We start from the raw sequence: 72,089 nt of genomic DNA on the forward strand, positions 1-72,089 counted from the left end.
AGCAAAAGACAGAAAGGAGATGAGGAAAAGTGGAGGGCAGAGAAACCCAAGGCAAAGAACAAAAAGGGCCACTGTACAGCAAAATTCTAAAAGGACAAAGGGTGTTAATAAAACAAGCCTGAAGGCTTTGTGTCTTAATGCAAGGAGTATCCGCAATAAGGTGGATGAATTAATTGTGCAAATAGATGTTAACAAATATGATGTGATTGGGATTACGGAGACGTGGCTCCAGGATGATCAGGGCTGGGAACTCAACATTCAGGGGTATTCAACATTCAGGAAGGATAGAATAAAAGGAAAAGGAGGTGGGGTAGCATTGCTGGTTAAAGAGGAGATTAATGCAATAGTTAGGAAAGACATTAGCTTGGATGATGTGGAATCTATATGGGTAGAGCTGCAGAACACCAAAGGGCAAAAAACGTTAGTAGGAGTTGTGTACAGACCTCCAAACAGTAATAGGGATGTTGGGGAGGGCATCAAACAGGAAATTAGGGGTGCATGCAATAAAGGTGTAGCAGTTATAATGGGTGACTTTAATATGCACATAGATTGGGCTAGCCAAACTGGAAGCAATACGGTGGAGGAGGATTTCCTGGAGTGCATAAGGGATGGTTTTCTAGACCAATATGTTGAGGAACCAACTAGGGGGGAGGCCATCTTAGACTGGGTGTTGTGTAATGAGAGAGGATTAATTAGCAATCTCATTGTGCGAGGCCCCTTGGGGAAGAGTGACCATAATATGGTGGAATTCTGCATTAGGATGGAGAATGAAACAGTAATTTCAGAGACCATGGTCCAGAACTTAAAGAAGGGTAACTTTGAAGGTATGAGGCGTGAATTGGCTAGGATAGATTGGCGAATGATACTTAGGGGGTTGACTGTGGATGGGCAATGGCAGACATTTAGAGACCGCATGGATGAATTACAACAATTATACATTCCTGTCTGGCGTAAAAATAAAAAAGGGAAGGTGGCTCAACCGTGGCTATCTAGGGAAATCAGGGATAGTATTAAAGCCAAGGAAGTGGCATACAAATTGGCCAGAAATAGCAGCGAACCTGGGGACTGGGAGAAATTTAGAACTCAGCAGAGGAGGACAAAGGGTTTGATTAGGGCAGGGAAAATGGAGTACGAGAAGAAGCTTGCAGGGAACATTAAGGCGGATTGCAAAAGTTTCTATAGGTATGTAAAGAGAAAAAGGTTGGTGAAGACAAACGTAGGTCCCCTGCAGTCAGAATCAGGGGAAGTCATAACGGGGAACAAAGAAATGGCAGACCAATTGAACAAGTACTTTGGTTCGGTATTCACTAAGGAGGATACAAACAACCTTCCGGATATAAAAGGGGTCAGAGGGTCTAGTAAGGAGGGGGAACTGAGGGAAATCTTTATTAGTCGGGAAATTGTGATGGGGAAATTGATGGGATTGAAGGCCGATAAATCCCCAGGGCCTGATGGACTGCATCCTAGAGTACTTAAGGAGGTGGCCTTGGAAATAGCGGATGCATTGACAGTCATTTTCCAACATTCCATTGACTCTGGATCAGTTCCTATGGAGTGGAGGGTAGCCAATGTAACCCCACTTTTTAAAAAAGGAGGGAGAGAGAAAACAGGGAATTATAGACCGGTCAGCCTGACCTCAGTAGTGGGTAAAATGATGGAATCAATTATTAAGGATGTCATAGCAGTGCATCTGGAAAATGGTGACATGATAGGTCCAAGTCAGCATGGATTTGTGAAAGGGAAATCATGCTTGACAAATCTTCTGGAATTTTTTGAGGATGTTTCCAGTAAAGTGGACAAAGGAGAACCAGTTGATGTGGTATATTTGGACTTTCAGAAGGCTTTCGACAAGGTCCCACACAAGAGATTAATGTGCAAAGTTAAAGCACATGGGATTGGGGGTAGTGTGCTGACGTGGATTGAGAACTGGTTGTCAGACAGGAAGCAAAGAGTAGGAGTAAACGGGTACTTTTCAGAATGGCAGGCAGTGACTAGTGGAGTGCCGCAAGGTTCTGTGCTGGGGCCCCAGCTGTTTACATTGTACATTAATGATTTAGACGAGGGGATTAAATGCAGTATCTCCAAATTTGCGGATGATACTAAGTTGGGTGGCAGTGTGAGCTGCGAGGAGGATGCTATTAGGCTGCAGAGTGACTTGGATAGGTTTGGTGAGTGGGCAAATGCATGGCAGATGAAGTATAATGTGGATAAATGTGAGGTTATCCACTTTGGTGGTAAAAACAGAGAGACAGACTATTATCTGAATGGTGACAGATTAGGAAAAGGGAAGGTGCAACGAGACCTGGGTGTCATGGTACATCAGTCATTGAAGGTTAGCATGCAGGTGCAGCAGGCGGTTAAGAAAGCAAATGGCATGTTGGCCTTCATAGCGAGGGGATTTGAATACAGGGGCAGGGAGGTGTTGCTACAGTTGTACAGGGCCTTGGTGAGGCCACACCTGGAGTATTGTGTACAGTTTTGGTCTCCTAACTTGAGGAAGGACATTCTTGCTATTGAGGGAGTGCAGCGAAGGTTCACCAGACTGATTCCCGGGATGGCGGGACTGACCTATCAAGAAAGATTGGATCAACTGGGCTTGTATTCACTGGAGTTCAGAAGAATGAGAGGGGACCTCATAGAAACGTTTAAAATTCTGACGGGTTTAGACAGGTTAGATGCAGAAAGAATGTTCCCAATGTTGGGGAAGTCCAGAACCAGGGGTCACAGTCTGAGGATAAGGGGTAAGCCATTTAGGACCGAGATGAGGAGAAACTTCTTCACCCAGAGAGTGGTGAACCTGTGGAATTCTCTACCACAGAAAGTAGTTGAGGCCAATTCACTAAATATATTCAAAAGGGAGTTAGATGAAGTCCTTACTACTCGGGGGATCAAGGGTTATGGCGAGAAAGCAGGAAGGGGGTACTGAAGTTTCATGTTCAGCCATGAACTCATTGAATGGCGGTGCAGGCTAGAAGGGCTGAATGGCCTGCTCCTGCACCTATTTTCTATGTTTCTATGTTTCTATGTTAAGCGGTGGGGACTGTAACACTATCGAATACCTGCTGTGCGTCGCACTGTTAAATTTCTGCAATAACACAGCAAGTTTATCCAGTGTGGCCATAGAGACCAGCAGGATCCCAAGTGTGTTATTGGTCCATGCTGAGTTAACTGGTCACAGCCAGGTGGGGATACAACTGGCCTCACTGCCCCTGAGTTAAGGAGGAGGAAAAAATAGCCAGGCTTCCAAGACCTGATCACCATTCAATGTTAGAGGAGGATAACCAGCGCCAATGGAACAAAATTCCAGCAAGGAGTGTATTGTGTTCCGAACACAGATGAGGCTGCACACAGGGAGGTTAAAGTAACAGTGACCTCAGTCTTTAATAAGACACTCCAAGGTGAGGAACAGGCCTAAGGGGCCGACTTATATACAGTGCTCCCAAGGGATGCCGGGATCCCTTGGGACTTCAGGAGATGAGCTCCCTGGTGGCGGAACGTGGGAGTGCATGCTTTACAGATACACAACATCACTCCCCCCCCAAAGTCAAAGTGAAAACTATTTACAAGGTGAGGCGGTCGGGAGCCTTTCTTTCCCTGGTGGACCACCTCGGTACAAATGTCTGTTCTGGTGTGTTGGCTGTGCCCTCGCTGAGCTGGCGTGTTGTTGGCCCTGCAGGGCTGCTAGGTGAGCCTGACCTTGCTGGGCTGTTGGGCATCATGGGTTCGATTTCCTGGTCCGGCGTGGTGTCGTTGATCCTTTGGGTGTGTGTTGTGGGCTCGAAAAAGGTGGTGTCTGCTGTGGGTTGTTCAGGGCAGTCTGTGGAGCGCAGCCTCGTTTGGTCCAGGTGCTTTCTGCAAATTTGTCCATTGTCTAGTTTGACTACAAACACCCGATTCCCTTCTTTAGCTATCACCGTGCCAGCGATCCACTTGGGACCATGTCCATAGTTTAGCACATACACAGGGTCATTCAGATCAATTTCCCGTGACACAGTGGCGCGACCATCGTTTACATTTTGTTGCTGCCGCCTGCTCTCCACCTGATCATGCAGGTGAACCAGTGAGAGCCTGGTTTTATGTGTCCTTTTCATGAGTAGCTCAGCCGGGAGCACCCCTGTGAGCGAGTGGGGTCTCATGCGGTAGCTGAGCAGTACTCGGGACAGGCGGGTTTGGAGTGAGCCTTCTGTGACTCGTTTAAGGCTCTGTTTGATGGTTTATACTGCCTGCTCTGCCTGCCCATTAGAGTCTGGTTTAAACGGGACCGAGGTGACATGTTTGATCCCATTGCGGGTCATGAATTCTTTAAATTCGGCACTGGTGAAACATGGCCCATTGTTACTGACCAGTTTGTCAGGCAGGCCGTGGGTGGCAAACATGGCCCTCAGGCTTTCAATGGTGGCGGTGGCGATGCTTCACGATATTATTTCACATTCAATCCATTTTGAAAAAGCATCCACCACCACCAGGAACATTTTACCGAGAAACGGGCCAGCATAATCGACATGGATCCTCGACCATGGTCTGGAGGGCCAGAACCACAAACTTAGTGGTGCCTCTCTAGGCGCGTTGCTCAACTGAACACATACGCTGCATTGCCGTACACAGGACTCTAAGTCAGAGGCGATACCGGGCCACCACACGTGGGATCTGTCTATCGCTTTCATCATTACTACACCCGGGTGTGTGCTGTGGAGATCCGAGATGAACGTCTCCCTGCCCTTTTTTGGTAGCACTACGCGGTTACCCTACAACAGGCAGTCTGTCTGAATGGATAGCTCGTCCTTTCGCCGCTGGAACGGTTTGATTGGCTCTTGTATTTCAACGGGGATGCTGGCCCAACACCCATGCAGTACACAGTTTTTTACTAGGGACAGCAGAGGATCTTGGCTGGTCCAAGTCCTAATCTGGCGGGCCGTGACAGGTGATTTATCATTTTCAAACGCTTCCATGACCATCAACACGTCTGCGGGCTGCGCCACCATCAAAAAGTTTGCAGGCTGCGCCATTTCCACCCCCGTGGTGGGAAATGTTAGCTGACTGAGAGCATCCGCACAGTTCTCGGTGCCTGGTATGTGGCGGATGGTATAGTTATACGCTGATAGCGCGAGTGCCCACCTTTGTATGTGAGCTGAGGCATTAGTATTTATCCCCTTGTTTTCAGCGAACAGGGATGTGAGGGGCTTGTGATCGGTTTCCAGCTCAAATTTGAGGCCAAACAGGTACTGATGCATTTTCATTACCCCGAACACACACGCTTATGCCTCTTTCTCAATCATGCTGTAGGCCCTCTCGGTCTTAGATAAGCTCCTGGAAGCATAGGCAACAGGTTGCAACTTCCCTGCAACGTTAGCTTGTTGTAATATACACCCGACTCAGTACGACGAGGCGTCACATGCTAGCACAAGTCTTTTACACGGTTTATACAATGCAAGCAGCTTGTTGGAGCATAAAATGTTTCTGGCTTTCTCAAAAGCAATTACTTGTTTTTTTTCCCCATATCCAGTTCTCACCTTTGTGCAATCTCACATGTAGGGGCTCTAAAAGGGTGCTTAACCCCAGTAGGAAGTTACCAAAATAGTTGAGGAGTCCCAGGAACGACCGCAGCTCCGTGACATTCTGTGGCCTGGGCGCGTTCCTGATAGCCTCTGTCTTGGTGTCTGTGGGCCGAATGCCGTCCGTCGCGATCTTTCTCCCCAAAAACTCCACTTCTGTTGCCATGAAGTCGCATTTCGACCTCTTCAGCCACAGCCCTACGCGATCCAGTCGCTGGAGGACCTCCTCCAGGTTTTGTAGGTGCTCGGCGGTGTCCCGACTCATGACCAATATGTTGTCCTGAAAGACCATCATGTGTGGTACCGACTTGAGTAGACTCTCCATGTTTCTCTGGAAGATCGCTGCAGCCGACCGAATTCCAAACGGGCATCTGTTGTAGATGAACAGTCTCTTGTGCATGTTAATGCAGGTGAGACCCTTCGAAGACTCCTCCAGCTCCTGTGTCATGTCGGCCAAAGTCAGGTCGAGCTTGTTGAATGTCTTGCCTCCTGCCAGCGTCGCAAATAGGTCGCCTGCCTTAGGTAGTGGCTATTGGTCCTGTAGCGAGAAACGATTAATAGCTACTTTATAATCGCCACAAATCCTGACCGTGCCATCACTTTTGAGTACTGGAACAATCGGGCTGGCCCACTCGCTGAATTCCACTGGGGAGATGATGCCCTCGCATTGCAGCCTGTCCAGCTCGATTTCCACTCTCTCCCTCATCAGGTGAGGTACCGCTCGCGCCTTGTGGTGAATGGGTCATGCCTCTGGGACCAAACGGATCCGCACCTTTGCCCCGGAAAAGTTTCCAATGCCTGGCTCAAAAAGGGAAGGAAATTTGTTCAGAATCTGGGTACATGAGGCCTCATCGACATGTGATAGCGCTTGGATCACATCCCAGTTCTAGCGGATTTTGCCCAGCCACCTCCTTCCAAGCAGTGTGGGGCCATCGCCCGGGACAATCCAGAGTGGCAGTTCGTGCACCATGCCCTCATAGGTGACCTTGACCATGGCGCTGCCCAGGACAGTGATAAGCTCTTTGGTGTACGTTCTCAGTTTCGTGTGGATGGGGCTCAGGGCTGGTCTGAATGCCTTGTTGCACCACAATCTCTCAAACATCTTTTTACTCATGATGGATTGGCTAGCGCCAGTGTCCAGTTTCATGGCTATGGGTAAGCCATTCAATTTTACGTTTAGCATTATAGGTGGACATTTCATCGAAAATGTGTGCACCCAGCGTACTTCAGCATCTGCCTCCTCTCTCTGAGGCTCGAAATTGCTTTGATCCACCATGGACTAATTTTTCTCTGTCACGTGGTGGTTAACAGGTTTTGCAGAGCTTGCAGCTCGTTTGCAAGCTCGTTGGAGGTGCCCCATTGTTCCACAGCTCTTGCAAACATACCCTTTGAATGGGCTGAATGGACGCCTCCACAACATCAACAAGGTGTGAATTGCCTTGCATTCATCCTTTGTTGGGGACTCTGAGTCACCTGGGACCTGCTGGCAGTTGCAGACTCGTGGGTTCTGCCTTGTACATTTCTGCTCGCAAACACAGTTCCAGTTAATTTATGAACATTGTTAGCATGTGCGTGCTGAGAGATTTGTTTGATGTTATCACTGATGGACATAAACGCCTGTGTTATCGCAATGGCCTTACTGAGGGTCGGTGTCTCTACAATCAACAATTTTCGTAGGATGGTCTCGTGGCCAATGCCCAGTACAAAAAAGTCTCTGAGCATTTGCTCCAGGTAGCCATCAAACTCACATTGTCATGCAAGTCGCCTTAACTCAGCGACATAGCTCGCCACTTCCTGACCTTCAGATCGCTGGCACGTGTAGAACCGATACCTCGCCATCAGCACGCTCTCCCTTGGGTTAAGATGCTCCTGAACCAATGTACACAACTCCTCATATGACTTATCTGTGGGTTTCACCGGAGCCAGAAGATTCTTCATGAGGCTGTCGGTCGTTGCCCCGCAGACTGTGAGGAGGACCGCTCTCCTTTTTGCAGCGCTTCCTTCTCCATCCAGCTCATTGGCTACAAAATACTGGTCTAGATGTTCGACATAGGCTTCCCAGTCCTCACCCTCCGAGAACTTCTCCAGGATGCCCACAGTTTGCTGCATCTTTGCGTTGGATTCATATTCTTGTCGCCAGTTATTGTGTTCCTAACACAGCTGAGGCTGCATACAGGGAGGTTATAGTAACAGTGACCTCAGTCTTTAATAAGACACTCCAGAGTGAGGAACAGGCCTTAGGGGCCGGCTAAAATACAGTGCTCCCAAGGGATGCTGGGATCCCTTGGGACTTCAGGGGATGAGCTCCCTGGTGGCGGAACATCGGAGTGCATGCTTTACAGATACACAACAGAGTGAACTCCTTCAGAAGAGATGGGGTGGAGAGAAGATCATTGAGGATTAAAAGTAATAAAGTCAGTAAATAAATCTCAGACTGTAAATTCCCGCTGAGGTTCGGAAGTGTGTCTGTTGCTTTCGCTCATTGCTGACCGAGTGAAAAATTGCGGGGACAACGATTTGCATTTATATAACGCCTTTAATAAGAACATAAGAACATAAGCAATAGCAGCAGGAGTAGGCCATACTGTCCCTCGAGCCTGCTCCGCCATTCAATATCATGGCTGATCTGATCATGGATTCAGTTCCACTTCCCCGCCCACTCCCCATAACCCCTTATCCCCTTATCGTTTAAGAAACTGTCTATTTCTGTCTTAAATTTTTTCAATGTCCCAGCTACCACAGCTCTCTGAGACTGCGAATTCCACAGATTTACAACTCTCTGAGAGAAGAAATTTCTCCTCATCTCTGTTGTAAATGGGCAGCCCATTATTCTAAGATCATGCCCTCTAGTTCCATTCTCCCCCATCAGTGGAAACATCCTCTCTGTATCCACTTTGTCAAGCCCCCTCATAATCTTATACATTTCGATAAGATCGCCTCTCATTCTTCTGAACTCCAATGAGTAGAGGCCCAACCTACTCAACCTTTCCTCATATGTCAACCCCCTCATCTCTGGAATCAATCTAGTGAACCTTCTCTGAATTGCCTCCAAAGCAAGTATATCCTTTCGTAAATATGGAAACCAAAACTGCACACAGTATTCCAGGTGTGGCCCCACCAAAACCTTGTATAGCTGTAGCAAGACTTCCCTGCTTTTATACTCCATCCCCTTTGCAATAAAGGCCAGGATACCTGCATACTATCCTTTTGTGTGTCATGCACAATTACCCTCAGGTCCCGCAGTACTACGGCACTTTGCAATCTTTCTCAATTTAAATAATAACTTACTCTTTGATTTTTTTCTGCCAAAGTGCCTGACCTCACACTGTCCAACATTACACTCCATCTGCCAAATTCTTGCCCACTCACTTAGCCTGTCTCTGTCCTTCTACAGATTTTTTGTGTCCTCCTCACACGTTGCTTTTCCTCCCATCTTTGTATCGTCAGCAAACTTGGCTACATTACACTCAGTTCCTTCTTCCAAGTCGTTAATATAGATTGTAAATAGTTGGGGTCCCACCACTGATCCCTGCGGCCAACCCGATTCTCTGTTGGCTTATTCTGTAACTTTTGAAGCACAGACAGGCTTATCACTGATTGGTGGTTTTTTTTCCCCTTTGGCTAAACTAATTTTAGTTCAAAGCTGAAATCATTTTGCACCAACAACAAACTGACAATGTGCCAGTGATTCAGAACTCCCGCAGCCCCCTGCCACTCTACCCCCTCGAATGGGTTGCGCATTTTCCCAGATTTAACAATAACATTTTAAAATCATGGCGGCGAAATTTGGTGCTGCCCTGTTTGCGGGCAGAAACCTCTGCGAGGCGGGACTTCCAATTGCCAACCCCTCTCCTGCGATCCCTCCCCTGCGATCCCGACCCCCGACCGACCCCTCTCTGCGATCCTGACCGACCCCTCTCTGCAATCCCGACCCCTGAATGACCCCCCTCCTGTGATCCCTCCCCCCGACCCCTGACCGACCCCTCTCTGCGATCCCTCCCCCAGACCAACCCCTTGCAACGAAGACCTACCCGTCCACAGCCGGGCAGCCTCTCAAGCTGGCTGGCTCTGGGCGGGAAACCGAGACCTCACATTCAAATCAGGCTCAGCCAGTAAAGTCGGCCTCCGGGGTTTCCTGCTTGCCTCAGACGCCACCCCCCCACCCCAACCCCACCCCCACCCCCACCCCCAACCCGCCTCCCCGAAGAAAATTCCGGCCGATGACTCTGTTGAAAGAAATGCTTCCTGGTGTCAAATCCAACTCTTTGCATACGAATATTCCAGGCTTAACCTCTAGTCCGACCATCCCTATCTATATTAACTAATTGATTCAACTGGACAGTATTAGATTGGATAGGTGGGTGAAGGAGTTGAAGGGATATGGGAGAGGATGGGGAAATATGATTAGACCTATTTGCTCGCACGGAGGGTAAACACTGACCCAGACTGGTTGGGCCTGTTTCCATGTTCCATGCATTTCTATCCCCACCATCATTTTAAAAACCTCAATCATATCCCATTAATAATTTTAAATCAGAGATCGATAGATTTTTGTTAACCAAGGGTATAAAAGGTGTCATGTATCTTACATTATTATATATAACTGTATCCTAACATGTTATACATGACTGTAATAAGATATGACCTGTAACCACCAGCATATCTTACCACCAGGGGTGCACTTGCAAGAGACAGGTACATAAGGACAGGTCTCAGGCAAGTGCAGCATTCCAGAGCTGTGAAATAAAGGTGCAGGTCCAGAGTGACCTTGACTTCACTACATGCCTCGTGTGATTCTGTACTGAGGGGACAGGACTTTACAGTGGCGACGAGTTACGGGATTACAGAATCCACAGAATGGCGAACAATGGATCAGATGAAAAGTACAATGCGGGAGACAATTGGGAGGACTTTATAGAAAGGCTCCAGTAAAGCTTTGTAACCAAAGACTGTTAAGCGACAAGACGCTGTGTGGGCCAGAGCATACCCGACTTCGTGGCGGAACATCGGAGGTTGGCTAGTTTATGTGAGTTCTCCGATGAACTGAGGAGAGAAATGCTGAGATACTTTTTCATTGAAGGAATAGGCCACGCAGGCATAGTCCGAAAGCTCATAGAGACCAAGAACCTGACCTTAGAGGCAGCAGCACTGGTTGCACAGACATTCTTGGTAGGGGAAGAAGAAACGAGGTTGATTTACAATGCAGGTACGACAACTAACGAAATATCGGAACAAGAAGTTCACAGCACTAAACAAGCTGCTACCCCCACACACAGATAAAACCGGGAGAACAGGCTCTCGACAGCAGGCAGAAGCCATCAAGGGCCACATGAACGGCCGTTCACACCTCATCAACCCACAATGCGAGCAATCAACTACAAACTGAGAGAAGCTCAAGAGAGATCAGCCAGACGCAGCTCATTCTTTGGGAACACATTGAATAATGGAACAGGTCTGTGCTGGAGGTGTGGGGGTGGGCACTCGTCAAGGGGATGTTGATTTCAGCAGGCTGTTTGCAGAAATTGTGAATATACAGGGCATTTGGCCCGCATGTGCAAAAAAACGGCAGCTCGGCTGGTATACGAATTGGATGGGTCGGAAAGCGGACCAGAAGATGGTGGGAACAGTACCCGGGACACCGATGTACAGCGGGTCAAGACGATCAATGGCCACTGCTCCTACAACAGGACGCCTCCTATAATTATGAGTGTCCTACTCAACGGGATATCTGTCAACATGGAGCTGGATACGGGAGCGAGCCAATCTCTCATGGGCGCTCAACAATTTGAACAACTGTGGCCGCATAAAAGAGACAGACCAAAACTCACAAGGGTCGACACCAAACTAAGGACCTATATCAAAGAAATCGTACCAGTCCTTGGCAGCGCCATGCTCTCTGTCACACACAAAGGGACAGTGAACCGACTTCCCCTGTGGATTGTCCCCGGAGACCCCCCAGCACTGCTGGGGAGAAGCTGGCTGGCAAAACTAAACTGGAAATGGGATGATCTCCATGCCATGTCATTAGAGGAACGGACCTCCTGCTCAACAGTTATAAAGCGATTTGAACATCTCTTTCAGCCAGGTGTGGGCACTTTCAAAGGGGCCAAAGTCAAAATCTACATCACACAGGATGCTAGAATGGTCCATCACAAGGCCAGAGTTGTACCCTATGTGATGAGGGAAAAGATTGAACACGAACTAGACAGGCTTCTGCCGGAAGGCATTATATCACCTGTGGAATTTAGCGACTGGGCAAGTCCCATCGTTCCAGTCATGAAGCCTGATGGATCCGTACGAATCTGTGGGGACTACAAATCTACCATAAACAGAGTCTCCCTACAGGACCAGTATCTGCTGCCCAGAGCGGAGGACTTATTTGCTACATTGGCTGGAGGTAAACTTTTCTCAAAATTAGACCTCACATCTGCGTACATGACGCAAGAATTGACCGAGGAATCCAAGCTACTCACCACCATCAACACACATCGAGGCCTTTTCATGTACAATCGATACCCATTCGGCATCAGGTCGGCAGCTGCCAAATTCCAGCGCAACATGCAGAGTCTGCTCAAGTCCATCCGGGGATGGTTGTATTTCAAGACAACATACTTATCACGGGCAGGGACACCGACTCCCATCTCCGTAATTTGGAGGAAGTACTAAAACGGTTGGATCGGGTAGGCCTACAAGTCAAGAAATCCAAGTGCCTGTTTCTCGCACCCGAGGTTGAATTTTTGGGCAGAAGGATTGCCGCTGATGGAATCCGCCCAACAGAGTCCAAAACAGAAGCAATTCACCTGGCACCCAGGCCCCGGAATGTCTCAGAACTGCGCTCCTTTCTCGGGCTACTCAACTACTTTGAGAACTTTATACAGAACTTAAGCATGCTGCTGGAGCCTCTCCACATGTTACTAAGGAAGGGGTGCGATTGGTTTTGGGGGGACGCCCAGGAACGTGCCTTCAATAAGGCACGCAACCTTCTGTGTTCCAACAGTGTTTTGACTTTCTTTGACCCAGGTAAAAAGCTAGTTCTCACATGCGATGCGTCATCGTATGGGGTTGGGTGCGTTTTGCAACATGTCAATAGTGCGGGCAAATTACAACCCATAACTTATGCCTCCAGGTCACTTTCGCGGGCGGAGCGCGGATACGGAATGGTGGAGAAGGAGGCGCTCGCGTGCGTGTATGGTGTCAAAAAGATGCAGCATTACCTTTTCGGGGCCAAGTTCGCGTTAGAAACCGACCACAAGCCCCTCATGTCCCTCCTATCCGAGAGCAAGGCAATAAACGCCAACGCCTCGCCGCGAATTCAACGGTGGGCACTCATGCTGGCGTCCTACGACTATACCATAAGGCATAGACCAGGCACAGACAACTGTGCCGACGCGCTCAGCAGGCTACCTCTGGTGACCACGGAAGGGTCTGACGAACAGGACTGTGAGATAGTCATGGCAATCAATGCCTTTGAGTCCACAGATTCACCCATGACGGCTCGCCAAATCAGAGCCTGGACGGCCAGCGACCCCACGTGATCCTTAGTAAAAAGATGTGTCCTAACCGGTGACTGGGCAGAGGCTCGCGATGCCTGCCCCGAGGAATTAAAACACTTTCACAGGCGCATGCATGAGCTATCACTACAAGCAGACTGCCTGATGTGGGGCAGCCGAGTAGTTATGCCTTTGCGAGGCAGAGAGGTATTTTTCCGGGAGCTCCACTGCGAGCACCCGGGGATCGTTCTCATGAAGGCCATAGCTAGATCCCACGTCTGGTGCCTGGTATTGATGCGGACTTGGAGCTCTGCGACCGAAGGTGCACCATTTGTGCCCAACTCAGCAATGCCCCCAGGGAGGCTCCACTAAGCCCCTGGCCCTGGCCTACCAAACCGTGATCCCGAGTGCACGTAGACTATGCGGGCCCATTTATGGGCAAAATGTTCCTCGTAGTTGTAGATGCATTTTCAAAGTGGATCGAATGCACCATTTTAAACTCGAGCACAACCTCCACCACTGTGGAGAGCCTCGCAACCATGTTTGCAACACACGGAATCCCTGACATATTGGTCAGTGACAATGGTCAGTGCTTCCCAAGCGCAGAATTCCAAGACTTTATAATTGACCACGGCATAAATCACGTCAAGACGGCACGGTTCAAGCTGGCCTCCAACGGCCAGGCGGAGAGAGCAGTGCAAATCATTAAACAAGGCATGCTTAAAATCCTAGGTCCCACACTGCAGGGTCGCCTGTCGCGACTGCTGCTGGCATACAGATCTCGTCCGCACTCACTGACTGGGATCCCCCCCGCGCAACTGCTGATGAAAAGGACTTTAAAAACAAGGCTCTCATTAATCCTCCCAGACATGCACGAAATAGTTGAGGCAAAGCGCCGTAAGCTGACTGAGTACCATGACAGAAATTCGAGGGGGAGATGGAATGAGATAGGGGACAAAGTGTTTGTACTAAACTATGGCAGAGGTCCCAAATGGCTTGCAGGGATAGTAACAGGCAAGGAAGGAAACAGGCTACTGATAGTACAAATGGACAATGGCAAAACCTGCCGGAGGCATGTAGACCAAGTGAAAAGCAGATTTACCAACAACACTGCGGAACCAGAGGCAGACTACAATGTGGAACTCACACCACACCTGGTGGACAGACAGAGGGAACAACCTGAGGAAAGGGCAATCCCAACAGACAGCCCAGGTGAGTCAGCAACAATCACACCAATTAAAACAGACAGCCCAGGCGAGATACCAGCAACTACACCCAACTACACCCAAAGAAAAAAAGACACCAAGGCAAACAACTGAACCACAACTCAGACGCTCCACGCGAGAGCGTAGACCACCTGAGAAACTGAACCTATAAAGACAATAAGACCTTGGGGAGGGTGATGTCATGTATCTTACATTATTTATATATAACTGTATCCCAACATGCTATACATGACTGTAATAAGATATGACCTGTAACCACCAGCATACCTTACCACCAGGGGTGCACTTGCAAGAGACAGGTATATAAGGACAGGTCTCAGACAAGTGCAGCATTCCAGAGCTGTGAAATAAAGGTGCAGGTCCAGAGTGATCTTGACTTCACTACATGCCTCGTGTGAATCTATACTGATGGGCAGGACTTTACAAAAGGATATGGAGTTCAAGGCAGGTGGATGGAGTTAAGATACAGTTCAGCCATGAGCTCACTGAAAGGCAGAGCAGGCTCGAGGGGCTGAATGCCCTACTCCTGTCCCTATGCTCCGAAACCTATACTTCTCCAAAGCAAACAACCATGACTCTCATGCTTTAAGATTTGGCACCATCCTGGTTACGGCCCTCTGCACCTGGTCCTGAGCATCACTATCCAGGCGTGTGGACCAAAACTAGACACAGTACTCTAAATGCTTAAATAAAGTTCTTTGTTTTGTATGCAATAGTCCTGGAAAAATAGCCTAAAGTGTTATAACTATCGCATCACTGCCTGTGCACCTTAAATTTAACGAGTGATAAACTATTGCTCCCAACTCACCTTCCTGCCCTATTTATTTTAACAAGTATAGACCTGCCCAGAGTCAGTGAGCTCCACGTGCTTGATATTGCATTAATCCACATTAAATGACATCTGCCAAACACAGACCTATTCACCCAACTTCTTATTTAAATCAGTCTGCCACCTATCAATTTGCTCTCCATTAAACCCGCCATATTTTTGAATGGACCATTTAAGTTGTCCTTTAGTTCATCAATGAAAATGATGATCGCTAACAGGCCCAGTCTGACACACTCCACTCATAACCAGGTCCTAGTCAGATCCGCTTCCATCAATAACAACTCTACAACTCTCTTGTTACATGATCTAATCTAGTTTCATTGTCGCTGGGTCAAAATCCTGGAACTCCCTACCTAACTGCACTGTGGGAGTACCTTCACCACACGGACTGCAACAGTTCAAGAAGGTCCACCACCACCTTCTCAAGGGCAATTAGGGACGGGCAATAAATGCTGGCCTTGCCAGTGATGCGACATCCCCAGAATTCATTTTTAAAGAGGTTTCCTGTCCATCGCACTCACACTCCATTAGTTCCAGGAGAGCTCATTTTTTTCCAATAGTTGTCTATCGTGAAGTTTATACAAGGTGTTTTTCTGAGTTCACATCATTGGCCTGGAGCCTCACACACTAATCATACGGATTGGAAAACTGCAAGTGCACAACTCATGATTTTCTGTTGATAACGGATAATTATGAGTTGCATGCCGATAATTCCATGATATGCACGGTAAGTTGACTCAGAAGAATAATCCATACAATCTAGCCAGTATGATTGTGGAAAAAACAATAGATGGCATGAAAAGTGATGGTGCACTTTTCCATATCCATAACAACATAGGAATGCATAGGGTGCATAAGACCATTGCCGTCCATCTGCCGGGTCACAGAGTCCAGGAAATATTCTTCTACAACATTATTCACCAGGCCTCTCTTGAATTTGTTGATACAATCAGTCTCCATTGTCTCCCTTGATAGATCATTCCATTCATTCAACACCCTCGGCATAAAATCATTAAACATAAAATTCCACAACAGTTCTTCCGCTCTCCCTTTGCAACTTCAGCTCAAGGCTCCATCTGCCCTCTAAGAGATCCCATAGCACTATTCAGCGAAGAGCAGGGGAACTCTTTACAGTGTCCTGGCCTATATTTATCCCTCAAGCAACACCTAAATAACAGATTATCTGGTCATTTATCTCATTGCTGTTTGTGGGACCTTGCTGTGCCAAATTAGCTAGCACGTGTCCGTATATTACAAAAGTGTCAGCTGTGGCTCAGTGGGTAGCACACTCACCTCTGAGTCCGAAGGTTGTGTGTTCAAGTCCCACTTTAAGGATTTTAGCACATAAATCTAGGCTGACACAGCAGTGCTGATGGAGCCCTGCGATGTCAGAGGTACCGTCTTTCGGATGAGACGTTAAACTGAGGGCCCATCTGCTCTTTCAGGTGGATGTAAAAGATCCCATGGCACTATTTAGAAGAGCTGGGGAGTTATCCCCGATGTCCTGGCCAATATTCATCCTCCAATCAACAGAACAAAAACAGATTATCTGGTCATTATCACATTGCTGTTTGTGAGAGCTTGCTGTGCATAAATTGGTTGCTGCATTTCCCACATTACAACAGTGACTACACTCCAAAAGTGCTTAATTAGCTGTAAAGTGCTTTGAAATGTCCGGTTGTTGTGAAAGGCACTATATAAATGCAAGCTCTTTCTTTCTTTAATACTTCATTATTTGACAGTCATAGAAGTGCCACTGTCCCTGAACCTTGTGTATGTATGCTCCCACGATGCTTCTTTGCGTTCTCCGACCTAATCTGGTTCTTCTTCTGAGTGTAATCCCCGTGGCAGGAGGCTCAATGCAGAGGCTCCTGGGATGGAGGCCGCTCTCCAACTCGGGCTGAAAGGACCACATTTGCAGTTTTCCAATCTGCTGGGACCTCCCCAGAATCCAGGGAATTTTGGTAAATTACAACCAATGCATCCAAATTCCCTGCCGTTTCTTCTCTGAAGACCCTAGGATGCAAGCCATCAGGTCCAGGGGATTTATCCGCCTTTAGTCCCATTATCTTACTGAGTACCACCTCCTTAGTGATTGTGATTATGTTAAGTTCCTCCCCCCCCCATAACCCGTTAACTATCCACTGTTGAGATATTTTTAGTGTTCTCTACCGTAAAGACTGGACACTAGGTTAGGTGAGACCAAATTTAGATTTTAAAAGCCTATAGAGTGTAGAAGGAAGGGGAGACCAAGGGTTATAAGGAGTTCCACAGTTTAGAGGTTATTATCTTATTTTCTTGCTGATGCTCCTGTTTCCTGGCAGAACAAAGTTGGGCCAGATGAGCCAATGCTAGACCAAATAATTGTTTTTCAAATCAAACTTGTATACAATTAGGCTTACCTAGTAATCCCCGGTAATCATCTTCATTATGTCTACCGCCTTGAAAGACAAAAGTGAAATGATAGAAAGAGGCAGTAGGATGATTAGGTTATGGACAATTACCAGGAGAGAGAAGCCAGAGGGATGTGGTACATCAGCCAAAATGGTGGCAGTGATTACCCATTCTCTTTTGTGTGGACAAAAACTGTAAAACCAATTAAAAAAAACTTGCATCATAAAGCGTCTTTCCTGTCTTCAGAAGGTCCCAAAGAAGCTTACAGCCAGTGAATTATTTTGAAGTATAGTCACTCATGTTATGAAGGTAAATGCAGCAGCCAATCCGTACAACTATTTGGTGCAAAATAATAAATCAAATGCCCCCTTATTAAAGGGGCACTAAAACTGACAAATTAACCAATAAAACTTTTTAAACAATAAATGGCCAAATTAAAATTTGGTTGCCGGGGGTGACGATGCATTCCAGTCCCTCCAGCGCCCATCTCTCACGGAAGGCCGCGAGCGTACTGGTGGAAACTGTGGAAGAGAGGCAGGCAGTCGGGCTGAACGACCCCCTTGACTACCCGCTGCCTGGACCGGTTAATGGTCATGTTGGCCTTGCCCAGGAGCAGTCCTACGAGGAGGCCAACCTGTACACAGCTGGGACCAACAAACAGTGTTGAGGCAAATGAGTTGTTAATCTGGTGTCATGGTGATGGTTGAGGGATAAAAGTTGCCCAGTTCACCAGTTTGGCCTGGTAGCATTCCCAAAATAATTGAAGGTAATCAAGAATGAGCTGGTGTTAGCACTGCTCCACCTTCAATACACCCTCTTCATCTTTGAATTATCCCCTTTTTCTGCTGCTCAATGGCCATTGTTTCTGTCAGTTCTGTAGCGCACTCTGAGCTGTTTCTGTGTATGCTGTAGACATGTCATCTGTTGTTGTTAGCCTTAGGTTTGTTATTTATGGATTATTTGCAGCAGTCAATCTGTACAATCTGTACTATACTTGGATTCTTTGGGTGTGTCGTGGACACAAATATACTTCTTATTAACAGGTCATCTTTAAGCAAAGGTACAGTGTTTGAATTATGAAGGGTTTGTTGTTATACGTCAACATGGCTTAATGATTCGGAAGGGGTCGACATAAAAGTAGACACAATGGAATTGGTTTAACTCTACCTGTTCAGGGGAAACTGGACGGGAAACAGTTAAAATCCACCGGGTGACTTACCCGCTGATGTCCTGTCTGGTGCTGATCCCGCTATTTTCAATTTTTACCAGCACTTTTGAATAGGCAGTTGAGTGGCTTGCCCAAAGCTGACAAGGTCCTTCTTTAAATAGGCAGCTCAAGGTATGATGACATCATCGGGCCCCGACTGCAATTTTGACTCCAGCTGTGGCTTTCCTACCTGGCCTGGCAGAAGAGGCCAGTGAAGGTAAGTGTTTTATTATCCTTTGTGGAGCCAGGAGCACTAATCTGGGCCCTCACAAGGAAAGTTTAGGCCTCCCTGAATATGAATTACCCCTCCTTCCTGCCCCGATTCTGACTGGACAGTGCATTCAAACAGATCCAACTGAACGGGAAATCACCCAGATAGAGACCCAGACTAATCTTCATTGGTAGTAAGGCTTCATGGCCTTCTCTGCAAGAAACAAGGTCCTTTTTGTGCCATTTACATTATTGCATACTCTCTCTCATCAGGACAAGGGGCAATGGGGGTTACAAAGTATACGTTTCCCTTCAGTGACGCTCTTGGAATTTGATTACAATATCAGAGTCCTTTCATTTCTCTCAACCTCAGAACTATGCTCATAGTGTTACAGTCCTTTGTACTAGTTTCAAACAAATAGAATTGTTTTATATGTAATAGATCAAGGCAGGCAAAAAGGTATTTTCTGAATCAGTCTTGTTCCCAGTGGGAATAATTATACCTGCACTTCGTAAACCAGGAATGAGTTTAGACTTGAGACCTGACTATGTGGGGAGTTTGCAGCTGAATAGCTTTGACTGTCCTTTGAATCAATTGGAAGCTTTTGTCCTGCCACTGCTGTATTTTGATGCCAGTATTTCAGTGTCCAATGACACATCCAGCTCCCAATTACTGCCTGGTTACTCATCAAGCACTTTCACTCTATCTCACCACACAAAGACTAATGTGTTCTGAAAATTGTGATTTTTGATTGAGAACCCTGTGCAATTGGGGAAGACGCTTTCTATAAAACCCCACGCAGGTTAAAAACCAGAGCAGTAATGGCAACATTTGAGAGGTGATTCTGCGATCAGACACACCCGGTCGAGAGCAATGCTGGTAGAGAGCATGGGCTCAATTTTCCCGGGTCATTTGCACCATTTTTTTGGCGCGTGCTGTTTTTTCGGTGCATTTATTGTTTTCAAAGTTTCCCCCTGTGATCTGCACCGGCGTAACTGAGTTAGTTACGATTTTTCTAGAGCAGGTTTTTTTACGTCTGCCGGTTTTTATAATTTTTCGCAGTTCAGTCAACATTTTTTTCTCCTTGGCCGACGTATCTGGCCACTCCCGAAAAACCTTCTGAAAACCAGCGCACATTAACAAATCAGCACTGAAAGACGCCATTGTTTTTGATCAAAGATTTTGGAGGGAGTCAAGAACACTGTAAAAATCAATAATGAAGTTCAACTTTTTTTACCTGTCAACGTAGTAAATGGAAGTTTGTTGGATTTCAAAAGTTTTCCCTTTTTTTTACTCACTCACACACCATCACCAAATGTCTTGAAGCAGGGCTGGAGGCTCGTAGCTTTGGCCGACAGAATCGGCCCCATGCCCGGGCTCAGGGCTCGGCTGGAAAACAAGCCCGGCTCATTTCAAGCTACAACTGGGGATGTGTGCGCCATCTCTCAACATGCAACATATGTCTCGATTCGCCAGGTCAGCGCTGCACTGTACGCGCGTAGGGATGACTTCATAAAGTTCCCCATGACCGCTCAGGCAATCCATGGCAGGGCTGTGGGCTTCTCCAGGATTGCTGGCTTCCCAAAGGTACAGGGCTGCATTGATTGTACCCTTTGGAGGATTCCGTAATGTACAGGAACAGAAAAGGCTTCCACACCATTAATGTACAGCTCGTGTGTGACGACATGCATCGTATCATGTCAGTCGATGCAAGATACCCTGGGAGCACCCATGATACGTTCATCTTACGTGACAGTGCTATATCTGCCATGTTTCAGCAGCAGTCAGAAGGGCAGAGCTGGCTACTGGGAGACAAAGGGTACGGCCTCGCCACCTGGCTCATGACGCCCCTACACGTAACCCGCACATTAGCTGACCGGGAATACAACATGTCGCACACTGCGACGCGCAGCATCATCGAGAGGACCATTGGCATCTTGAAACAGCGTTTCCGATGCCTGGACCATTCCAGAGGCTACTTGCTGTACTCCCCTGAGATTGTCGGTCAGTTCACTGTTGTGTGCTGCGGGCTGCATAACTTAGCCATCATGAGGCAGCAGCAGCAGCTGGTAGTGGAAGACCCACCTGAGGTGAGAGGGGCTGATGATGAGGAGGAAGATGGAGATGACGAGCAGGAGGAGGATGAGGAAGCCATGCAAGTGCCTGAGGCCGGAGCACGACGGCGGAGGAGGGCGAGCCATCGTGCCCCTTTAACGATTGCCCGAGTCTTGCGCCAGCAGCTCATCCATGAACGCTTTACTGCTGCCTGAGGGTTCAGCGACAACTATTCCACATGGACCATGTTTACTGTTTGGAGCTGTTCCGTAATGTTGTGTTGTGTTAATGGAACAAATGATGGAAATGATTCTTCTTTACTTCAAAAGTTGTGTTTAAGAATGGAACAAATAATGGAAATTATTCAGTTTTAATGTAAAACATATTTTATTCAAACATTTAACAGTTCTTTTGTACTTAACTTTAATAACATTATTCTTGTATCAAACTTTACTTTAAGATCATTCTTTAAGATCACTTACAAACTTTTAAATTTGTAAATTACATAACTTACAAAAAACTTTTAAGTTGAGAACAGTTACAACAGTAACAACAATAATAACAATAACAACAGCAGCAGAGAAAGGCTGCACCCATCTCTCCTCCACCTCATTCGAAGACCGCCCGCTGCGTTTGGTCTTGAACACTCCACCACCCCTGCCCGCAGGCGGTGGCGCAGTGTTTCTGGGCTTGGTACCAAACTAATTCTTTCTAAGATCTCGGGTAGTGCGCACCTGTTTGGGGCGAGGGGGGCGGGGGGGAGGCAGCAAGTTGGAGGACTCGGCTTTGGCTCTTCAGAGGCTGGTGTGGGAATTGGAGCAGGAGTGACAATTGATTCTGTCAATGGGCGCGGGATCTGGCGTGTTCCCTTATTGCAACAGCTAACTCCAACATGTCGTCCCTCATGCGCCCTGACAGTGTCTCAACGACCTGCAACATTCCCTCCCTTATGGTCAGTGACGTGGTTTGCTTTGACATTCCCTCCCTCATTGCACCTCATCACTGGGATCCGCAACTTCGGAAGCTGTGAAACCATGGAATGTCCCACCAGCATTCAAACCACTAGTCACGGAAGGGGCTGTCACCTCCATGAGCGGCACCATCATGCAACATTCCCTCCCTGATGGTCACTAACAGCGCATCAGCTACCTCTGACATTCCCTCCCTCATGGCCACTATTCCCTCACTGATGGTCCCGCACATCGTTCCTATTTCTCGTGTCATTGCTGTTACTTCTCCCGACAGTCCCGCTACCTCATCACTCATCCCACTGATGGCATCCAGGAGTGATCGGGTTAGGTCAATGCTCTCCGCACTCAATTACATCATCTGAACCACATCTTTTAGATCCTACACCTCAGGAGAGCGCGGTCGAGCTCGCCTTCCCCTCCTCCTCACGGATGTGGCTCGCACCCCACCACTGGAACCCGCAGCCTGGGACAGTAGGGCCGTGGGTGTGCCTCGTTGCACCCCACCACTGGGACCCACAACCTCGGAAGCTGGGGCCCTGAGTGTGCCTCGCTGCAGCACACCACTGGGACCTGCAACCACAGAAGGTGAGACCCTGGGTGTGCCTTGCTGCACCACACTACTGGGACCCGCAACTGCAGAAGGTGAGACCCTGGGTGTGCCTTGCTGCACCACACCACTGGGATCCGCAACCGCAGAAGGTGAGACCCTGGGTGTGCCTTGCTGCACCACACTACTGGGACCCGCAACCGCAGAAAGTGAGGCCCTGGGTGTGCCTCGCTGCACCCCAGCACTGGGATCCGCAACCTCGGAGGGTGGGAAACCATGGAATGTCCCAGCAGTACTCAAACCACTAGTCACGGAAGGGGCTGTCACCACAATGAGCGGCACCTCCTCCAAAGTCAGTAAAACAGTGGAGCCTTCATCCATCTCCATCCCCTCCTCCTCACCCTCTCCCTCACCCCCATGTTCTTGGTCTGGAGGGTTGGATTCGAAGATGTTAGCCTGTTCAGGCTGGTCCTCATCTGAATTTTCTTTTACATTGTCAGGGTCGGCCTCAAGTTCTGCAAAATATAACTGAACACAGACAAATGGTTAGCAGTATAAGAGGGGGCAGGGTGGCATGAGTAGGCTCACACAGCGCAGGCAGCAGGCTGATTTGAAGGACCACAATGAATGATAGCCCATTGCATCAACCGAAGCGTAGCTGACGGAGAAATCCCCATGAACCGAAGCATGGCTCGCCCGTGCAGTATTTAACATTTAGCAAAACCAGACTGTGGAATTTGCAGGACTTGCCCTCTCCCTCGAGTGTGGGCCCAGCTTGTGCAGTGATGGTTGCTTTTCTCCAGGCAGGACCCATCAAAGCAGCGACCCTCTCTTCCAAGGTGTCAGTGGGTGCAGATTTGCCGGGCTGCTCCTGTTCAAATTCTTGTTTGTTGTGTGCCACCTTCCTCTGCAAAGATGAAAACATAATTTTTTTTAGAGAGGGTGTCTTTCTGCTGGGTGAGACATATAAAGAGCTGGTCACATTTACAATTGCAATTGCATTGAATAAATGAAAATATTACTTCCACTAACTATTGACCAGGGTCCTACCACTTCTTTTTACACTGGCCTCCAGATCTTGTGGTGGTCACCATTGCACAGTAATCTTCTGCAACTTGGTTCCAGCGTTGTTTCTTTCCTTTGGGTGGAACTTTTATGTGACCTCTGCTGGTGTCCAGCCCCTGCTATCTGTTCTCAATCACAGTAACTAGTGCCTTCACTTCTTCCTGTAAGAAATTCTTGGTCCTTGCACCACGTTACATCTTGTATTGCTGCAGCTGTGATTTTTCCAACGCTCTCACACAGCACTCAACGTTTTCAAACACACAACTTGCTCTTTAAAAATGGCCAATTGCCAACTCGGAGCCATACTGCGCAAGCGCATCGAATGCAATGTCAGAAATGTAATTATTTTTTCCCGTGCATGCGCAGAAGGTGCAGCATTGTTTTTCGGCACAGACAGCAGACTCCACCCCCCCCCAAAGTGACTGGACAAGCTGCGTGGTGCCAAATTCGAATTATAGATCAGGGAAACTTTGGCAAATTATTTCTGGCGCATTTCTGGCCGAGAAAAACGGGTGTAACTCTGGCAATACGTCAGAAAACGGGCTTGGGGAAAATTGAGCCCCATGTGTATAGATATGTGAAGAGAAAAAGATTAGTGAAGACACCCTTGCAGTCGGAGTCAGGTGAATATATAATAGGGAACAAAGAAATGGCAGACCAATTGAACAAATACTTTGGCTCTGTCTTCGCGAAGCAAGACACAAATAACCTTCCGGAAGTACTAGGGGACCGAGGGTCTAATGAGAAGGAGGAATTGAAGGATATCCTTATTAGGTGGGAAATTGTGTTAGGGAAATTGATGGGATTGAAGGCCAATAAATCCCCGGGGCCTGATAGTTTGCATCCCAGAGTACTTAAGAAAGTGGCCATAGAAATAGTGGATGCATTGGTGATCATTTTCCAACAGTCTATCGATTCTAGATCAGTTCCTATGGACTGGAGGGTAGCTAATGTAACACCACTTTTTAAAAAGGGAGGGAGAGAGAAAGCGGGTAATTATAGACCGGTTAGCCTGACATCAGTAGTGGGGAAAATGTTGGAATCAATTAATAAGGATGAAATAGCAGCACATTTGGAAAGCAGTGATAGGATCAATCCAAGTCAGCATGAATTTATGAAGGGGAAATCATGCTTGACAAATCTTCTCGAATTTTTTGAGGATGTAACTAGTAGAGTGGGCGAGGGAGAACCAGTGGATGTGGTGTATTTGGACTTTCAAAAGGCTTTTGACAAGGTCCCACACAAGAGATTGATGTGCAAAATCAAAGCACATGATATTGGGGTTAATATACTGATGTGGATAGAGAACTGGTTGGCAGACATGAAGCAGAGAGTCAGGATAAACAGGTCCTTTGCAGAATGGCAGACAGTGACTAGTGGAGTGCCGCAGGGCTCAATGCTGGGACCCCAGCTCTTTACAATATACATCAATGATTTGAATGAAGGAATTGAGTGTAATATCTCCAAGTTTGCAGATGACACTAAACTGGGTGGCGGTGTGAGCTGTGAGGGGGATGCTCGGAGGCTGCAGGGTGAATTGGACAGGTTAGGTGAGTGGGCAAATGCATGGCAGATGCAGTATAATGTGGATAAATGTGAGGTTATCCACTTTGGGGGCAAAAACGCGAAGACAGAATATTATCTGAATGGCAGCAGATTAGGAAAAGGGGAGGTGCAATTAAACCTGGGTGTCATGGTTCATCAGTCACTGAAAGTTGGCATACAGGTACAGCAGGCAGTAAAGAAGGCAAATGGTATGTTGGCCTTCATAGCTAGGAGATTTGAGTATAGGAGCAGGGAGGTCTTACTGCAGTTGTACAGGGCCTTGGTGAGGCCTCACCTGGAATATTGTGTTCAGTTTTGGTCTCCTAATCTGAGGAAGGACGTTCTTGCTATTGAGGGAGTGCAGCGAAGTTTCACCAGACTGATTCCCCGGATGTCCTGGCCTGACATATGTAGAGAGATTGGATCAACTGGGCCTTTATACATTAGATTTTAGAAAGATGAGGGGGGGATCTCATAGAAACATATAAGATTCTGATGGGACGGAACAGGTTAAATGCGGGTAGAATGTTCCTGATGTTGGGGAAGTCCAGAACCAGGGGACACAGTCTTAGGATAAGGGGTAGGCCATTTAGGACTGAGATGAGGAGAAACTTCTTCACTCAGAGATTTGTTAACCTGTGGAATTCCCGACCGCAGAGAATTGTTGATGCCAATTCATTGGATATATTCAAGAGAGAGTTAGATATGGCCCTTATGGCTAAGGGGATCAAGGGGTATGGAGAGAAAGCAGGAAAGGGATACTGAGGGAATGATCAGCCATGATCTTATTGAATGGTGGTGCAGGCTCGAAGGGCCGAATGGCCTACTCCTGCACCTATTTTCTATGTTTCTATGTTTCTATGAAATCATGGGTATGCAGGCCTGATGTTCTGTAACAACAATAAGCCTTTAATGTAGTAAAACGTCATTCATTTCATGTTAGCGGTGGCTCAGTTTGTAACACTCTTGAGTCAGAAGTTTGTGGGTTCATAGTCCCACTCCAGCAACTTGAGGACTTAATCTGGACTCAGTGGAATACTGACGGATTGCTGCACTGTCGGAGGTGCCATCTTTCGGATGAGACGTAAACCAAGGTCCTATCTGCCCTCTCGGGTGAACCTAAAAGATCCCATGGCACTATTTTGAGGAAGAACAGGAGCATTCGCCTGGTGTCCTGGCCAATATTTATCCCTCAACCAACATCACTAAAACAGATTATCTGGTCAATATCACATTGCTGTTTGTGAGAGCTTGCTGAGCATGAATTGGCTGCTGCGTTTCCTACATAACAACAGTGACTACACTTCAAAACAACTTCATTGGCTGTAAGCTGTTTTGGTACATCCTGAAAGGCGCTATATAAATCCAAGATATTTCTTTCTTTCTTAAATGACAGAGAAATACATGCTACTCGCCCATGATTTCGTGAGATATGTCTCCTTTGTATAGACGTTCCCCAGAATCCAGAAATCACCCCTTTAATGTCAGTATCGGGCTGTAAAAGCTGCCGATATTCAGAGGAAAGCTAAGGAGCTCCAGAGATTTGCAAACCGCGGAGAGAATGAGTTTGACAGATGATGCCATGATGGGTTTTGATTTCAACGAGGGGAGAATGAAAGACTCTGTAAAGTGTCATCTCTGTTAAATTTAGAGGCAGTTATTTTTTCTGTGTCTATGTGTGCAGCGTTTGTGGGCAACACCTGCTTTATCCATCGGTGCACCTTAGAGAATCCATGTCGATGACTATCCACAGTGAACTACAACACAAACAGAAGTCAAATAACCAACAACCCCACAGTCTGCAGCATTACAGCCCACCTATCCTCATCATCACCGTAGGCAGTCCCTCGAAATGAGGATGACTTGCTTCCACGCCGAAAAGGGATGAGTTCACAGGTGTTTCAATGTTGGACCTAATATTTCAGGTCCTGAACTACATCCTGAAGGGTGGAAGGTGCCTGTGTGTGGATTGTTTTAACATGGGGAGACCGTTGCACATTAGCCATCACACGGGCTTGACAGAGCTAGGTCTTGGTCCAGTGACAAGGATTACCCAAGACGACTAGAGACCTGCTCTGCTGCACGGACCTAGTGCGGACACGTATCGCAGTGTGGGCTGGCCCGTGCTGCCTCTGGGCCCTCGCCTCTTCTGGCCCCGAGCTCACGCCTCTCCTGGGCCCCAATCACATCGCTCTGCAATCTCTCGCCGCTCCTGTGCCACCACCTATCCCACCTATCACAGCGACGCTGGTAGCAGTTTCACCCACCTGAGCTCAAACAAGTCTGTGCACAAGGTGAAATGTATATCAGTGAGATAAACTCACCACATGACACTTAACAATGCATTAATGTGCAGCACAGATCTAATGATTCAAACCACCAGGGAATGGATGCTGGTTAAGGTTAAGATCATTTGTTGCTCAGTGATTGGATGAAATGTTTCTGTTTCCATTTTGAATGGAACTTTTTTTGGTGATTTTGTAACTTACATTGAAACTGACAGTAAAGATTTGACCAGGAATGTGAAACCAACCCAATTACTGACTTTTTTGAATTCTCATTTCTATTCACTTCTTGCCTGAAGGTGCTGGCTCTGAGTGGAGTTCATTTCCAAGGACCCTGGCAGCTCACCTGGTACCTCATCCAAGTGGCCATTCTGCATGTGTTTGCCGAGAAGATAGTGAGTGTTGGTTAACTATTCCACCAATAAGCACAGACATGCATTTCACAGCATAAGTAACTGGACAACAAGCAAGCGCAGAGACTCTCCCTGCAGGATTAGCAAATGTCTCATGACTCTCCGATTCACCCTATCCCGGAACCAATGCGCCACAGTTATCAGTGTGTACGCCCCAACGCTTAACGCAACAGATGAGGCCAAAGAGGGATTTTACTTCAGCCTTGAACAATCCCTGTCCTGCGTCCCTATGGATGCCGAACTGATCCTCCTCGGTGATTTAACGCCAGAGTCAACAAGGACAAAGACTTCTGGGGAGGTGTGATCGGCAGAGAGGGGGTAGGGAAAACCAACTCCAGCGGTACCCTGCTCCTGACAAAATGCCTAGAACACGACCTTGTCATCACTAACACCTTGTTCCGCCAGAGGAACAAGTACAAGGCATCGTGGCAACACCCTCACTCCAAACACTGGCACCTGCTCGATTACATCATTGTTTGAGCCAGGGATCGCAAGGACATGCACATCACCCGCGCCATGACAGGAGCCGACGACTGCTGGACGGACCACCGCTTAATCTGTTCCGTCATCAACATCAATATCGGCCCAAAGCGTCGACGACAGCAGAAGCAGTGCCACAGAAAAATCAACGCCGGGACACTCAAAGACCCAGCTAAGAGAGCCCTATACAGCCAGCGCCTCACTGCTAACCTTGATGACCCCGAGATGCAGAATGCCCACAGCGCCAACCCTTGTACATGGCCTTCTTTGACCTTACAAAGGCCTTTGACCCCGGCACCCAAAAGTTTGTCGCCATCCTCCGCCTGCTCCACGATGGCATGCAACCCGTGATCCTGACCAACGGATCCACCACAGGCCCAATCCACATCCGGACTGGGGTCAAGCAGGGCTGCATCATCGCGCAAACCCTCTTCTCGATCTTCCTCGCTGCAATGCTTCACCTCACACTCAACAAGCTCTCCGCTGGAGTGGAACTAAACTATAGAACCAGTTGGAACCTTTTCAACCTTCGTCATCTCCAGGCCAGATCCAAGACTGTCCCAACCTCTGTCGTCGATCTACATTACGCAGACGACGTTTGCGTCTGCGCTCATTCAGAGTCTGAACTCCAAGTCATAGTCAACATCTTAACTGTACGAAAGCATGGGCCTTACACTAAACATCCATAAGACAAAGGTCCTCCACCAACCTGACCCCGCCACACAGCACTGCCCCCCAGTCATCAAGATCCATGGCACGGCCCTGGACAGCATGGACCACTTTCCGTACCTCGGGAGCCTATTATCAGCAAGGGCAGATATCGACGACGAGATTCAGCACCGCCTCCAGTGCAGTGCGCCAGCACAGCCTTCAGCCTGAGGAAAAGAGTGTTCGAAGATCAGGCCCTCAAATCTGGCACCAAGCTTATGGTCTACAGGGCTATAGTGATACCCACCTTCCTGTATGGCTCTGTAAGGGGACCTTGGGGTGTGGGTTCGAATCCACACTCCCCTTGGGTTCTGTACGTGTAATTTATGAGGGTGGGTGAGTAATGAGGCACCAGACACAGTGGGTAAGAGTACAAAATGGCTAATGTTGTTTATTTAGAATAGCAAACACAAAGCTAGAGGGTATAGGAAGAGGTCATAAAATAGCAGTAATGGCAAAATCTCATTCAGCAACCCGAACAATCTCGTAACAGGGAAGGGGAAAACAAGAGGTTAAAACATCCCACTCACACACAACCACACCTCCCACTCCCACCCTCCCTACCAATTCCTGTCCTAAACTGAGTCTGTGAGGGGGTTTGGGCTCTACTCACAATCCTATCAACCCCGGGGTTCTGGGGGGCACTTATTTCAGCTCGGGGTCCCTCTGGGGTGGGTTTTATGTTATTGTTCGGTTTTCCTCTTCGATGTTGTGTCGGTTTCTTCTATCTGCCTCTCGGTTATCGTCAGACTACAGCTGTGAATCCAGGTTATTGAACCAGGTGTCCAGGTCTGCACAGCTCTGCGTGCCCCAGCCTAATGCTTCGGCTATTCTCACCCTGTCCAGTGTGTTCAGGGCTAACAGCAGCACCTGCTGCCACTTACCAACCAGGAGGTTGGCTCGTGGGTTTTTAGTCTCGACCAAAATCAAAGTTTGCAAAACTCTCTCAGCTCCTCCCCCCCAGCAGCCAGCAGCCTTTTCAAGAACTGACCGCAACTCCTGCAAGTCTTTTCCTCTCCACACCTTTCCTCCCCTGTCAACTCTGCCCACAACTCTTTTTGGTCCACAACTCCTTTTCTGCTGGTTCTGTGTCCTATATTTGTATTCAATTCAGTTCTGGTCTTTTCGCGCTCAAACCCAGTGGGTGGTCCATTGTGTAAGTTTTGGCAGGGAGATAGCTTTGAATATTTAATCAGAAGATGTCAAGGTACACGCAGGTGTGAGGACCAGGGTATTGTTTCAGTGCACATAGGTGCCTGAAAGTCTGCGGGTCCTTTGTTATAGTCCTGGGAGTCAGTGGGCCATTCCTGCAGTGATTCATAGTTTTGATTCAGAGCTATTGTCCATATTAATTAGGTAGATAATGGCCCACATTCGTAGTTTGATTTGGGGGGGGGGAAAGTCATTTTCAAACTGGGCCTGGCAGTCCTTATTGGTTGAAGATTTCCCCACTTCAGGCCCGACTCAACCCCTGATTGGCTTGCCAGAATGCACTTTTCCCCCATTGGCCAGTGCCTCGGTCTCGCTTGTGAGCCAGACTCCACAATGTCTGTATCCGCCCACACGTTTTCCCAGCCTGCTTTTACTTGGCCAAAAATGTTCATTTAGTGTATGGAACGTTCCCATGTTAGTTTTCTTGTCCTTACGGTGTTTCAAATGCGGCCTTGGATTTTCGAACCTTACAGCTCAGAGACGTGGACTATATACAGTAGATACCTCAAATCAGTGGAGAAATACCACCAACCATGTCTCCGCAAGATCCTGCAAATCCCCTGAGAGGACAGACGCACAAACATCAATGTTCTCGATCAGGCCAACATCCCCAGCATCGAAGCACTGACCACACTTGACCAGCTCCGCTGGGCGGGCCACATTGTCCGCATGCCAGACACAAGACTCCCAAAGCAAGCGCTCTACTCAGAACTCCTACATGGCAAGCGAGCCCCAGGTGGGCAGAGGAAACGTTTCAAGGACACCCTCAAAGCCTCCTTGATAAAGTGCAACATCCCCACCAACACCTGGGAGTCCCTGGTCAAAGACCCCCAAAGTGGAGGAAGAGCATCCGGGAGGGCGCTGAGAACCTTGAGTCTCATCGCTGAGAGCATGCAGAAAGCAAGTGCAGGCAACGGAAAAAGCGTGCGGCAAACCAGACTCCCCCCACCCATCCTTTTCTTCAACGACTGTCCATCCTGCCTGTGACAGAGACTGTAATTCCCATATTGGAGTGTTCAGTCACCTGAGAACTCACTTTTGGAGTGGAAGCAAGTCTTCCTCGATTTTGAGGGACTGCCTATGATGATGAGTGAGTGCTGGTTAACTATTCCACCAATAAGCAAAGACATACTTTTCACAGCATGAGTAACTGGATAATAACCAAGCGCAAGGGTTGCTGAAGCAGTGTGGAACTCCTACTATGCAGTTAATGAGAGGATGGTCCTCCTGGTATTCACACTCGCAGTAGCACAGTGAGAGAGGGTGGGAATGTGCATTTAGTAACTGCTCCCCCGCTCCTCAAGTAAACCTTCGGCCTCCTCTCTGCCAATCGTTGTCTCTCTCACCTTCCTCTTCCCTCCCGATTGGCAACCTCCTCTCCTTCAGCCCCAATGTTCTCCTTCCCTGTCCTGATCTCCTCTCTTTCTCTCTCTCTCTCCCTGCCCCGATCTCATCTCTCTCTCTCTCTCCTCGCCCCGATCCCCTCTCTCTCTCCCTGCCCCGAACTCCCCTTTCTCTCTCTCTCTCTCCCCGCCCCGATCCCCTCTCTCTCCCTGCCCCGAACTCCCCTTTCTCTCTCTCTCTCTCCCTGCCTCGATCTCCCCCCCCCCTCTCTCTCTCTCTCTCTCTCCCTGCCCCGATCTCCCCTCTCTTTCTCACCTCACCCCGATCTCCTCTCTCTCTCTCTCCTCCCGCCCCGATCTCCTCTCTCTCTCTCTCTCTCTCTCTCCGCCTCGATCTCCTCTCTCTCTCTCCCCCGCGATCTCCTCTCTCTCTCCCTGCCATCACTATGTCTGACCGTCCTCATTCCCGATTGCCATGGACCGTTCCCAAGGCTCCCCTGCTGCTGGTTTTCGCTCTGGGCCGCTGGCCAGGCTATCCATTTGGCCTGCTGCCGGGAGAGAATGGTATCCAGCAAATGATGATGTGGTGCTGTCATTAAGATCGGCAGCAACTCCGCGTTCCCAGTCCTGCCGGGATCTTCGGGCTCGCCGACCTCCACACCCCGATAGGCGCAATGTTCTGCTGGTACCGCAATCTCCTAAAAGTGCCCCGTGGTTTCTCCGCCGCCGGTTATTTTTAGTGACTCCTTTCTGATCGACAGTCGGTGTTTTTTAATTATACCATTCCCTATGCAGAAACTGTTGGGAGTGATTTTGTAAACATTAAAGGCCACTTTTGTGCAACAAACCTGTATGACAGGGTAGTGTGGAATTACCCCTGAAAAAATAATTACCGCCCTCAGTCACACTATCAGACAGTAAGCTTATTATATTCACATTCAGAATTCTGCTGGCAGGAGTCAGCTGTGTCAACACCTCGTATAGTGTTTGTTTCCAGATTAACGAGCAGGTAGAAAGCTTCAGGTGGGAGTGATGTATGAGCTCAGCAGGAAAGCACACCATGTGGTCTTGCACATCTGTGGGATGTGCGTCGGTTAGAGAGTCAATTCAGCCTCGGGCTGGAAGGTAAGCAAGTGGTCGGGACCCCCTTCAAGAAGGTCTGTGCAACTGCACCTCCCCCCCCCCCCCCCGTCCCGCTCCCATCCCTCCACAAGCCCCAAGAAACTCCATAACGAAAGGGGAAAAGAATGGGCGTCATCAGCAACCAACACAAGAATAGTGATCTCCCACAGTTAGAATCACAGAAGTTACAGCACGGAAGGAGGCCATTTCGGCCCATCGTGTCCGTGCCGGCCGATAAAGAGCTATCCAGCTTAATCCCATTTTCCAGCTCTTGGTCCGTAGCCCTGTAGGTTACGGCACTTCAAGTACATATCCAGGTACTTTTTAAATGTGGTGAAGGTTTCTGCCTCTATCACCCTCACCACCCTCTGGGTGAAAAGATTTCCCCTCTAAACTTCCTACTAATCACTTTAAATCTATGCCCCCTGATTGTTGACCCCTGTGCTGAGGATAATAAGGGTAAGGAGTTAGCCTGTGCCCTGACCTCGGAGACCGTGACATTACTCCACCAGTGAAGACCACTCTGCCAACGGACTCGTGCTGCCAGTGTACCATCTTGTAATTGCTGTAAAAAGCAAAACAAAGCCCCAACATTTAATCCAATTCAAAATTCAGAATGTTTGTTGAAACCTGCCCTGGTTGCCAAGAGCTGGGGGCCAGCCTGTGCCCATGGCGAAGGTATAAGATTGTTTAAAAATGCCATAAGTAATATGTTGGCACAAGCCGGATTTGCCTTTTCCCTGATTATTGCACACCATCCTATCGGGCATAAGTCAGCTGTCTATATCTTCACCCATGCCAGCAAAGTGGGTCAAATACCAATAGTAGGAATCAAGGCCCAAATGTTGCCAAAAAAAAGTAGAATTAGGCTGAGAAAATGTTTTTATCCTAACATTCTCACAAAAGCAGGATTTAAAAAATGTGTTCATTCACGGCACGTCGGTATCACTGGCATGGCCAGCTTGTATTGGCCATCCCTAATTACTCTTCAGAATGTTTTGAGCTGCTGTCTTGCACCGCTGCAGTCCGTGTGGTGAGGTGCTCCCACAGTGCTGTTAGGGAGGGAGTTCCAGGATTTTGACCCAGCGACGATGAAGGAACAGTGATATATTTCCCAGTCAGGATGGTGTGTGAGTTGGAAGGGAACTTGGAGGCGGTGGTTTTCCCATGCGCCTGCTACCCTAGGTGGTAGAGGCTGTGGGTTTGGGAGGTGCTGTCGAAGAAGCCTTGGCGAGTTGCTGCAGCGCATCTTGTAGATGGTACACACAGCAGCCACGATGCGCCGGTGGCAATAGTGAAACAAAGTTTACAATAGTCATCAATTGGGGGTGGAGTGGCACACCAGAACTGGGTTCAAATTCATCAGACAAAGTGGGTGAAAATCTTCTGTGTGTGTTGGCTGTGATGGTCCTATCTGGAATGAGTTTGGACAGTGTCAGTTCAGCTTGTAGTGGCCATGGTCATGTTACCATCGAGCTTTTCTCCCAGGTCGCTGTTTGGAGCATCGGTGGGACCCTGGTACAGCAGACGAGCGGGGAGGGATCATGGCTGAGATTTAGTGGGTGATCGTGGCGGAGGTGCAGCGAGTGTTTTGTGACGGAGGTGTGGTGAGAGATCATGGAGGAGGTGCGGCAAATGAGGGTATGGGGCCCAGGGGCAGCACAGGCCAGCCCACATTGCAATATGTGTGCGCTCTAGGTCTGTGCAGCAGAGCAGGTCTCCAGTCATCCTGGTTAACCCTTGCCACTGGATAAAGGCCTCGCTCTGTCGAACCCGTGTGGTGGCTGATGTGCAACGGTCACCACACGTTAAAAAAATCCGCGCACAGGCATCTTCCACCCCTGAAGTTCAGGACTGGAATATCGGGTCCTGCATTGAAACATCTGTGAACTCACGGAAGCAAGTCATCCTCGTTCGAGGGACCGCCTATGATGATGATGATGATTTACTTGTGTTCTCGGCAAAAAGGCAAGTTTCCATAACCAGCCTCCCAGGAAGTCAAACCTGTCCCCTTGGTGTGCTGTGAATAAGATAACACGCCATTTTAGTAACGATGCACCACTGGAGGAGACCACATGGAATGCCTATACTCTGCTGTCTGCTCCTGAAGACTGTAAATACCAGATGGTCGCATCCAAGCTGAAACTGATTAGTTTGTAGATTTGCTTACAAGCAAGCTAATTGCAAAGAACTAAAAATGTACAGCAAGATACCAATGTTAAAAATATATAGAAAACCACTAAGATTGAATCAGTCACGAGGAGTTAAAGTATCTTCTTCAAAACATATTTCTCACAAAGTCTGAAAGTGCAAGACTTTTGGAGAAACCAGTTTTCGCATACTACACAATACGATGGTTTTACTTGTGTACGGTGATTTCCTATTCACTGCAAAGAGTCTAAATGTCAATTCCTGAAATGCAAAGAGTCTACAATGTAAATTCCTGAAATACAACTGAAGTTAAACTGGGAGATAAAGAGGGAAGTCTGCAGTATATAATTCCAGATATATGGGCCTCTTAATAAAGGGTTCCCAACCGATCAGGTTCAAAGACACAATGATCATCCTGTACATAGGAAGGACTTGATTAGCGGAGACTAACACTTTGACAGGGATCTCATATCATAATAAGGTTTGGATGTTACAAGTACTGTTTGACATTCCATCACTGCAGGGTGCAGCATACTGTACGATTCCTGAAAGCAGCCCTCAAGCAAGGCATTGTGACATTTACAAAAAGCTGTCTGTTCTCTCTACACAATATGTTGTCCTCCTTCAGAAAAAGAATTGCCAGAACGACATTCCACTTTGCCAAATCCAAAACTCACTTGCTCTCAATTACTATCAACTACAAAACTTTCCTTTCACCTTCAAAGCCCATGGAACAAGGGGCCGTGGAATTACACTTCAGTCAATGATTGCTCATCGCAGCCAAATCCTTTTCCATTGCACCCACATTTCAGGTTTCCGGACCAATGTGTTTTACCTTATATTTCCCACATTCCATTTAATCGATTGCTTCTTAGGCTACCGACTTAATTTGCCCATGTCACCCCAGCACCAGCCAACCAGCCACATAGGTTGGTCTTATCGGTAAATTTGTTAATACGAGACAAACTCTGCAACTTCCCTGATGATCGTCACTGGCCAGTGCCCCCAACTCCGGCAGGACACAGTCCATTTACCATCACCCTCTGCTTTCTATTGCCAATTCAATCTGAAATCTAATTGGCAATTCATTTCATGAGCTTTAATCTTTCATAAAAGCCTCAGATGTGGAACATTATCAAATACCTTCAATTAATCCAAGTATGTTACATCCACAGGCTAGCAACCCCCCACCACCACTCCGCCCCAGTCCACTAATATAGTTATCCCCTCAAAGCATCTCATTAAATTTGTGAGGCATGATACAATGCGTCTCCCGAATAACATGAATCCCACTAAGGTATAGGGTCAATCTGAAGCTGTTATCGACAGGGCTAATTAAATTCTGGGATGTACCTCAAGGACATTTGATTATAAATCAAAACAAGTTTTTTGTTAACCCAGTGTTAGTCATTGGTAAGCCCATAGTTGTGAATCTCCTCAGACTTTCTATCGCTGTGTCACCTCACCTTACTGGGCAGACTGGCAGCCACTGTTGGCTCCCAACTGAGGTTCAGGAGCAGGAATTTCTGGCTTAGGCAATCACTGATCCCAGCCCAGTGTTTGCCTAGTCAGCTGTGGCTCAGTGGGTAGCACACTCACCTTTGCGTTGGAAGGTTGTGGGTTCAAGGCCCACTCCAGAAACTTGAGCACGTAAATCTAGGCTGACACGCCAGTACAGTGCTGAGGGAGTGCTGCACTGTCAGAGGTGTCGTCTTTTAGATGAGATGTTAAATCGAGGCCCCGTCTGCTCTCTCAGGTGGATGTAAAAGATCCCATGGCACTATTTTGAAGAAGAGCAGGGGAGTTATCCCCGGTGTCCTGGCAAATATTTATCCCTCAATCAACAGAACAAAAACAGATTATCTGGTCATTATCATATTGCTGTTTGTGGGAACTTGCTGTGCGCAAGTTGGCTGCTGCATTCTTACATTTCAACAATGACTAAAATCCAAAAATACTTAATTGGCAAATGAGATGTCCGGTGGTCATGAAAGGCGCTATATAAATGCAAGTCTTTTTGTGTGTAATGCGGAAACCCAACCTAACTGTGGAGGTTCCTGCAATGGTATCCCCAAGGAATTTCTCGGCTACTCAGAGTCTTCAATATTCAAGAAGACCGCGGCCTTTGACATGCCGAATGGTACGGCCAACATAGCCTGGATCCTCCAATCAGTGTTATTTTAGCACCAGGGTTAACCCATTTTGTCATGTATCTCACACTACTGTATATAACTGTATCTTACCATGCTATACATGACTGTAACTAGATATGACCTGTAACCACAAGCATACTTTACCACCAGGGGTGCACTTGCAGGAGACACTGCATACCTGTCCCACACAGGTATATAAAGGCAGGTCTCAGGCAAGTGAGGCACTCGAGAGCTGTGAAATAAAGATGCAGGTCCAGAGTGACCTTGACTTCAAGCTAAAATTCCCTGCCCCAGAAGGTTACCGCCACAAGATGGGAGCATGTGCGGGGAGGCAGAGGGAAGATGAGGGGAGACAGGGGCGGGGGATGGAGGGGAGAGTGGTGGAGGTGGGGGGCGGAAAAACCCAGAACGGGGGACAGGAGGGGCCACATTGCAGCGGAGGTCTGGGGGGCAAAGTGTGTTGGAGGGGCGGGCCTGGGGGCTCTGTGCCTCAGTGCGGGGAGTGTTCAGAGTGGGGTGGACGGATTGACTGCGTAGATGGCGGTTGGTGGATGTGGTGTGGTTGGCGTCGCGGGGGCGTGGCTTCGGGGTGGCCGGGGCTGAGGGCTCGACATCCGGGGGCGGCAGTCCGAGAGGCGGGAGTGCGTGGTGTCGGAGCGGCCTAAAAAGGCCCAGGTGCGTGGAGAGGCGTCGGCAGTCCGAGAGGCGGGAGTGCGTGGTGTTGGAGCGGCCTATAAAGGCCCAGGCGCATGGAGAGGCGGCGGCAGTCCGAGAGGCGGGAGTGCGTGGTGTTGGAGCGGCCTATAAAGGCCCAGGTGCGTGGAAAGGCCGGCTGGTGCAGCTGCAGCGGGGAGAGAAGGCAAAAAAGAAGTAGAAAGAAACAGAAAGGTGACGTCACAGCCAAGGGGGTAAGTGATTGGCTGGTTATTGGTGAGTCGCTTTTCTTTTTCTTTTTTATATCAGTAAGTAACTTGTTAACATTGTTGTTGCCAATTTAAGTGTATCTAAGGGTTAAATCATGGCAGGAGAGCTCGGTCACGTGATATGCTCCTCCTGTACTTTGTGGGAACTTAGGGACACTTCCGGTGTCCCTGATGACTACATCTGCGGGAAGTGTATCTGCCTCCAGCTCCTGACGGACCGCGTTGTGGATTTGGAGCTGAGGGTGGATTCACTCTGGAGCATCCACGATGCTGAGAATGACATGAGTAGCACGTGTAGCGAGTTGGTCTTACCGCAGGTGAAGGGTCCACAGCCAGCAAGGGAATGGAAGACCAGCAGGAAGAGCAGTGCAAGGAAGGTAGTACAGGGGTTCCCTGCGGTCATCCCCCTGCAAAACAGATATATTACTTTGAGTACTGTTGAGGGGGATGACTCATCAGGGGAGGGCAGCAGCAGCCAAGTTCATGGCACCGTGGCTGGCTCTGTTGTACAGGAGGGCAGGAAAAAGAATGGGAGAGCGATAGTGATAGGGGATTCAATTGTAAGGGGAATAGATAGGCGTTTATGCGGCCGCAACCGAGACTCCAGGATGGTATGTTGCCTCCCTGGTGCAAGGGTCAAGAATGTCTCGGAGCGGGTGCAGGACATTCAAAAAAGGGAGGGAGAACAGCCAGTTGTCGTGGTGCACATTGGTACCAACGACATAGGTAAAAAAAGGGATGAGGTCCTACGAGACGAATTTAAGGAGATAGGAGCTAAATTAAAAAGTAGGACCTCAAAAGTAGTAATCTCGGGATTGCTACCAGTGCCACATGCTAGTCAGAGTAGGAATCGCAGGATAGCACAGATGAATACGTGGCTTGAGCAGTGGTGCAGCAGGGAGGGATTCAAATTCCTGGGGCATTGGAACCGGTTCTGGGGGAGGTGGGACCAGTACAAACCGGACAGTCTGCACCTGGGCAGGACCAGAACCAATATCCTAGGGGGAGTGTTTGCTAGTGCTGTTGGGGAGGAGTTAAACTAATATGGCAGGGGAATGGGAACCAATGCAGGGAGACAGAGGGAAACAAAAAGGAGACAAAAGCAAAAGACAAAAAGGAGATGAGTAAAAGTGGATGGCAGAGAAACCCAAGGCAAAAAACAAAAAGGGCCACTGAATATAAAGGGGCTGCAGGAGGGGTCAAAACTAAAAATCATGGTTTAAAAACTAGGATTAAAATACTCTCCCTAAACGCACGCAGCATTCAAAATTAAGTAAATGAGTTGACGGCACAAATCATTACAAATGGGTATGATTTGGTGGCCATTACAGAAACGTGGTTGCAGGGGGGCCAAGACTGGGAATTAAACATACAGAGGTATCTGACGATTTGGAAAGATAGACTAGAAGGGAAAGGAGGTGGGGTAGCTCTGTTAATAAAGGATGATATCAGGACAGTTGTGAGAGATGATATTGGTTCTAATGAACAAAATGTTGAATCATTGTGGGTGGAGATTAGAGATATTAAGGGGAAAAAATCACTGGTGGGCGTAGTTTATAGGCCCCAAATAATAACTTCACGGTGGGGCGGGCAATAATCAAGGCATGTGAAAAAGGAACGGCAGCAGTCATGGGGGATTTTAACCAACATATCGATTGGTCAACTCAAATCGCACGGGGTAGCCTGGAGGAGGAATTCATAGAATGCATAAGGGATTGTTTCTTAGAACAGTATGTAACAGAACCTACAAGGGAGCAAGCTATCTTAGATCTGGTCCTGTGTAATGAGACAGGAAAAATAAACAATCTCCTAGTAAAAGATCCTCTCGGAATGAGTGATCACAGTATGGTTGAATTTGTAATACAGATTGAGGGTGAGGAAGTTGTCAGAAACGAGCGTACTATGCTTAAACAAAGGGGACGACAGTGGGATGAGAGCAGAGTTGGCTAAAGTAGACTGGAAACACAGACTAAACGGTGGCACAATTGAGGAACAGTGGAGGACTTTTAATGAGCTCTTTCATAGTGCACAACAAAAATATATTCCAGTGAAAAAGAAGGGCGGTAAGAGAAGGGATAACCAGCCGTGGATAACCAAGGAAATAAAGGAGAGTATCAAATTAAAAACCAATGCGTATAAGGTGGCCAAGGTTAGTGGGAAACAAGAAGATTGGGAAAATTTTAAACATCAGCAAAGAATGACTAAAAAAGCAATAAAGAAAGGAAAGATAGATTACGAAGGTAAACTTGCGCAAAACATAAAAACAGATAGTAAAAGCTTTTACCGATATATAAAACGGAAAAGAGTGACTAAAGTAAATGTTGGTCCCTTAGAAGATGAGAAGGGCATTTAATAATGGGAAATGTGGAAATGGCTGAGACCTTAAACAATTATTTTGCTTCGATCTTCACAGTGGAAGACACAAAAACCATGCCAAAAATTGCTGGTCACAGGAATGTGGGAAGGGAGGACCTTGAGACAATCACTATCACTAGGGGGGTAGTGCTGGATAGGCTAATGGGACTCAAGGTAGACAAGTCCCCTGGTCCTGATGAAATGCATCCCAGGGTATTAAAAGAGATGGCGGAAGTTATAGCAGATGCATTCGTTATAATCTACCAAAATTCTCTGGACTCTGGGGAGGTACCAGCGGATTGGAAAGCAGCTAATGTAACGCCTCTGTTTAAGAAAGGGGCAGACAAAAGGCAGGTAACTATAGGCCGATTAGTTTAACTTCTGTAGTGGGGAAAATGCTTGAAACTATCATTAAGGAAGAAATAGCGGGACATCTAGATAGGAATAGTGCAATCAAGCAGACGCAGCATGGATTCATGAAGGGGAAATCATGTTTAACTAATTTACTGGAATTCTTTGAGGATATAACGAGCATGGTGGATAGAGGTGTACCGATGGATGTGGTGTATTTAGATTTCCAAAAGGCATGCGATAAGGTGCCACACAAAAGGTTACTGCAGAAGATAGAGGTATGCGGAGTCAGAGGAAATGTATTAGCATGGATAGAGAATTGGCTGGCAAACAGAAAACAGAGAGTTGGGATAAATGGGTCCTTTTCGGGTTGGAAATCGGTGGTTAGTGGTGTGCCACAGGGATCGGTGCTGGGACCACAACTGTTTACAATATACATAGATGACCTGGAAGAGGGGACAGAGTGTAGTGTAACAAAATTTGCAGATGACACAAAGATTAGTGGGAAAGCAGGTTGTGTAGAGGACACAGAGAAGCTGCAAAGAGATTTGGATAGGTTAATCGAATGGGCTAAGGTTTGGCAGATGGAATACAATGTCGGAAAATGTGAGGTCATCCACCTTGGCAAAAAAAACAGTAAAAGGGAATATTATTTGAATGGGGAGAAATTACAACATGCTGAGGTGCAGAGGGACCTGGGGGTCCTTGTGCATGAATCCCAAAAAGTTAGTTTGCAGGTGCAGCAGGTAATCAGGAAGGCGAATGGAATGTTGGCCTTCATTGCGACAGGGATGGAGTACAAAAGCAGGGAGGTCCTGCTGCAACTGTATAGGGTATTGGTAAGGCCGCACCTAGAGTACTGCGTGTAGTTTTGGTCACCTTACTTAAGGAAGGGTATACTGGCTTTGGAGGGGGTACAGAGACGATTCACTCGGCTGATTCCGGAGATGAGGGGGTTACCTTTTGATGATAGATTGAGCAGACTGTGTCTTTACTCGTTGGAGTTCAGAAGGATGAGGGGTGATCTTATAGAAACATTTAAAATAATGAAAGGGATAGACAAGATAGAGGCAGAGAGGTTGTTTCCACTGGTCAGGGAGACTAGAACTAGGGGGCACAGCCTCAAAATACGGGGGAGCCAATTTAAAACCGAGTTGAGAAGGAATTTCTTCTCCCAGAGGGTTGTGAATCTGTGGAATTCTCTGCCCAAGGAAGCAGTTGAGGCTAGCTCATTGAATGTATTCAAGTCACAGATAGATAGATTTTTAACCAATAAGGGAATTAAGGGTTACGGGGAGCGGGCGGGTAAGTGGAGCTGAGTCCATGGCCAGATCAGCCATGATCTTATTGAATGGCGGAGCAGGCTCGAGGGGCTAGATGGCCTACTCCTGTTCCTAATTCTTATGTTCTTATGTTCGGCATTTGGGAAGGATTCTGACCGGACGGGGCGGGTTGGGTGCGGGGAGAGTGTTCCCGGTGTTGGGTGGGTCTGGAACCGGTGGGGGGAGCGGGGGGCACGCTCTTGGGATGGGGGGTGGGCTGTTTGGGGCTGGGATTGGGAGAGACTTCTTCACTCGGGGAGTTGTTGGCCTGTGGGATTCCCTGCTGCGGAGAGTTGTTGATGCCAGTTCATTGGATGTGTTCGGGAGGGAGTTGGATGTGGTCCTTGCGGCTGGGGGTGTCGGGGGATGTGGAGGCGGCGTGGCGGGGGGAGGTGCTGGGGTGGGTGATCAGCCATGATCTTGTTGTATGGCGGTGCAGGCTCGAAGGGCCGAATGACCTACTCCTGCACCTATTTTCTATGTTTCTATGATTCTATATGCCTCGTGTAAGTCTGTACTGCAGGGTCAGGATTTTCCACATTTATTTTACACTAGTTAGCATCGTAAAATCTAGGCTTGCAGTTTAGTTACCGAAGTTAACGAGCTAATGATGAAGCGCGCCTCAGGAAAAGGTCTAGTTCCAGTTCTTTTGCATCTGGAATGCAACCTGATGGGTCTGTACCTTTTAGCTTTCAATGCTAGACTGACAACGTGGGAAAATCTTCCTCTAGAAAAGTCAGAAAGCAATTTCCCAGCACTTTTTGCTTTTTGGACCATTTAATTATGCCGTTCATCTTTCTGGAGAGATGAATGAAAGAGATGGGGGAAGGGGCTCTGACAGTACAGAGGTCGGGCATCTGTGGCCCCTGCTATCGGCACATCTGCTCCTGAAGTGCGTTTATCTTTGTAATGCCACTCAAAGATTTGATCCAATAGATGGCGGCAGCTGTCACAAACCTTGGTCTGCCACGGCCTGTGCACTGCACTCTCTCAATAAAGAGGGAACTTTATGCTTGGTCTTAGAATTCCTAAGTGGGAAAAGATGAAGACAACAGATAGGAAAGGGGATGAAATGGTAGTGGTATTTAAAAGAGGCAGATTGTCCAGCAGGATTATCATTCAGGAAGCTTACTTTAATATGTGACTGACATGGCCTAATTAAAGGACATAGATACTAACCTTTGTTTTCTTTTACATTTTTAGAAGGCAACTGAATCTGTGCCACACTTTATTGCCTTGCATCAAATGGTATTGTTTCCATGAACCTGTTGAGTGGAATGTGCAATTGATAAATGGGTGCTATTCTCTGCTACTTACTGTTCTTCAGCCATCAAATGTTGGGGTTCTGGTGAACAACAGGTCCCGTCATCACTGATACCGAGTGGATGTATTTTATTGCAGTAGTTAATGATAGAATTAAGCTGCTCTATTTCTAGACCTGTGCCTGTTCAATTAATAGAACTAACTAGACATAAAAAGGGAGGGTGTAGTGAAAATAAGTCAACTTTCTCTGACCTGAAATTCAGAATTATTCAAAACACATCTTTCAGCACAACGCTTCAATGTTGCTGGGAAAGGGTGGGGGCAATGGAGAGGGTTAGGGTAAGGGTGGGGGAGATGGAGAGGGTTAGGGTAAGGGTGGGGGAGATGGAGAGGGTTAGGGAAAGGGTGGGGGAGATGGAGAGGGCTAGGGAAAGGGTGAGAAGGAGGGCAAAGGAAAGGCCTGGGATGTACCGGGTTGACTGAAGTCCGAACAGTCACTGTCATCCTCTCTCGGTCTGAGGGGCGGGGGAGGGGAAGGGAGGGGGAGAGGGGAGGGGGAGGTCTGTGAAGAATGAGCCTTTTTGCCCAATTTAGGGCAAATTTGCCCAATTTAGACCATTTGGCCGACATTGACCTGGTATGATCGATGGAATTGGTTACAGACGGGAAAAGGAAAGCAGCAGATGTTTGTATCCTGATGTATAGATGAGGAATCTGACAGGATTAGCAATACAATGGATCAGGCAAATAAAGGGATATCTTTTTAATTTATTGCACCCGCAGAATCAGGAATTCAGATACAAAGGTCAGCATTCCCAATTCACAACCTGTACAATTCTCCATTGCTCGAGCACGCTGACCTCTGACACCAATCCCTGATGAGCACTGTCGGTGTATAAAGTTCTGCATCAGGAGCGCCCAATTATAACCCATCGGTGCTCAGATCCCATTTACATCAATCCTGACAACTTCCACCGGTTCCACTGAGCACTTTGGTGCTGCGATTACCACTGTTTTCCACCACAATGTCACCTCATTGATATAGTTTGACAGCACCAGACTATGTGAGCAGCGCTGGACAGAACTCGAGCAGTAAGCACCTGTGCTCAGCTCTGAGCCATGGCCAATAAATAGCAATCTGGTCATGACCAAACAATCTGCTTTAGTTGGTTGAGGGGTAAATATTGGCCAGAGCACCAGGAAGAATTCCCCTGCTCTTCTTCGAAATAGTGCCATGGGATCTTTTACATCCACCTGAGAGAGCAGACGGGGCCTCGGTATAGCATCTCACCTCAAAGGCGGCACCTCTGACAGTGCAGCGCTCTCTCAGTGCTGTACTGAAGTGTCAGCTTAGATTTTGTGCTCAAGCATCTGGAGTGGGACTTGAACCCACAATCTTCTGACTCAGAAGTGAGAGTGCTACCCACCGAGCCACGGCTGACACAGGTAGAAGATTGTTCCATATTATTGGTAGAATGCCCCTGTACCCTGCCCCTCCTGTAATTTCAGGACCTGTAATTCGACAATTAAACTGTCTGTGTGGAGAATAAAACAATAGCATCACCTCCTGGGGCCTTATGGTACTGCCTTAGGAACTCTGTGATATTGGGATGGTTGCTAGGCAGAAATCTTACACAAGCGCGCCACCTCCTGGAGCTTTCAAAGTTACCCAACCGAGAGGGAAAATAATTATTCATGAATTTATTCTTGGAAATAAGAACTTCTAGAAACTAAAACAAGTACTATTATTGAAAGTAAATTCTGAAAATGGTTGAGCTCATCCTGTAATTTTTTCCGGTTTTCCCGCCTCTATCCTGAAGGTACGTTTGCTGAGGATAGTACGATCTGGCCGAAGGAGCCACTCTTCATGTGTGAGTTTATACAGCGAGTGCCGACAGACTATTTCACCGGTGAAGCCACATCCATGTGTTTCCCAGCAGGGGTCAGTAGTTGGTGATTAAAAGGTAGCCCGCTTCACTGATCCATCTCTCCCTATCCTAATCACGGTAAACCGCTTTCTGGAGAAAACCTGCATCGTCCACAACATTCTCCCATTACCTTCAAAAGTAGAAAAATAACTCTGATTTGTACAGGGTGAAACTACTTGACCAGATTTATTTACAAGAGGCAGAACGACAGAAGATCCTGCTGCACCCCCCCTCTCTCCCCCATGCTTGCTGACATTGTAGATCGTTCCCTCTCCTTAGGAACTACCCCCATCCCTTTCAAATCCACTGCCATCACTCACTCCTCAAAAAACCCACCCTTGACCCCTCTGTCCTTGCAAACTACCGCCCCCTCTCCAACCTGCCTTTCCTCTCCAAAGTCGTTGAACGTGTTGTGGCTTCCAAATGCATGCCCAACTTTCCCGCAATCCATGTTTGAACCCCTCCAATCAGGTTTCCACTTCTGCCACAGCACTGAGACTGCCCTAGTCAAATCATAAATGACATTCTTGTGACTGGTACTGTGGTACATCATTCCTCTCGGCTGCCTTTGACATGGTTAACCACATCATCCTCCTCGTCCAACATCTCTCCTCCGTTGTCCAGACCCACTCATCAATCCAATTATACTCAGAGCATCTCCAGAAATGGGTTGTTCTCTTCCCGTCGTAACTTCTGCAGTCCCCCAAGGATCTATACCTGGCCCCCTACTTTTTCTCATCTACATGCTGTCATTGGCAACATCATCTGAAAACATGGGGTCAGTTTCCACAGGTACACTGACAATGCCCAGCTCTCCCTCTCTGCCGCCTCTCTCGATCCCTCCACTGCCTTCATGTTGTCAAGTGGCTTGTCCAACATTCAGTCTTGGAAGACTGATGCCATTGCCACAAACTGCATATCTTTGCCACCGATTTCGGCCCACTCCCCAGCCACTGACTCAAGTTGAAGCAGACTGCTTGCAACGTCAGTATCCTATTCAACCCTGAGGTAAGCTTCCAATCCCATATCCGCTCTATCACAAATACCATATACTTCCACCTGCATAACATCACCCATTCCTGCACCTGTCTTATCCCATTTGCTCCTGATGCCTACATCCAGACAGTTGTCAGCTCCAGACTCAAATGTTGTAATGCTCTCCCAGCCAGCCTCCATTCCTCCACACTCTGCAAACTTCAACACATTCAAAACTCTGCTGCCTATATCCTGCCCCACATCAAACAATGCTCACTAATCACCCCTACCTTTGTAAACCTACATTAGCACCCAGTCCCCCAATACCAAAAGAAAGACCTGCATTTATATAGCAATTTTCACAACCTCGGGCATCCCAAACTGCTTTACCGCCAATTAAGTCCTTTTTGAAGTATAGTCACTGTTATACCTGTAACAGACTGTGGTTCTCATATTGGACTGTACAGCCACTGAAGAACTCATTCTAAGAGTGGAAGCAAATCTTCCGAGGGACTGCCTATGTTGATGATGATGTTGTAGATTACGGGACTTCAAGTGCACATCCAAGTACTTTTTAAATGTGGTGAGGGTTTCTGCCTCTACCACCCTTTCAGGTAGTGAGTTCCAGACCCCCACCACCATCTGGGTGAAAAAAATACCCCTCAAGTCCCCTCAAAACCTCCTACCACTCACTTTAAATCTATGCCCCCCTGGTTGTTGACCTCTCTGCTAAGGGAAATGGGTCCTTTCTATCCACCCTATCTCGACCCCACATAATTTGAAACACCTCAATAAGGTCTCCCCTCAGCCTCCTCTGTTCCAAAAAAAACAACCCCAACCTATCCAATCTTTCCTCATGGCTAAAATTCTCCAATCCAGGTAACATCCTTGTAAATCTCCTCTGTACCCTCTCTAATGCAATCACATCTTTCCTGTAATGAAGCACTGACCACACTTGATCAGCTCCGCTGGGCAGGCCACATTGTCCGCATGCCAGACACGAGACAAAGCAAGCGCTCTACTCTGAACTCCTTCATGGCAAATGAGCCAAAGGTGGCCAGAGGAAATGATACAAGGACACTCTCAAAGCCTTCCTGATAAAGTGCAACATCCCCACCGACACCTGGGAGTCCCTGGCCAAAGACCGCCCTAAGTGGAGGAAGTGCATCCGGGAGGGCGCTGAGCACCTTGAGTCTCATCACCAAGAGCATGCAGAAATCAAGCGCAGGCAGTGGAAAGAGCGTGCGGCAAATCTGTCTCACCCTCCCTTACCCTCAACGACTATCTGTCCCACCTGTGACAGGAGACTGTAATTCCTGTATTGGACTGTTCAGTCACCAAAGAACTCATTTTAAGAATGGAAGTAAGTCTTCCTCGATTCCGAGGGACTGCTTATGATGATGATGATGATGAGGTAGGTAATGCAGCAACAAATTGCGCACAGCAAGCTCCCACAAACAGCAATGTGATAATGACCAGATAACCTTTTGTTAAGTTGATTGAGGGATAAATATTGGCCAGGACACCAGGAGAACTCCCCTGCTCTTCTTCGAAATAGTGCCATGGGATCTTTTACGTCTGCCTGAGAGAGGAAATGGGGACTTGGTGTAACGTCTCATCTGAAAGACGGCACCTCCATCAGTGCAGCACTCCCTCAGTACAGCTCTGGAGTGGCAGCCTAGATTTCTGTGCTCAAATCTCTGGAGTAGGACTTGAACCCACAACCTTCTGATTCAGAGGCGAGAGTGCTACGTGCTGAGTCATGGTTAACACTTAATTAACACCACTTAAAAATTCTCCTCCACCAGTTTAAATTATTTTATAGCCCGACCCCTCCCTATCTCTGTAGCCTCTAACAGCCCTACAATGTCCCTCCACCAACCTATCTGTTCCTCCGACTCTGGCCTCTTGTGCAGAGCAGCGGGGGCACAAGAGCAGTGAGAGTATAAGGAGCAGTGAGGGTCTGAGAGCAACGAGAGCAAAAATAACCAAAAGAGGGTCGATGAGGGCAGTATGTACGATGTAGTGTATATGGACTTTAGCAAGGCTTTTGAGAAGGTCCCACATGGTAGACTGGTCATAAAAGTAAAAGCCCATGGGATCCAAGCCAAAGTGGCAAGTTGGATCCAAAATTGGCTCAGAGGCAGGAAGCAAAGGGTAATGGTTAATGGGTGTTTTTGTGACTGGAAGGCTGTTTCCAGTGGGGTTCTGCAGGGCTCAGTATTAGCACCTTTGCTTTTTGTGGTACATATCAATGATTAAGATTTGAATGTAGGGAGTATGATAAAGGTTCAGAGGCAAGAGTGCTACACTAAGAAGTTTGCAGATGATATAAAAATTGGTCGTGTGGTTGGTAATGAAGAAGAAAGCTAGACTGCAGGAAGTTATCAATGGATTGGTCAGGTGGGCAGAACAGTGGCAAATGGAGTTCAATCCGGAGAAGTGTGAGGTAATGCATTTGGGGAAAGCTAAGAAGTCAAAGGAATGCACAATAAATGGTAGGATACTGAGAAGTGTAGTGGAACATAGGGACCTTGGAGTGCAGGTACACAGATCCCTGAAGGTAGTAGGCCAGGTTGATAAGGTGGTTAAGAAGGCATACGGTATATTTACTATTGTGTTCCTAACACAGATGAGGCTGCTCACAGGGAGGTTAAAGTAACAGTAACCTCAGTCTTTAATAAGACACTCCAGAGTGAGGAACAGGCCTTAGGGGCCGGCTTACATACAGTGCTCCCAAGGGATGCTGGGATCCCTTGGGACTTCAGGGGATGAGCTCCCTGGTGGCGGAACATGGGAGTGCATGCTTTACAGATACACAACATCACTCCCCCCCAAAGTCAAAGTGAAAACTATTTACAAGGTGAGGCGGTCGGGAACCTTTCTTTCCCTGGTGGACCGCCTCGGTACAAATGTCTGTTCTGGTGTGTTGGCTGTGCCCTCGCTAGGCTGGCGTGTTGTTGGCCCTGCAGGGTTGCTAGGTGAGCCTAGCCTTGCTGGGCTGTTGGGCATGATGGGTTCGATTTCCTGGTCCGGCATGGTGTCATTGATCCTTTGGGTGTGTGTTGTGGGCTCGAAAAAGGTGGTGTCTGCTGTGGGTTGTTCAGGGCAGTCTGTGAACCGCAGCCTCGTTTGGTCCAGGTGCTTTCTGCAAATTTGTCCATTGTCTAGTTTGACTACAAACACCCTATTCCCTTCTTTAGCTATCACCGTGCCCGCGATCCACTTGGGACCATGTCCATAGTTTAACACATACACAGGGTCATTCAGATCAATTGCCCGTGACACAGTGGCGTGACCATTGTTTACATTTTGTTGCTGCTGCCTGCTCTCTACCTGATCATGCAGGTTGAGGTGAACCAGCGAGAGTCTGGTTTTAAGTGTCCTTTTCATGAGTAGCTCAGCCAGGGGCACCAGTGAGAGTGAGTGGGTCTCGTGCGGTAGCTGAGCAGTACTCGAGCCAGACGGGTTTGGAGTGAGCCTTCTGTGACTCGTTTAAGGCTCTGTTTGATGGTTTGTACTGTCCGCTCTGCCTGCCCATTGGAAGCTGGTTTAAACGGGGCCGAGATGACATGTTTGATCCCATTGCGGGTCATGAATTCTTTAAATTCGGCACTGGTGAAACATGACCCGTTGTCACTGACCAGTATGTCAGGCAGGCCGTGGGTGGCAAACATGGCCCTCAGGCTTTCAATGGTGGCGGTGGCGGTGCTTCCCGACATTATTTCATATTCAATCCATTTTGAAAAAGCATCCACCACCATCAGGAACATTTTACCGAGAAACGGGCCCGCATAGTCGACATGGATTCTCGACCATTCTCTGGAGGGCCAGAACTACAAACTTGGTGCCTCTCTGGGCGTGTTACTCAACTGAGCACATACGCTGCATTGCCGTACACATAACTCGAAGTCAGAGGTGATACCGGGCCACCACACGTGGGATCTGGCTATCGCTTTCATCATTACTATACCCGGGTGTGTGCTGCGGAGATCCGAGATGAACGTCTCCCTGCCCTTTTTTGCTAGCACTATGCAGTCACCCCATAACAGGCAGTCTGCCTGAATGGACAGCTCATCCTTTCATCGCTGGAACGGGTTGATTGGCTCTTGCATTTCAACGGGGATGCTGGCCCAGCTTCCATGAAGAACACAGTTTTTTACTAGGGACAGCAGAGGATCTTGGCTGGTCCAAGTCCTAATCTGGCGGGCCGTGACAGGTGATTTATCATTTTCAAACACTTCCATGACCATCAACAAGTCTGCGGGCTGCGCCACCATCAACAAGTTTGCAGGCTGCGCCATTTCCACCCCCGTGGTGGGCAATGGTAGCCGACTGAGAGCATCCGCACAGTTCTCGGTGCCTGGTATGTGGCGGATGGTATAGTTATACGCTGATAGCGCGAGTGCCCACCTTTGTATGCGGGCTGAGGCATTAGTATTTATGCCCTTGTTTTCAGCGAACAGGGATGTGAGGGGCTTGTGATCGGTTTCCAGCTCAAATTTGAGGCTAAACAGCTACTGATGCATTTTCTTTATCCCAAACACATTCTAATGCCACTTTCTCAATCATGCTGTGGGCCCTCTCGGCATTAGACAAGCTCCTGGAAACATAGGCGACAGGTTGCAACTTCCCCGCAACGTTAGCTTGTTGTAATACACACCCGACTCCGTACGACAATGTGTCACATGCTAGCACAAGTCTTTTACACGGATTATACAATACAAGCAGCTTGTTGGAGCATAAAATGTTTCCGGCTTTCTCAAAAGCAATTACTTGGTTTTTTCCCCATACCCAGTCCTCACCTTTGCACAATCACACATGTAGAGGTTCTACAAGGGTGCTTAACCCCGGTAGGAAGTTACCAAAATAGTTGAGGAGTTCCAGGAACGACCGCAGCTCTGTGATGTTCTGTGGCCTGGGCGCGTTCCTGATAGCCTCTGACTTGGCGTCTGTGGGCCGAATGCCATCCCCCGCAATCTTTCTCCCCAAAAACTCCACTTCTGTTGCCATGAAGACGCATTTCGACCTCTTCAGCCGCAGCCCTACGCGATCCAGTCGCTGGAGGACCTCCTCCAGGTTTTGTAGGTGCTTGGCAGTGTCCCACCCATGACCAATATGTCGTCCTGAAAGACCACTGTGTATGGTACCGACTTGAGTAGGCTCTCCATATTTCTCGGGAAGATCGCTGCAGCTGACCGAATTTCAAACGGGCATCTGTTGTAGATGAACAGTTCCTTGTGCATGTTGATGCAGGTGAGGCCCTTCGAAGACTCCTCCAGTTCCTGCGTCATGTAGGCCAAAGTCAGATCGAGCTTGGTGAACGTCTTGCCTCCTGCCAGCGTCGCAAATAGGTCATCTGCCTTAGCTAGCGGGTATTGGTCCTGCAGCAAGAAACGATTAATAGTTACTTTATAATCGCCACAAATCCTGACCGTGCCATCACTTTTGAGTATTGGAACAATCGGGCTGGCCCACTCGCTGAATTCCACTGGGGAGATGATACCCTCACGTTGCAGCCTGTCCAGCTCAATTTCCACTCTCTCCCTCATCATGTGAGGTACCGCTCGCTCCTTGTGGTGAATGGGTCATGCCTCTGGGACCAAGTGGATCTGCACCTTCGGCCCGGAAAAGTTTCCAATGCCTGGCTCAAAAAGGGAAGGAAATTTGTTAAGAACCTGGGTACATGAGGCCTCATTGACATGTGATAGTGCTTGGATGTCATCCCAGTTCCAGCGGATTTTGCCCAGCCAGCTCCTTCCAAGCAGTGTGGGGCCATCACCCGCGACAATCCAGAGTGGCAGTTCGTGCACCGTGCCCTCGTAGGTGACCTTGACCAAGGCGTTGCCCAGGACAGTGATAAGCTCTTTGGTGTACGTTCTCAGTTTCGTGTGGATGGGGCTCAGGGCTGGTCTGAATGCCTTATTGCTCCACAGTCTCTCAAACATGTCTTTACTCATGATAGATTGGCTAGTGCCAGTGTGTAAGACATTCAATTTTACGTTTAGCATCATAGATGGACATTTCATCGAAAATGTGTGCTCCCTGTGTACTTCAGCATCTGCCTCCTCTCTGAGGCACGAAATTGCTTTGATCCACCATGGACCAATCTTCCTCTGCCACGTGGTGGTTAGCAGATTTTTCAGAATTTGCAGCTTGTTTGCAAGCTCGTTGGAGGTGCCCCATTGTTCCACAGCTCTTGCAAACATAACCTTTGAAGCGGCATGAATAAGCTGAATGGAAGCCTCCACAACGCCAACAAGGTGTGAATTGCCTTGCATTCATCCTTTGTTGGGGACTCTGAGTCATCTGGGTCACCTGAGGCCTGCTGGCAGTTGCAGACTCATGGGTTCTGTCCTGTACATTTCTGCTCGCAAACACAGTTCCAGTTAATTTATGAACATTGCTAGCACTTGTGTGCTGAGAGATTTGTTTGGCGTTCTCACTGGTGGACATAAACACCTGTGCTATCACAATGGCCTTACTGAGGGTCGGTGTCTCTACAGTCAACGGTTTTCGTAGGATGGTCTCGTGGCCAATGCCCAGTACAAAAAAGTCTCTGAGCATTTGCTCCAGATAACCATCAACTCACATTGTCCTGCAAGTCGCCTTAGCTTGGCGACGTAGGTCGCCACTTCCTGACCTTCAGATCGCGGGCACGTATCGAACCGATACCTTGCCATTAGCACGCTCTCCCTCGGATTAACATGCTCCTGAACCAGGGTACACAGCTCCTCATATGCCTTATCTGTGGGTTTTACCGGAGTCAGAAGATTCTTCTTGAGGCTGTAGGTCAGTGCCCCGCAGACTGTGAGGAGGACCGCTCTCCTTTTTGCAGCGCTTCCTTCTCCGTCCAGCTCGTTGGCTACAAAGTACTGGTCTAGCCATTCGACATAGGCTTCCCAGTCCTCATCCTCCAAGAACTTCTCCAGGATGCCCACAGTTTGTTGCATCTCTGCATTGGATTTGTATTCTCATTGCCAGTTATTGTGTTCCTAACACAGATGAGGCTGCACACAGGGAGGTTAAAGTAACAGTAACCTCAGTCTTTAATAAGACACTCCAGAGTGAGGAACAGGCCTTAGGGACCGGCTTATATACAGTGTTCCCAAGGAATGCTGGGATCCCTTGGGACTTCAGGGGATGAGCTCCCTGGTGGCGGAACGTGGGTGTGAATGCTTTACAGATACACAACACTTACCTTTATTAGTCGAGGCATAGACTATAAGAGCAGGGAGGTTATGCTTGAACTGTATAAAACACTAGTTAGGTCAAAGCTAGAGTATCTAGCGTGCAGTTCTGTCACCACATTAAAGGAAAGATGTGATTGCGCTAGAGAGGGTACAAAGGAGAATTACGAGGATGTTGCCCAGACTGGAAATTTTAGCTTTGAGGAAAGATTGGATAGAAACATAGAAACATAGAAATTTACAGCGCAGAAGGAGGCCATTTCAGCCCATTGTGTCCACGCCAGCCAACAAAGAGCCACACGGCCCTTGGTCAGCAGCCCTGAAGGTTACATATAAACCTGTGAACAATGACGGAAAGGCAAAGAGCACCCAGCCCAACCAGTCTGCCTCACAAAACTGCGACACCCCTTATACTGAAACAGTCTACACATCACCCCAACCAGAGTCATGTGATCTCCTGGGAGAGGCAAAAACCAGATAAAAATTCAGGCCAATTTAGGGAGAAAAAAATCTGGGAAAATTCCTCTCCGACCCATCCAGGCAATCAAAACTAGTCCAGGAGATCACCCTAGCCGTATTCGATTCCCTGCAGTATTTACCATTATATCTGTGCCGGCCAACGAAAGGTCACCCAGTCTAATCCCAATTACCAGCTCTTGGTCCGTAACCCTGCAGGTTATGGCACTTTAAGTGCCCATCCAACCATCTCTGAGTGAGGGTTTCTGCATCCACCACTCTTCCAGGCAGCGAGTTCCAGATCTCCACAACCTTTTGCGTAAAGTAGCCCCCCCCCCCTCAAATCCCCTCTAAACCTTCCATCACCCACCTTAAAACTATATCCCCTTGTAATAGACTCCTCCACCAATGGAAATAGGCCCTTACTATCCACTATGTCCAGGTCCCTCAATATTTTGTACACCTTAATGGGAACAAACCCAGCCTATCCAATCTGTCCTCATAATTAAGATTCTCCATTCCAGGCAGCATCCAAGTAAATCTCCTCTGCACCCTCTCCAGTGCAATCATGTCATTCCTATAAAACGGCAACCAGAACTGCATGCAGTTCTCCAGCTGTGGCCTTACCAAAGTATTATACAGTTTAAGCATAACCTCCCTGCTGTTATATTCTATGACTCAGACAATAAAGGTAAGCATTCCGTATGCCTTCTTAAACCCACCTTATCAACCTGGCCTGCTACTTTCAGGAATCTGTGGACAAGCACTCCAAGGTCCCTTTGTTCATCTACACTATTAAGTGGCCAACCGCTTAATGTGTATACCCTTTCCTTATTTGCCCACCCAAAGTGCATTACCTCACACTTCTCTGAATTAAATTCCATTTGCCACTGCTCTGCCCACCTGACCAGTAGATTGATATCCTCCTGCAACCCATGACTTTCCTCTTCATTATCAACCACACAGCCAATTTTAGTATCATCTGCAAACTTCTTAATCATACTCCCTATATTCAAATCTAAATGGTTGATATATACCACAAAAAGCAAGGAACCCAGTACTGAGCCCTGCAGAACCCCACTGGAAACATCCTTCCTGACACAAAAACATCCATCAACCATTACCCTTTGCTTCCTACCTCCAAGCCAATTTTGGATCCAACTTGCCTGAGTCGAGAGAGGCAGCGGCCTATAAAAGGCTCAGCAGTCCGGGGAGCGTCGAGAGAGGCGGGAGTCGAGAGAGGCAGCGGCCTATAAAAGGCTCAGCAGTCCGGGGAGCGTCGAGAGAGGCGGGAGTCGAGAGAGGCAGCGGCCTATAAAAGGCTCAGCAGTCCGGGGAGCGTCGAGAGAGGCGGGAGTCGAGAGAGGCGTACCGGTGCAGCTCCAGCTGGGAGAGAAGGCAAAAAAGAAGTAGAAAGAAATCAAAAGGTGACGTCACAGCCAACGTGGTAAGTGATTGGCTGCTGATTGGTGAGTAGTTTTTCTTTTTCTTTATTAGTCAGTAACTTTTAACATTGTTGTCGGCAATTTAAGTGTATCTAAGGGTTAAGTCATGGCAGGACAGCTCGGTCACGTGATATGCTCCTCCTGTACCATGTGGGAACACGGGGACAACACCAGTATCCCTGACGACTACATGTGCGGGAAGTGTGTCCACCTCCGGCTACTGACGGTCCGCGTTGCGGAGTTGGAGCTGAAGGTGGATTCACTCTGGAGCATCCACGATGCTGAGAATGACGTGAGTATCACGTGTAGCGAGTTGGTCTTACTGCAGGAGAAGGGTCCACAGCCAGCGAGGGAATGGAAGACCAGCAGGAAGAGTAGTGCAAGGAAGGTAGTGCAGGGGTCCCCTGTGGTCATCCCACTGCAAAACAGATACACTGCTTTGAGTGCTGTTGAGGGGGATGACTCATCAGGAGTGGGCAGCAGCAGCCAAGTTCATGGCACCGTGGCTGGCTCTGTTGCACAGGAGGGCAGGAAAAAGAGTGGGCGAGCGATAGTGATAGGGGATTCAATTGTAAGGGGAATAGATAGGCATTTCTGCGGCCGCAACCGAGACTCCAGGATGGTATGTTGCCTCCCTGGTGCAAGGGTCAAGGATGTCTCGGAGCGGGTGGAGGACATTCTAAAAAGGGAGGGAGAACAGCCAATTGTCGTGGTGCACGTTGGTACCAATGACATCGGTAAAAAAAGGGATGAGTTCCTACGAAATGAATTTAAGGAGCTAGGAGCTAAATTAAAAAGTAGGACCTCAAAAGTAGTAATCTCGGGATTGCTACCAGTGCCACGTGCTAGTCAGAGTAGGAATCGCAGGATAGCTCAGATGAATACGTGGCTTGAGCAATGGTGCAGCAGGGAGGGATTCAAATTCCTGGTGCATTGGAACCGGTTCTGGGGGAGGTGGGACCAGTACAATCCGGACGGTCTGCACCTGGGCAGAATCGGAACCAATGTCCTCGGGGGAGTGTTTGCTAGTGCTGTTGGGGAGGAGTTAAACTAATATGGCAGGGGGATGGGAACCAATGCAGGGAAATAGAGGGAAACAAAAAGGAGGCAAAAACAAAAGACAGAAAGGAGATGAGGAAAAGTGGAGGGCAGAGAAACCCAAGGCAAAGAACAAAAAGGGCCATTGTACAGCAAAATTCTAAAAGGACAGAGGGTGTTAAAAAAACAAGCCTAAAGGCTTTGTGTCTTAATGCAAGGAGTATCCGCAATAAGGTGGATGAATTAACTGTGCAAATAGATGTTAACAAATATGATGTGATTGGGATTACGGAGACGTGGCTCCAGGATGAGCAGGGCTGGGAACTCAACATCCAGGGGTATTCAACATTCAGGAAGGATAGAATAAAAGGAAAAGGAGGTGGGGTAGCATTGCTGGTTAAGGAGGAGATTAAGGCAATAGTTAGGAAGGACATTAGCTTGGATGATGTGGAATCTATATGGGTAGAGCTGCAGAACACCAAAGGGCAAAAAACGTTAGTGGGAGTTGTGTACAGATCTCCAAACAGTAGTAGTGATGTTGGGGAGGGCATCAAACAGGAAATTAGGGGTGCGTGCAATAAAGGTGCAGCAGTTATAATGGGTGACTTTAATATGCACATAGATTGGGCTAACCAAACTGGAAGCAATACGGTGGAGGAGGATTTTCTGGAGTGCATAAGGGATGGTTTTTTAGACCAATATGTCGAGGAACCAACTAGGGGGGAGGCCATCTTAGACTGGGTGTTATGTAATGAGAAAGGATTAATTAGCAATCTCGTTGTGCGAGGCCCCTTGGGGAAGAGTGACCATAATATGGTGGAATTCTGCATTAGGATGGAGAATGAAACAGTTAATTCAGAGACCATGGTCCAGAACTTAAAGAAGGCTAACTTTGAAGGTATGAGGCGTGAATTGGCTGAGATGGATTGGCGAATGATACTTAAGGGGTTGACTGTGGATGGGCAATGGCAGACATTTAGAGACCGCATGGATGAACTACAACAATTGTACATTCCTGTCTGGCATAGAAATAAAAAAGGGAAGGTGGCTCAACCGTGGCTATCAAGGGAAATCAGGGATAGTATTAAAGCCAAGGAAGTGGCATACAAATTGGCCAGAAATAGCAGCGAACCTGGGGACTGGGAGAAATTTAGAACTCAGCAGAGGAGGACAAAGGGTTTGATTAGGGCAGGGAAAATGGAGTATGAGAAGAAGCTTGCAGGGAACATTAAGACGGATTGCAAAAGTTTCTATAGATATGTAAAGAGAAAAAGGTTAGTAAAGACAAATGTAGGTCCCCTGCAGTCAGAATCAGGGGAAGTCATAACGGGGAACAAAGAAATGGCGGACCAATTGAACAAGTACTTTGGTTCGGTATTCACGAAGGAGGACACGAACAACCTTCCGGTTATGAAAGGGGTCGGGGGGTCTAGTAAGGAGGAGGAACTGAGGGAAATCCTTATTAGCCGGGAAATTGTGTTGGGGAAATTGATGGGATTGAAGGCCGATAAATCCCCAGGGCCTGATGGACTGCATCCCAGAGTACTTAAGGAGGTGGCCTTGGGAATAGTGGATGCGTTGACAGTCATTTTCCAACATTCCATTGACTCTGGATCAGTTCCTATGGAGTGGAGGGTAGCCAATGTAACCCCACTTTTTAAAAAAGGAGGGAGAGAGAAAACAGGGAATTATAGACCGGTCAGCCTGACATCGGTAGTGGGTAAAATGATGGAATCAATTATTAAGGATGTCATAGCAGTGCATTTGGAAAGAGGTGACATGATAGGTCCAAGTCAGCATGGATTTGTGAAAGGGAAATCATGCTTGACAAATCTTCTGGAATTTTTTGAGGATGTTTCCAGTAGAGTGGATAAGGGAGAACCAGTTGATGTGGTATATTTGGACTTTCAGAAGGCGTTCGACAAGGTCCCACACAAGAGATTGATGTGCAAAGTTAGAGCACATGGGATTGGGGGTAGTGTACTGACATGGATTGAGAACTGGTTGTCAGACAGGAAGCAAAGAGTAGGAGTAAATGGGTACTTTTCAGAATGGCAGGCAGTGACTAGTGGGGTACCGCAAGGTTCTGTGCTGGGGCCCCAGCTGTTTACACTGTACATTAATGATTTAGATGAGGGGATTAAATGTAGTATCTCCAAATTTGCGGATGACACTAAGTTGGGTGGCAGTGTGAGCTGCGAGGAGGATGCTGTGAGGCTGCAGAGCGACTTGGATAGGTTAGGTGAGTGGGCAAATGCATGGCAGATGAAGTATAATGTGGATAAATGTGAGGTTATCCACTTTGGTGGTAAAAACAGAGAGACAGACTATTATCTGAATGGTGACAGATTAGGAAAAGGGGAGGTGCAAAGAGACCTGGGTGTCATGGTACATCAGTCATTGAAGGTTGGCATGCAGGTGCAGCAGGCGGTTAAGAAAGCAAATGGCATGTTGGCCTTCATAGCAAGGGGATTTGAGTACAGGGGCAGGGAGGTGTTGCTACAGTTGTACAGGGCATTGGTGAGGCCACACCTGGAGTATTGTGTACAGTTTTGGTCTCCTAACCTGAGGAAGGACATTCTTGCTATTGAGGGAGTGCAGCGAAGGTTCACCAGACTGATTCCCGGGATGGCGGGACTGACCTATCAAGAAAGACTGGATCAACTGGGCTTGTATTCACTGGAGTTCAGAAGAATGAGAGGGGACCTCATAGAAACATATAAAATTCTGACGGGGTTAGACAGGTTAGATGCAGGAAGAATGTTCCCAATGTTGGGGAAGTCCAGAACCAGGGGTCACAGTCTAAGGATAAGGGGTAAGCCATTTAGGACCGAGATGCGGAGGAACTTCTTCACCCAGAGAGTGGTGAACCTGTGGAATTCTCTACCACAGAAAGTTGTTGAGGCCAATTCACTAAATATATTCAAAAAGGAGTTAGATGAGGTCCTTACTGCTAGGGGGATCAAGGGGTATGGCGAGAAAGCAGGAATGGGGTACTGAAGTTGAATGTTCAGCCATGAACTCATTGAATGGCGGTGCAGGCTAGAAGGGCCGAATGGCCTACTCCTGCACCTATTTTCTATGTTTCTATGTTTCTATGTTTGCCTGGGTTTTTGTTTCTTTGGAACACAGGAGGCTGAGGGGAAACCGAATTGAGGTGTAAAAAATTAGGATGTGCTTATATGTACTGCAAAAATGGCCACCATGCTCAACCCTTTGTTTCTGATTGGTCCCCTTGGAAGGTAAGCCACACCCTGAAGTTTCAGAGGAATGTGTAACTGGAACCGCCCATCCCAAGATCTCACTGCAAATTGTAACTCAATCTACTTTGACTTCCTGAAGCGACAGAGGACAGAGCTCCCCAGAAGACAGCAAGGGCCAGCCAAAGTGCCTTATCCCAGTCCATGCATCCTTCCCCCTCCCCCCACCCCCACCCCCACCCCAGCATAGATGGGGCAGGCATTGTGTATGGATTGTTAACAGGTTTATTGAGTATGAAGTGAATAGTGAGTGTCATGACTTCTGGATATCATCCACTCTAACGATATCCCTTGTAAGGGGTAGGAAGAACATGATCAGTCTTCCCCCCACCCGTATCTCTTCCTCTCCCCCCATGTCTCTCTCTCCCCAAGTCTCTCTCTTCCCCCCCGCCCCCGCCAGCCTCTCTCACTCTCTTTCACCAACCATCATCATCTTAGGCAGTCCCTCGAAATCGAGGAAGACTTGCTTCCACTCTAAAAGTCCAATATGGGAATTATAGTCTCTGTAACAGGTGGGGCAGACAGTGATTGAAGGAAAGGATGGATGGGGAATCTGGTTCACCGCACGCTCCTTCCGTTCACCAACCAGCCTCTCTCTTCCCTCTCAGTCTCTCTCTCTCTCCAGCAACCCCCACTTTCCGTCCCCACCCCCCCTCCCCCACCAGCCTCACTCCTGGGCCCACGCCGGGCGTGTGGGAGGGGTGGGGCGCGGGAGAAGAGAGAGAAAGAGAGTCAGAGCCTCGGGTCCTGCTTCTTGGCACCATGTGGATGGAATGATTGCCCGGGGCACAGATTTAAAGTATTAGGTAGAAGGATTAGAGGGGAGTTGAGAACTTTATTCACGCAGAGGGTGGTGGGGGTCTGGAACTCACTGTCTGACAGGGTGGTAGAGGCAGAAACCAACACCATATTTAAAAAGTACTTGGACATACACGTGAAGTGCCGTAACCTGCAGGGAAAGTGGGATTAGGTTGGATGGCTTTTTGTCGGTCAGCATGGACATGATAGGCTGCATGGCCTCCTCCCGTGCTGTAAATTTCCATGATTCTATGAACCCCCCCCGTCCCGTTGCCCCATCATTGGCCATCTAGGCCACGTGCCCAGGAATTATTCCCCAAAGCCCTCTGTGCCACCTCCTTCAAGACCCTCAATATCCATCTCATTGACAAGTTTTTGACCACCCCTCTGAAAACCTCCCCTTTTTTTGCTCGAGTGCTTTGATTATGCCTCTGTGAAAAACATGATGTATAAATGCAAGCTGTTGTTAGTAGAAGTGCCACAACTACCTCATTGAATAGACAGAGACCAGGCAATCAGCCAGGCTTCCTGCTTCTGTTGCTCGGTGAGACTGCAGACATCGGGAGATGACTCGATTGTGCTTTCCTGTGATGCTCCCAGATAGCCTATTGGCTGTGTCTGTGCTTATGCATGAAGAATGGCCCCTTTGATTAGGCTCAGTAGGTATCCAATGAACGATAAGAATCAGTGAGGCTGAAATTCAGGCCCGCCAGAAAACTGCTGCACTTCTGATTTTTTTTAGTGTTTCTCCCGCTGTCTCAGAAGAGGCCGACTCTTGACTGATATTCAGGTCTTTGTCTTTTCGAGCAGACCGGAAGTTGATCATAATGGGGGCCGAAGTGCGGTGGTAAATGCTGGTGAGGGGCGGAAGTTGGGGCAGGACCGAGTCTCCGCCAAGCGGTGGTGATGTCAGTGCGTCACCACGTCGCTCCCCTCATTTGAAGGGGAGAGAAGCAGCAAATTTTTAGGTTCAGCCACTGGGCCAGCAGGGAAGGTTTCGGCCAGGCCAGTGGCCTGGCACCCAGGAGGCTGCCTGTTGGAGGCCTGGTCGAACCCGGGGCCATAATTCTCCGGCCAAGCGGGAAGTCGCTGGCAAAAGAAACATGGCAGCCGCCGCCCTCCCCTTGAAGGGCCGCTGCGCTGCCATTGCTCACACACAGAGAACAAGGTGCACCGACAGAGAAAGCTGTCGGGGGCACCGCACGGCGCATCGTCGTTTTATTTCAGGTAAACTTCGCGCGGAGTGGGATGGAGGTGCGGGAGATCAGCGGTGCACGCTTTGATGATGCGCTTGGGGTGGAAGTGGGGCCCACCCAATAAATCCCCGCGCTAAATTTGGATCGTGACAGCCAATCGACTGCAATGCGGCGGCCACTTGATTCCAACGCATGGCCGCCACAAAATGATGGTAACAGGCCTGATCCGGACCCTGAATTTTGGCCCCAGTGTATTTAGGGTAGGAGGTGGACATGAAGCAACAGCCTGTGCAGTCTGCTACACTTGCTGCAGGCTCTCACTCCCGTAATAGGCAGCTCAGGGTTTCACGTTTTGCAGCGTTCCAGGTAGACCTTGGATGCGCTCAGTTCAACACAAGCTAAAAATCTTGGGATGTGGGTGATGCTCTTATTGTCCATCCCTCAGAGTATTGAGAGTCAACCACCTCGTGTGGGGTGGAGGGAGGTGGAGGCCAGACCTGGGACAATAGTGACCCAAAAACAAAATACTGCCGATGCTGGAAATCTGAAATAAAAACAGAATATGCTGAAAACACTCAGCAGGTCAGAGGTCGGGAACCTTTCATCAGAGGAAAGATCCAATGACCTAGTCATCGACCTGAAACGTTAACTGTTTTTCTCTCCGCGCGGATGCTGCCTGTCCTGCTCAGCGTTTCTGACAGGAGTGATCCAGTTGGTATTTTATGACAATCCGGCAGCATTCGTGGTTATTTTCTGATGCTAGCCCACAGATTATTGAATGCAAAAGCAAAGAAAAAAAACTTGTATTTATACATCACAACCTCAGGACGTCGCAAAGTGCTTTACAGCCAATGAAGTATTTTTAGAAGTGTAGGAAATGCCAATATTGCACACAGCAAGGTCCCACAAACAGGAATGAAATACATGACCAGATAACTGGTCTTAGGTGTTGGATGAGGGATAAATATTGGCCAGGCCACCGGTGAGAAATCCCCTGCGCTTCTTCAAAATAATGCCATTGGATCTTATTTAACCCATCTGAGGGCCTCGGTTTAATGTCTCAACAGAAAGAAGGCACCTCCGGCAGTGCAGCACTCCTGCCAAAATGGACAGGGCAAGCCAAGGGCAAAAAAGTTAAAGGTTAAAAAAATCCAGAAGAGATTAAACACAAATAATAAAATGTCAAATAAATAAAAATAAGAAAGAGGGAAAGAGCAAATAGGAGGACAGGGTGAGCAGGAGGAAAGGATAAGAAAGACTGGGTGAGCAGGAGGATTTGAGAAGCCCTACCTTTAATTAAAATTTGTGCATTGGATCTAATTTTGCAGTCGAGTTAATATTCCAGTAATAACGGTTTTCCTGTACTGTTAGTGTTTCACTGTCCGTGTCGGAACTGAGAACTTACAAACTGTCTGACCCAAGGAGACAGACATCTAACGCTGAGGAAAACGCATGATCCAGTTCCTCTGCTTTAACTTCTGCATCCAAGTTGGTTAAATTTGGGAATAGGCCCAAAACAAACAATGTCATGCTTTAGAATTTGTGATTGGTTTTAGAACAATTTTTCTCATTGCTTCCAGGTTTATTAGGCAGGGGAAAAAATAAATCATAAAGCTTTTCTTTATTCAATGAATGCATCCAGTCTGCACAAATCAGTTCCCAATCACAAATCAAAAAACCCTGATTTCTGTATTTCTCAACGTCTGATTTGAGTCCATTTCCACATTACGTCCATTTCCACATTACATAAGCACACACGGAATCCAAGTACAGAATTCAAACCTGTTATTTCATTCACTCCCTTATACAATCTCCCCTTCTCCTCTCTCCTTAAGACACAGGGGTCTGACTTTGCAGGTGCTGGTAGCCCTCACGTACCTGACAAAACTTCAGTGTAAGTCTGCCACTTAATGTCAGGCAGTGCTGTCAGGCAGCCTGTTTAGTGCACTGGTACCAACACACTATTGGGGAAAAAATAAATCACACGAAAACCAACTCTTGAACACTGTACCATCCACTTCACCTTTAAAGGCTCCTCAATGATCACAACTGGTAATATCAGATCTGTGTCCACCATTACTTCACTCGAGTGTTGTACAGCTCTCCAGACACAGCTAGATTGGAAATGTGCTATTGGGAGTTTTCACAGTTCATGCCAATGCAGCCATGAAAATTTCACATGCCACGAAAGCACTCTCTTACGCTGTCAACATTGAGACGATATTTGGAAACCACTCGAGCTTTACTCTTGGACCTTAAGACGCACGAATCACTGGAATAAATGACAGTTTATGACGCACTCCCAAGCAGCTGTAATTTCAGACAAATTCCATATTAATTCAATTAGGAATATAAAAAGGCAGCACAGCAGAAGGACTATGGAATTTTAAATAATTTAGTACAAAGGCGCCAAGACCAATCTCAACTTTCCTCTGTTCAATGGAATCCATGTTGTCAATAAATCACAGTCCACACTAGGTTACTATTTCCTAGATAGTCACAAAGCACACCAAGTTACCATCTCCTCACAGTCACGATCCACACCAGGGTACCATCTCCTCACAGTCACAGTGCACACCAGGGTAACCATCTCCTCACAGTCACGGTCCACACCAGGTTACCATCTCCTCACAGTCACAGTGCACACCAGGGTAACCATCTCCTCACAGTCACAGTGCACACCAGGTTACCATCTCCTCACAGTCACAGTGCACACCAGGGTAACCATCTCCTCACAGTCACAGTGCACACCAGGTTACCATCTCCTCACAGTCACAGTGCATACCAGGTTACTATCTCCTCACAGTCACGGTCCACACCAGGTTACCATCTCCTCACAGTCACAGTGCACACCAGGTTACCATCTCCTCACAGTCACAGTGCACACCAGGTTACCATCTCCTCACAGTCACAGTGCATACCAGGTTACTATCTCCTCACAGTCACGGTCCACACCAGGTTACCATCTCCTCACAGTCACAGTGCACACCAGGTTACCATCTCCTCACAGTCACAGTGCACACCAGGGTAACCATCTCCTCACAGTCACAGTGCACACCAGGGTAACCATCTCCTCACAGTCACGGTCCACACCAGGTTACCATCTCCTCACAGTCACAGTGCACACCAGGTTACCATCTCCTCACAGTCACAGTGCACACCAGGTTACCATCTCCTCACAGTCACGGTCCACACCAGGTTACCATCTCCTGGACAGTCCAGTTTTGCAGCAGGTTGTCCAGAAATATCTCCAATGTGAACCAGATATAAATATTCTTTTTTTTTAAATAAAAAATAATTTTCCTTATCTCATGCTGCAGTTGTATTAATTATGGATGTTATTAAAAGTGTGCAATTAATTTTCCTCAACAGCAAACCAAACCAAACCTCTCGGAGCACAAGCCACCTCACCACCTCCTCACGGGTGGCCTTGTCCAGTACTGGACTTGGAAAACCCAGCCCACACATCTGCACACTGGAATGTTAATTAAAATTCTACCTTGTACAATACAATATTTTCAACAGCTCACTGAGGACGTGGGTGATCATTCCTCGTTGTGTCAGAACCATCTTGTATAGCAAGATTACAGTGCCCAGAATTTTCAGAGTACCCGATTCAGAGGAGTACAGCAAGACACATCCACTCTGGTAGGCCCCGTTTTGGAAATGGGTTCCAGTTTTAGCTGCAGCCACATCTCTAAAGCGTTCAGATGTGTCAGATTGGCACCATAGAGTGGGGGAATCAGGCCTTTAACCAATTAGCTTCAATGAAGGCACACAGGCTCCCGTCTCATGCCAAGGAAGGCGATAAAGGAAGATGACCCAAAAGGGTGACATCCATTTCCCACAAGTAAAAAGTCACATCTTCCTCCATCAGCCGCATCAGTGATTTACATGGACAGTTTCTCAAAAACCCCACTGAGATGGTGGCAACATTTGCAAAAACCAGTTGGGCTGCCAGACCTGATACAGACCTGTGCCAAGATCAATAGGTGTTCGTTCACTTCCCAACACCCACTTGGCAGTTAACCGCTTCTGTTTTGGCTTGACATCAACCACTAATTGTGATACTAAATACTGTACAACTGGCAGGCTATCATAGACTTTTACTGGGGTTCATTCCTGAAGTGATAAGGGCTGAAATTGCCCTCAGCAAGAAATTGGGGTGGTGTCCATCACCGCCGCGCTGAAGCGTCGCAACATCCCTCCCCTTCACTTAAAGGGGAAGGACGCTGCAAGCCCTACGTGGAGCCCACTGGGCCAGCAGGTTGGGGTTCGGCTCAGCCAGTGGCCTGGCACCCAAGAGAAGGTGCCGGGCTGCCTGATGGTGGTCCGGCCGAACTAGTGGCTACCATTGTGGGGCCGACTCGGGAGTCGGCCGACAATTAAAACAAAATGGCGGCCGTGACGGTGCGCTCTCCCCTTTAAGTGTGGCCGCGCCACCCAACCACTGGCAGCTTCCCGTCGCGCGAAGCTGTCAGTGGTACCTGTGGCAGTCGTCCTCCCGCGGGACAATTTCCCCCGCGGGGTGGGAAAGGGGTCACCGCCAGGCGGTCAGGGGTGAACGTGCGGCCAACAATAGTTTGGAGCACAGAGCGGGGTGGAAATAGGGGGCAGCAGAAACCTGTTTCCGCCACTCCCGGCTCGGGGGCAATTGTGGATGAGTCGACTCTGCCTCCTGCCCCCGGTCGGAAAGGCCTCACCGTCCCATTAACACCTTTTTCTGAAGGGCAATTGCCACCCCTCCCTCAATAGAATTGAAAAGCAGATAAATTCATGTTAAACTTGTATAGAACCTTGGTTTGATCACACTTGGATTATTGTGAACAGTTCTGGTCTCCATTTTATAGAAAGGAAATAGAGGCTCTGGAGAAGGTGCAAAAAAGATTTACTAGAAATTATATGAGAGTAGAGAGGTTATACCTGTCAGCAAAGTTTGAACAGGCTAGAAAAGAGAAGACCGAGGGGTGACCTGACAGAGGTGTTTATGATTATGGAAAGGTTTGACAGGGTCGACATAGAGAAGGTGTTTCCACTTGCAGGTGAGACCAGAACTAGGGACCATAAATATAAAATAGTCAGGAATAAAAACAATATAGAATTCAGAAGAAATCTCTTTACCAAAGAATGGTTAGAATATGGAATTCTCTACACATGGAGTAGATGAGATGAATAGCATAGATGCATTTAAAAAGTAGCGAGATAAACAGATAAACGAATAGAATGATATATTGTGGGGGTTAGATGAAGAAGTGTGGGAGGAGGCTCGTGTGGACTATAAACACCAGCTTGGACCTGTTGGGCCGAATGGTCTGTTTCTGTGCAGTAAATACTTTGTAATACTTTGTAATAGATCTAAATGTTACTCATTTTCAGCAACCACAGTGCACAAGCTCAGCATTCTGAAATACTCTGGGGGTGAATTTTCCCCTTTTTATAGCCCCGTCATCGCCGCGGGGTGGGCAAGATAGTTTTCGCCCGGAGGAGGGAGGTGCTACCGCCTCCGGGGAAATTGCCCAGGAGTTTGCGGAGGCGTTGTCCCGTGGCCCGCGCCCCAGGTTGCCATGCAACTGATGATTACATCATCGCCGTGCGCGGTGACCCCTCACCGTCCCGCGGGGGAAATTGTCCTGCGGGTCGCAAGGCGAGGCTGGCCGACATCCACTCTCGGGGCGGAGTTAAAAGGGAGGGCCCAGTCACACGCTGCCCTGGTGGTTCCAGTGGAGCCCATCAGAGGCCGTGCAGAGTGCGCAGTGGCCCTCCCTTTTAAGCGAAGGGGAGGGGTGTTGAAGTGCGTCAACATGTAGCGCTTGACTCCCCGCCCAGTAATGCCCTGGTTACAGACCCCAAAGGAAGTGGAGCGCGGAAGATTGCACTCCACTTCCTTTGAAGGGCAGACAGGGCAATTCCACAGTGGGGGCGGAGCTTCCATGCCTGGCGCGAAAAGTCCGGGCCCGCGAAAGTTACCGCCCACAATCTAAGCGCAGGGCAATTTCATCCCCTTTATTTCTTGTGATCCCCAAATCTAACTCCTAATTACAGCCATAACAGCGATATGGATAAAAGGAACATGTTCAGCATTTATGCATCTAAATAGTTGCTACTCATTCCTTGTGTTCTTTTCAATTCAATAGTTAATTAGTAAACATTAGAGAGCTTGTGATATATGCACAGGATGGAATGAATTGGTTGTTTATCATAGATGAGAAGTGGAGACAGCCCATCCCATGTTATAGATGAATAACTTCCAATAACTTCCCCACAATGAAGTATTCAAATAGCTGATGGCATAAGTTAATGTTCAGGCGCTAGAAACAAAAAGAGAAGTCATGAGGACAATTTTATCCAAGGGTGTAGAGATGCAGAATAAGTTACAGGAAAGCACTGCACATGAATGAATGCATTTATATCCTCTGTGACAAAATAGAGGCTTGCTTGCGCTCACTATTTTCACTCGGATTTTGTGTTGCCAGAATCAGTATATATGGGACTAAACCAGCTTCACGGGGGGATTTTCTCAAAGGAAATGCATCAGTTCAGTTCCAGACGCATGTTCTTTGGTACCGAATTGGTGGACTCACATTCCGCTGCCGCCGAGTTTTCTGGGTGGTCTTTCCTCCGAGCGAGGTTGGTGGAGGCCTCCCGCCGGCGGGGAGGGAAGATCGCTGGGGAGCACCCACTGACGTTCCCCCTATCTGGGCCCAACTCAATCCTCGGTGGTACTTTGCCGAGGATCACATTTGCTGCTCAGATTGGGAGCTACCGCCCGCTGCCGCCCAGAATCGGTGCATAAGTCCCATTTTTGCTGCCAGGCGGTCTTTCCAAAATTTTTCCACGAAACTTCTGCCCAAAGTACCGTCAGGATCTCAGCGGTCCTTTGGGAGGCACTTGGACGGAACTTAGCTTCCACCAATTTCAGGGTCCATATGATTTATTCAAATTGACCAGAGTAAACATAGAAACATAGAAACATAGAAAATAGGTGCAGGAGCAGGCCATTCAGCCCTTCTAGCCTGCACCGCCATTCAATGAGTTCATGGCTGAACATGAAACTTCAGTACCCCCTTCCTGCTTTCTCGCCATAACCCTTGATCCCCCGAGTAGTAAGGACTTCATCTAACTCCCTTTTGAATATATTTAGTGAATTGGCCTCAACTACTTTCTGTGGTAGAGAATTCCACAGGTTCACCACTCTCTGGGTGAAGAAGTTTCTCCTCATCTCGGTCCTAAATGGCTTACCCCTTATCCTCAGACTGTGACCCCTGGTTATGGACTTCCCCAACATTGGGAACATTCTTTCTGCATCTAACCTGTCTAAACCCGTCAGAATTTTAAACGTTTCTATGAGGTCCCCTCTCATTCTTCTGAACTCCAGTGAATACAAGCCCAATTGATCCAATCTTTCTTGATAGGTCAGTCCCGCCATCCCGGGAATCAGTCTGGTGAACCTTCGCTGCACTCCCTCAATAGCAAGAATGTCCTTCCTCAAGTTAGGAGACCAAAACTGTACACAATACTCCAGGTGTGGCCTCACCAAGGCCCTGTACAACTGTAGCAACACCTCCAGGTATAAATCGACCAGTGTTACAGCATTCAATAACAAGTATTTTAGGCCACTATCTATAGGCAATTGTAGTACTGCACTTGCTCAGCGAACTGAGCATTGATTAGCGACTGACCCTGGGATTTCCCCACTTTGTAAGGGTCAGCACCAGGTGCTGTTTTAACCACTAAGGCATCAGGAGTGCTTTATCGGTACAGTATTGTGTGTGACTGTGAAGGAGGCAGTGGATTAGGGAGACAGCAAATCCCACATATCTGGTGTGAGCGGTCTGCCTCGACTTTTCTACTGCACAGCCTTGAAGTCTTTTCTCATTCAAAATTAAGCTCACAAGCTCCCCCTGTCATTCATTGAAATAATTGCACCATCCAGTGAGATACTGAGCACTAGAGATGAGGAAAAACCCATGGGCTGTGCAGTTAGCTGCCTGAGTCTGCGGCAGCAATGGCTACTGTCAGTCTCCCTGGGCTAGGGACGGGAAAAAAATTAGCCATGTTTCAAAATCCAGATTGCTAACCAGTAGCGGAAGCATTGACAATGCTCGATCAGCTCCAATGGACGGGCCACATCATCCGCATGCCCGATACGAGACTCCCAAAACAAATGCTCTACTCAGAGCTCCGACACGGCAAATGAGCCGCAGGTGGGCAGAGGAAACGCTTCGAGGACACCCTCAAGGCCTCCTTGAAGAAGTGCAACGTCCCTACCGACACCTGGGAATCCCTGGCGCAAGACTGCTCAAAGTGGAAGAGAATAATCCGGGAAGGTGCTGAACACCTCGGATCTCTTTGCCGTGAGCAAGTGGAGACCAAGCGCAAACAGCGGAAGGAGCACATGACAACCCAAGCACTTCAACCAACCGGCCCTTCAACCAACGTCCTTTCAACAACCGTCTGCCCAACCTGTGACAGAGAGTATAGTTCCCACATCGGACTCATCAGTTAACTGAGAACTCATTTTTAGTGTGGAAGCAAGTCATCCTCGACTCTGAGGGACAGCCGAAGAAGAAGATGCTACAATGTAAAGATGCACAAACATCAGGTGAGGACCCTGATGTCCCACCATGGTCACTTCCTGGCTAGCATTCATTGTGATGGGTAGGTACATGGGCAAGGTATCAAAAGGCTTCTGATATTCAGAAAACACCTGGTACCCTTGAAACCGCCTGTGGTGCCCATGAAACAGGATCAAAGCATATACTATCACTTTCGGGAGAAAATGGATAATAATAACAACTTGGGTTTATGTAGTGTTTTTAACAGTGAAAAATATCACAAGATGATTCACAGAGTCACAAAGAAAATAGACATCAAGCCAAAGGAGGAGAGATTAGGAGGTGGTGACCAAAAGCTTTGTAAGAGGTGGGTGTTAGAGAGGGTCTTAATGGAGGAGAGGCAGAGTTAATGAAATGGTGTTTCAGGAAGGCCTGGAAGGATGAGAAGCAGAGGGGTTGAGGAGGGGAATTCCAGAGAGTGGTAAGTAGGCGGCTGAAGACACGGTCGCCAATGGTGGGGTGGCGGGTGGGATGCTCAAGAGATTGCATTCAGGGGCTGAGAGTTATAGGGCTGGAGGAGGTACAGAGATAGGAAGGGAGAGGCCAAGGAGGGATTTACAGACAAGGACAAGAATTTTAAAGTTGAGGAGTGGAGGACTGGGGGCCAATATAGGTCAGTAAGGATGAGGCTGATAGCTGAGTGGATCTGGGGTATGATAGATTACGGGCAGCTAAGTTTTGGCTGAAACTTGAATCTCCTCCTGTACCCTCTCGAGTGCAATCACGTCCTTCCTATAATATGATGACCAGAACTGCACGCAATGCTCCAGCTGTGGCCAAACCAAATTATTATACAATTTAAGTATAACCTCCCTGCTCTTATATTCTATGCCTCGGCCAATCAAGGCAAGCATTCTGCATGCCTTCTGAACCACCTTATCCACCTTGCCTGCTACTTTCAGGGATCTGTGGACCAATGGTGGAGCTTTGGAGGCGTGGCCTATTCACTTGGAGCCTGGAGCAGTGAGAGAAGGAGCTTGCTGTTGTTGCTCCTGCCTGGAAAGCCTTGAGATAACCCTGTGAAACAGCCTAGGAAGAGGAGGAAGGGGCTTTCTACAATTCCAATTCATCCAGAGGGAGAGGAGGAGAGCTGAAAATTCAACAACCTTTAATACTGCTACAAAGAGTTGGAGAGAGGGGGAATAAAGAACAACTATCCAGTGTGGAAGGAGGGAGAAACTTCATCAACCAAAGGTGGGTGTGTTTTGGTGCATTCCCCTAAAGACTTTGTTATATCGGTGGGGGGAGGAAAGAAGACCATTCGAGGGCCAGAACATCGCGGGGGATGTGTGTGTGTGGAAGTGTGTGTGGGGGTCTTGCTTACAGCTAGGCCCCACACACCACTGAAGCATCCCTCCCCCATTGCCGAGCCTGGGATAGCTGGAGCTACCTGGCTGAAGAACTATTAATCACCTATTTAACATCGTTGGGAGTGTGTGCCTGGGTGGCTACAGCTGTCCCAGATGAAGACATCTTCTCCCCCCACCCGAAGACCATCTACAAAGACTGTGTTTGTTTTGCCATCATCTGGGGAGTGCACCCCAAGAAAAACACCCACCCATCACTGTGAGGGGAGACCTGCCCTCACAGCTTCCGTCTTTCCCACCCCCCTCTCTCTTTCTCTCTCTCTCTGTCTCTCCCCTCTCTCTCTGAGAGCCACTTTCCTCCTAATTGAAAAAAAAATTAAGACAACTGAGCAGAGGGAGCAAGGCCCCTCCCCAATTGTCAACTCGGGGAGAGGTGTGCCTCTTTTAGAGCTCCCTCTGTTCAAACACCAACGAGGCCATTTAAGACCATTAAGGCCTGTGACTTTGGGGTGGGTGTAGCCCTTAAAGGGACCCCGTGATGGTGACCCCATCCACGCCGGTGGCAGGGCCAGCAAAGACATATGCGCAGGCGGCGTCCACATCCACGGCGCCTCCTGCGCCTCCTGCTGCCCTGCCACCGTTCAGACTTATAACAAAAAAACACGGGGTCAAGAGCTACACTCACCCCACAATGAGCATCGAGGAGTG

Source organism: Pristiophorus japonicus, chromosome 17, assembly GCF_044704955.1.
Source record: "Pristiophorus japonicus isolate sPriJap1 chromosome 17, sPriJap1.hap1, whole genome shotgun sequence".
Lineage (NCBI taxonomy): Eukaryota > Metazoa > Chordata > Chondrichthyes > Pristiophoridae > Pristiophorus > Pristiophorus japonicus.